Source organism: Daphnia magna, linkage group LG10, assembly GCF_020631705.1.
Source record: "Daphnia magna isolate NIES linkage group LG10, ASM2063170v1.1, whole genome shotgun sequence".
In the NCBI taxonomy this organism is placed as follows: Eukaryota; Metazoa; Arthropoda; class Branchiopoda; order Diplostraca; family Daphniidae; genus Daphnia; species Daphnia magna.
Window position 1 is genome coordinate 5,021,777 of NC_059191.1, and position 67,624 is coordinate 5,089,400.

General features: G+C 42.2%; 2 protein-coding genes and 1 pseudogene across 6 annotated transcripts; all 3 read right to left on the bottom strand.

The window, feature by feature from the left end:
• Positions 1-2,441: 2,441 nt before the first annotated feature.
• LOC116934069 (potassium channel subfamily T member 2) lies at positions 2,442-42,227 on the bottom strand. Of its 5 annotated transcripts, XM_045179727.1 has the most exons (25): positions 24,429-25,395; positions 21,701-22,182; positions 16,666-16,745; positions 16,272-16,371; positions 13,824-14,022; positions 13,573-13,647; positions 13,339-13,422; positions 12,800-12,894; positions 12,193-12,376; positions 11,405-11,446; positions 11,169-11,291; positions 9,696-9,896; positions 9,218-9,355; positions 8,862-8,941; positions 7,458-8,029; positions 7,205-7,396; positions 5,995-6,142; positions 5,772-5,877; positions 5,370-5,614; positions 5,113-5,247; positions 4,691-4,988; positions 4,504-4,629; positions 4,311-4,418; positions 4,029-4,222; positions 2,442-3,931 (listed from the first exon to the last, which is right to left on the bottom strand). In XM_045179727.1, exons 2-25 carry the CDS (start codon positions 21,991-21,993, stop codon positions 3,454-3,456), a joined length of 4,296 nt encoding a protein of 1,431 aa, XP_045035662.1. In that variant the 5' UTR covers positions 21,994-22,182; positions 24,429-25,395; the 3' UTR covers positions 2,442-3,453. The 5 variants fall into 5 exon arrangements, with proteins under 5 accessions (XP_045035662.1, XP_045035664.1, XP_045035661.1 ...); XM_045179729.1 differs by lacking the exons at positions 21,701-22,182; positions 24,429-25,395 and adding an exon at positions 41,682-42,227; XM_045179726.1 differs by lacking the exons at positions 21,701-22,182; positions 24,429-25,395 and adding an exon at positions 34,608-35,122 and having other exon boundaries at positions 13,573-13,632.
• A 3,206-nt stretch (positions 42,228-45,433) lies between these two features.
• Positions 45,434-47,416, bottom strand: LOC123477111 (annotated as a pseudogene).
• Positions 47,417-50,609: 3,193 nt separating this feature from the next.
• Positions 50,610-56,396, bottom strand: LOC123476888. Its single transcript, XM_045179832.1, has 3 exons — positions 55,630-56,396; positions 53,995-54,191; positions 50,610-51,013 (listed from the first exon to the last, which is right to left on the bottom strand). The coding sequence occupies exons 1-3, from the start codon at positions 56,367-56,369 to the stop codon at positions 50,610-50,612; spliced, it is 1,341 nt and encodes a 446-aa protein (XP_045035767.1). The 5' UTR covers positions 56,370-56,396.
• Positions 56,397-67,624: the final 11,228 nt, after the last annotated feature.

The window sequence follows — 67,624 nt, forward strand, 5'->3', positions numbered from 1 at the left end:
ATAAGTTCAACTTCATTTATAAAGCAGCTTACAGTTGGTGGCAGTGGAGTCGAACACGGCTTCCACGTTAAGTTGAATTTTGTGTAGGTTTTTTTTTTAACTTTTCAGGTAATAGGTTTTACGCACTCAAACAAATAAACTACGGCCTCGGCTTTCCTTGAAATCAAAAGTGCCTTTGACGTGGCGTGACACCCTGCCATCGTCTCTTCTCTGATCAAACGTGGTTGTCCATTGTATCTTGCTCGCCTGGTCTCATGTTTCTTGTCCTGTCGCACAGCCATCCTGTCTCACAATGGTGTGGTCAAGTCCCACATTGTAAACCTGGGATGTTTTGTCCAAGTCCACCAAGTTAGTGTCCTTTCCCCGTTTCTCTGGGCCATTCTTATTGATCACGTCCTCAGATTCTCTTTCCCATTTCTTCACCTCGTCATTGCCTATGCTGATAACCTAACCATCTCTACCTCTCACAAGATTCCTGAGCTAGCCACGCGTAGCCTTCAATTGATGTGCAACGCTATTTCCTCGTAGTGTTCGGATACGAAGCTGAACCTTAATGCTAAAAAGACAGTTTTCATGCTTTTTAATAAGCAGCGCCTAAATGTTTCTCATCTCAGTATCTCCATCTACGACGTACACATTCAACCGTCCCTTAAGACGGTTTTTCTTGGACTCACAATCGATTGTCAAATGGACCTCTCACTTTGATACTAAAGCTGCGACAGCAAGGAAAGCATTTTTTTGTGTAATGAATTGCTTACGCGCCTCCTGGGGCTTGGACAGCAAACGTATTCAATTCCTATACCTATCTATCATTGAGCCTATCTTTCTCTATGGCTGCTCTCTTTGGGCCCCGCTGCTGATCACCAAAACAGGTTGCAAGAAAGCCAGATTCTGTCAGAGCATCTTTCCCGTGCCATTGGTGCATTTAAAACGGTGTCTACTGAAGCTCTTATTCTCTTGAACACAACTTTTCTAATTGACCTAAGAGTGGCAGAACTTACCGCGATGAGATATCGAGCTTGCTCAGATGAGTTCTCGGCCGCCTAGCTTAAATGGCTTTTAATGCTTTGCTAATCACAGAGAAAACTGCATTGTTTTTTTGTTTTTTTGTTTTTTTTTTTTTGCCTTTCTTTAACCCCTGGTCCTGTCTGGCTAACACAATTGCTCAACTCGATGTCCCTAATTGTACTTTCTCATAGTTTCTGCGCCCTTTGAAAGCAGCCGTGAAACTGGAAATTCAACAGACCATTGCGTCAATTTTGGACGGTGAGTGGGCCAGTGGTCTTGCCGGTGCATGCACCAGGGCTTTCTTCTCCAAGGTTCAAACGGCAGCGATTATTTCGAGGCGGCACCTTTCCAGGCAGTTTGTCCAAATCCTGTCGGGACACTCTTTACTTAACTCTTATCAATGTTGTTTTGGCTTCAAGGACTCTCCCGCTTGTGGTTGCGGTTCTCCTCTTGAATCTACGGAGCATTTTTTATTCTTTAGCCCTCGTTTTTCGAAGGAACGATCTCTTTTTCAAGCAGCCAGTAGTAGCTGTGATGTCAACTGGCCGTTCGTTTATGTTTGGTGTACTCTCGTGTGGCACTCTGGACCCTAAGACTTCTTAGCCCGTCCTGGAAACCAGCGAGCTGTTTCATCGTAGCTGTTGGGTCTTCTTCGCTCCTCTCTCTTGCTTCCTGGCAAGAAGGAGTGAGTAACTATTTCACAGCTCAACGTTTTTTCTCATTTTCCCGTACTCCACTCCTCAGCTAGTCCCAGATTTACCCACTGCAACTGCGTCCTCCATTCTCCGTCTTTATAGAGGCTCTACCGGCGGTCGTCGGCTGATGGCCTTGAAGGTGCAACCAAGCCGGGTAGACTACAAATAAACCAGATGGAGTTCGCAGGAATGATACCCGCCCAGTGCTTGGTAAATAGGTCCGGTTTTCCCTGTCTCTACTCGTGTCTTTTATTCCAGAGCTGCTGCTCTGTTGTCAATGTGTACATTTGTAATCCTATCCCTACTTGTTCAAAGTTCCAATACATTCGGGCAGTACTCTGTCAAGAGTTGCGCCCAGTTAAAATATATAAAAAAAATACCTAACTGCAGTTGCCTCGAAGGTTTTTTAATAGGAGCTAGAAAGAGGAGGCAGGATTTTAGATGTTTTTATAAGTAATGTGTGGTCGTATGATGTGGGGTGTCTGGGTTTTGCGTAAAAGTGAATTTTCTTATTTATTTTTTTTCCCCTCTGAATACAATGGCGCGGTGACCTTTGAAGAGATTATAAAGGTGAATGAGGTACTAATCCTTGTTCTATACAATTTTTCTGATTTTCTTGACCATATCTTAAGAAACCCGCTAGACAAATTTTGTTCACCTTTTTTGTTTACACCATTTTTTACAGGAAAGAAAAATTGATAAAATGGAAGCAGAGAACTAATTTAGTTAGAAGGAAACTAAGCATTTTCATTTAAATTCAGTTTCTCTTTTTTATGGTTGTCATCACACAAATTTTGTAAGTCGAAGCTGATGCCTTTCTAATAAATTAACGAAAATTGTCATAAAGGAATGATCATTTATCTCAGTAAGGAAACAGGCCCACCTTATTGATCGTCATTCTTGATCATTTAGGATTTGGTTAGAACAATAGAGTAAACATGCAAATCGATGATGATAAAATTAAGCTTTATAAGAATTAATCACAACATGAAAATCAAATACAATACATTGTGATCGAATGGTATACTTATAAAGTTTGAGTGAAATAGCCTACTGGCTAGGGTTTGATGGCATTAGAATTTACGTAAGTAGGAAACTCCATTGGTGTTTCAACAAATGAGAGATATGTAGAAAGGCGTATGGTGCAAATGATGGACCATTACAAGTGAAAGAAAATAGTGGAAACGCGTATATAACAGGATACTTCTATAAGAGAGAAACATGCATGATTTCGTAATATTAAAATCACAGTTGCGAATTATTTATTTTTCGAATAACAATACGATTTCTCCTTGTCATTCCGATAAATATGCCAAAATTTCTACATGATCCAATACGTACAAATTTCAGAGGAGTCTCCCACGGATGTATGGCGAATGCTATTGTCTAAATTTTTCTGCACAATTCCAACAATCTGTGAAAAGAATCAAGGCAGTGGAGGCTATAGGGAATGACGGAGTGTAGATCAAATATTGTGGATAGTGTCTCATAAGGTATTTTCTATGTGTGCTTGCGAGTAAGAGAAAGAAAAATAAGCTAAGCTTAACATGCCTTTCAATTTGCGTACGTGATGTTAAATATTGATGTAAACTGGAATGAACAGAGAAAGGGTAGGATTTCCAGTGATCGAAATTTTCGTTCTTATCATGTTTTAGTCATCTGATTCACAGACAAAAATGGAGGGTGTAATTGGCTTCGGGAGGTGATTGCTACTTTTTATACTGGATTGAGCTACGGGTGGAGGGTGGTGTCATACGATCGTACCACGAAGATCTAGAGATTCCTCGGAGGCACTACACTGTTGGTCAGCCGGAGGAGTGACCTCCAAACCAATGCTGCCATTCAAAGGAATTTTGATGCTTCCACCACGTAAGCCTGATCCACAAAAAGGACTAGTCCCTCCACTAGGTTCTAAATTCAAGCTTACCTCCTCCACACTTGAGGTATTACGTGCCATCAAGCCTTGGCGCAGAGAGCTAGAACGCCTCATTAGAATATCATCGACGCGAAGCGAATGAGATCTTCCGCGATTTGCACCCAGGCCGGAAGGCGGACCTAAGGAGATGTCTGGGCTATCTGGCAGAGAAAGCGAGTTGGCTTTCTGTGGCATTGGTTTCGTACTATTGCGTCGACGTCTTTCCTCGCAGATGTTGATATGCGACCGACGGCGACTGTTGTGCCGTTCGAACGTCTTCTGGGCCGAGAATGGACTTGGTCGGATAAGATAACTGGTGAATTTGAGAGGAGCGACGAAATTTTAAAATATTATCTAACGGAACTTTGAATAGACTGTAGCTACTTTAGTCATAATTACACAAGCCATACATTATATCGCCCTCTTCTAACTTGAGATCACAGCTAGGATTGATGATGACGTAAGAAAGTGACGATCTTTTCTCAGAGACATCATCGTAATCGAGGGTATCGATACCAAGGCTGTCCATTCTTGAGCGAACTAGGCTGGCAATTTCTGCTCGTTCTATTAGTTGTGTATGATTGTCACGTGCTTCGTCAGTCAACTATTGTTTCATCCACAAAAAGAACAAATTTGCCGTGAGTTATCAAACTTTAAGATTCAATGAAAAAATGTTATTTTTGAACAGTTACCAGTGAAACGCGCCCGGGGTGTTGCCGCGAGTGAACTGGAGTGTCATAGTTCCCTCGCCGGGGTATGTCAGCGCAACCAGTATCTTCCCGAGCCATATCCTCGCTTACCTGTTATTTGTTGAGGAAAGAATAGAATGAAAATGTCGTAAAAATACAAAGGCAGTCGAATAAAATTGCAAATCTTTATAACTACACTCTCAGAGTTGGATGTATCTTGCGTCCTGTAGATACCAATAGGTATTTCGCAAGTGGTAGAGCATAATTTCTGATAGAGTCGTCCATAGGTGCGAATCCACATGTCTTCCTTTGTGATTTTCATCTACATCAAAACAATTTTTTTTTTTTTATTGATAAGAATCATACCGTTATAGGGCACCTACCGAGCTCAAAAATCCTGATCCGGGGGCTTGGTCAATACCAAGTAACAGACGGACAAAAGTAATGACATAGTCTTTAACGAAAGCTTGGTAGAGAAGTGTGTCAAGCATGCTAGCCGAGAAAACGCTTCCGGCAGCAAATGGTAGTCGAAACATGTAGGAAATGTGCGATCCTCGCTCCTTCTCAGCTTTTTCCATGCGCGACAAATGTAGAGCATACTTATCGTGGGCCCGAAACTGCATAAAACGCATGTTGGATGACTGGCTGAGTTCGGTAATGGTCTTAATACTTGGGAAAAACCTAAAACCGGTTTTAACAATTACTAATTTGAACTATATAAGCTCTTTATAGTCGTTCCATTGTGTTTATATATTTTTTAAAAACTATTCTTATTATTATTTGCGTTAACTTTCATTCGTATTACTTGAACATAGTCTGCACGGAGACGATGGTGTTACAATCAGAGAGTGTGTCTTCTTCGGCCGAATTGGAAAACTCCTTGTTTACGACGACAACGTTTTCGGCCAGTATTATACCCGCTTTTATCAGGTCGTCCAAACTATACCAGTTTAGATAAAGAATAATACAGGCAATAATGCAAACTATTTCCAAATCTTTTGAATTAATGTCTACATGCGGAGAGCAATACCAATCCAGACACCGTACACTGTATGGCCTTACCAGTCAATGGTCCCAAGCATCCAGTAGACAAACGGAAAATAAGAGATGGAGTCCAGGAACGCGACATCCGGTTTGCGTTCCAGTAGCAACACAATAGGATTTAAACTTGACTTAGTGCGAAAATGAGCTCTCAAAGGAATAACGAAATTATAGATGCCGGTAGAGGCGTAATCAGCTGCGAGGATGATGACTTTGTTAGACCAATTATATTCCTTGGCACTTCGATGGCTCGAATGCTCACACACCTAAACCAACGGAAGATACATAAAATTTATCATATGTCGACCAAAAGTTACTTCATTCATTTTGCGAACAAAAACAAACTGAGACCTCCATGAGCTGTCATAGGCCGCTTGCCATAGGCGGACTTCAGTTATATCGTGAAAGAGCCAAAACAAATACCTGAGTCAGTTGTAAACAGCAAAGTGGTTTCTTCTCCTTCAAAAGGTAACACAAGGTGGGGCTAACGCCAATGTACGGCGACACCGGGGGAAAACCTTTCACGATCCTTATTCATGTATAAGTGATTGCCTTTAGTACTTTTATATTTTTTGCTATTATGGTTATGATAGAATATTCCGACTGGCTCATTCAATTTTCTTAAGGCATAAAAGGCTAGGCTTACGAGATCTTTTCGGTTGGGGCGGGCCACGGAACGTCATCGTCGATCTCATCCTCACTATCCTCCGTGGCTGTGGTATGACCAGCTACCAGGTTTATAGTAGAACCCGAAAACATATCTGGGACTGGCAAGATGCTCGGTCGTCGGCTTTCTGGAAATTCGATTAAAAACAGATGTGAGTGCCACTTGATTCTTTTTTTTTGTTTGTTTGTTTGTTTTTTTGTAGCACAAAATATCATTTCATATTTCACAGAACAATATTGTCTACACCTAAGTTTTACGACGTATGGTTAATGCCATCAGTTATTCAGCTAGTCGTGAAATGACTGTTGTCTTCGTCGTGTATCATAGGAGTCTTTGTCCTATACGAGATACACAGGAAATGTATTCGTTTTAAGATATCCTCTTGGTTAGAAACCTAGAGAATATACGGCAAAGAAAGTCCTTAAATTAAGTATAAATACCCCATGCCGTCCTTCCTACTCGACTTTGCAACGAGGTAGGCTATTATAATTATATGACTAGTAGCCTAAACTTGAATACGATTCGTGGTCTCTTCCTCTAGCAAACGATACAAATTATTGGAAACCATAATCTAATAGTTTACTAGGCATAGGTCTAGCGTCCAATTCCGCTACTAAAATCAACCAAATATTCCACTTGTAGCAACTAATTACACTGTTAATTAGCTCAACGTCGGATACACGCATAGTGGGCGCATGAAGCACAATAGCGGGAACGATAATGCCATTGTGAGAAGGATGATGGTCGTTGGAAGTGATGAACAAAAAGCGACTACTAGGTTCCCAATAGAACACAACTAGAATACCGTAGTGCGTATCAGAGCTTATCAGACTATCAGTAAACAATCAGATTAGTCCAGCATGTGTATGATCTATCGTGCCACAGAATGTTCTTTTTTCTTTTCGTGCTATATCCTTCGATAATTGGAGTTTGGAACTGTAATTCAAGCAACGGTTTCGATTGGACGTATTGTGTCACGTTCAGTAGTATTTTCAGAATAGATAAGGCTCTGATAAGGTGTACCAATCCAAATTAGTCTTGGTCTGTATCAAATGAAGAAGCCTGATACGCACACCTCCCACCTCTCAGGCAAAACCATATGAAGAAAATCAAAATACTTTGTGTGATACGAAGAAGCTACATAAGTAGTTAGTATGTAGTAAAATTAAGTAAGCTTGTAGAATCTTACCGCAGTGTCCACTAGGAACGGCTAAAAGGCCGGGAGAGTCGCTCTTCGGCACGCCAAGAAAATTGCTCGCACCACCGGCCAACATTGCTGCGTTGCCCAGGCTTTGGTTGCCCAAAGAACAGGCCGTCGTGCTATCCATTGAGTCATTTCGGTTGATGAAACTACCACGGCGAGGCATTCCACTATCAAATACTGAAAAGAACGTCAAAATGTTTGCATTACTTCAACAAGGATTTTCAAAATTTCAATTTACTGTTGGGCGACGAACAACGAGCTGTTAGTCCATCGTAAATATTTCCTTGAAAAGAAGTCTGTGTTCTGCTGTTTGGTATAACGTGACGAGCAGAAACGATTCCGCTTGTTGTCATAGTTGTCGTCGTCAAAACCGTCTCTTTAGATTTTACGAAACCTCCCGACATGGTAGAAGTCACGCCAGCCTCCATATTGGATTGAGTACTACCGCTACTTGGTTGTTGCATTTGGGCGGCGGTATCTGTGCCACTGGAGGCAGTCGGCGTGGCAACGAAGGCCGAATTTTCCTCCTTGGTGATGCTCATGTAGAAACAAATATCAGTTTTTTTCATGATGTGTCGAGGGCCTGGATTCAGTAAAATGGTTTCCTCGTAGAATTCGGGTAACTCGGCTGGTCTCACCCCCACCAGTGCCACACCATATTTCCGATGTGAGTGAAAACTGGCATATGTGAAACTTTTGCCATCGTACTCGCCGAAAAAACGGCTCTCAGCTAACAGAATGTGGTAGATCTCGTTGCCGCTACATTTGCCGTATAGCCTATGCCACTCTTCATCCGACACTTGGCCTTCCCTTGATAGATAGAAAACGTAATAAAAAATGTCACACTTAATGTATGCATTTCGAGGTATACACGAGTCGTAGTTCCTAGTTTGACTATTTTTCCGAATGACATTTTAGCGTATTTTATAGTTGCAGATGCTGCACTGCTAACTGCGCTCTACAGTGGATCATTAATATGTACAGACGCATCGGTTCATATATACAGTATACACTGCCCAGGTGATGTACTGTACGTGAAAACTCTCATGTCAAAATGTAAACGTGTTTCTCTTAGAAGGACGAAAGTTCTACAGTTTCAAGCGTAAACCTACTATATATATTATGAGATTCTGACATAAACATCGTTGCAACTGAAAACTTCTTCAAGTCTTTTATCGTCTTTACTTCTTTGCCATTTGTTCTTCCTTCGCATACTACGAACCAGTGTATCTTCACCTATTTGTATTGCACTTTCCTTCACAAATAAAACGGTATATCCTAAAACTAGTAAAACTATACCAATAAAGAAACGAAGCTTTAATCATCCTACCCCGACAACACAAGAGTGTTGGTTCTTTCTTTCCTTTTTCCAATAATTTACGAATATGCGTACGTTCATCAAACACGCACACAAATGTAATGATACGTGATCCTACACAGAACCAATTCGTTCTTTATTAACCATTCTGGTGCCTATATAATTAACCTCAGTTGCTAGCTAGCATTTAGGATTTTCAGTCTAACCAACAGAGGTCACCATGTCCACTTTAGTGGCAGTTAATTGTTGAAAATTGTTAAAGTATTACAAGAGAGTGTTAGGAAACGAATTATGAAGGAAATAGCAGTTAGAACGCATACTTACTGGCCGCGAGAAGTGTGAAGAAGTAACGTAACCAAAGTTGATGTTCCCGGAGCCAGACAGTTGTTTGCTAACAAAGCATACTGCACAAAAAACGAAATAGAAATTTGACAATTCCAGTTCTCTGAGAACTGCATTTTAGGTTAAATCGAAATCAGCGGTATGTAGCGAAGAAAAAATTCAGGTAAAGAATTTTCACCCAGCATTTTTAAATGCTGCTAATAATGCATAAAAATAACTGAAAAAGGCGATTCTTGAAAGTTTTAATTAAATAATAAAAATCGAGCAACAACAAAAAAACAACTGAAAACGGCTGAAAACAGTTTCGATAACGACCAGCTTTGGGCGTTAAGGCCTACCTTGAACTCGTCCTCACACACAACGTGTTGTGCAAATTTAACGTGCAGTTTGTTTTCTGGTCGGAAAATCTGCACGTATTGAGGAACTTCGGGGGCAAAATCCTTGACGGCCCACGATCGCAATATCGTGTGTTCATCCTGAAAAATTGAACAAAAGACTCAAGTTTTCTAATATTTTATACAACAACAACGCAACATGGTGGGGTTCGGAGCATTTTTTTAATTGGTAATAATATATCGAAAGTTCCAACGCATAAATGACTTGCGTAAGCACAATAAAAATCTGGTTCACATACTTGGTTGTTACCTAAAAAGGTTTCATTAAATTACAGCCCGGAATCTGAGCTTGTCACTCATGAAACACGATGTGGCTTGTTAAACTCACGAGTTGTCAAGTTTGTTAAAGATCTTGATCGATGAGAAAGGCGTGTAAGGCGGAAAATAATGCTAAGATTATAAAACGGCAGAATAAACTTACGGCTGCTGTTTTATCACAGTAGTTCCTTGCGGCGAGAACAAAACAGGCTTCTGCATCATTCATGCGTGCCCGGGCTAAATCGGCATCCTTGAGACAAGATCCTTGGATGTAGATAACTCGTTGTGCCCACATCGGCACTTGTAGGATCATTCGCATTGTTGTGTCCAGCTCGATGGGTGATAAAAGTACCACATAATAATCCTGCGTAAGAAAAAAGCAGTCATAAGCATAGGGTACAAGATCCGACACACTGGGAGACAGATGCGTGGAGGTTGGCAAGTACGTGATTTTTCTTTCTTATTCATATGCCCTGTATCCCCTTGAATGTCCTGAAACCCATACACACGATGCAATTTCAGAAAGAGTCGCTTACATTCTTTGGCGCAAACAACTAAATAGCATTGTGAGACTAAACAGTCCCTCATATTTCGTTATAATTACGACCCCTCGTGAGAGTAGGAACGTGACACTGAGTGACGAAGGCGGTACGTACAAAAAACACCAACTTGGATGCTGTGTTCGCCTGTTATAAGGTGTGCAAGAGAATGGAGAAGGTACATCCTCATTTGTAATGAGTCATCAAATATTTCTCATTAAAGAATGCAAACAAACGAACGCCACACAAGAGCATATTGCAGAGATTACAAGGAAGGGTGTGAAACCTGATCCGTTTGTCAAGAATGCAGTGCACTCCATCTAAGCAGGAAAAAAAACTCCCTCCCGTTTCTTTCCTCATTCACCATGTCTCCTGCTCTCCTCACATTCTTTTCAAGTTTCTAGCAGTTTCTCTACTTGTCTGGTGCATTGTATGCGTTTTCTTTTTTGGCATCGGCTACGAACTGCTACCTAATTAAGTATCGATCGCTTCCTTCCTCTGCGAATTTGCATAATAGATTTCCGCCGTGAGAAGATGAAAGGTTGAAAAGAACATGACGTCATCTGTAGCTTTTTCGGGGAACCATAGACAAAATTTTGTTTGTGAACCAGTTTTTAGGATGTTTTACGTTTGAGTCCAAGACTAGCGTTTAGCGACGAAGAACTAGCGCATTGAAAATACTCTATTCCTGAATTTCGGAGGGAAACTTCTCGTGATCGAGTGACAACGGATGAAAAGGTGGATACCACAGGTCAAATGCAGTGCGTGGGATATGGTTTGACAGAATCACAGCCAGTGATGACTCGGCTAGTCCGTGGGGGGAAAACAAACTCGTTTATTTCGTACTGTTGTACCTGCAGGCAAGGTGCACTAATGAGGACCCGTGTTGTCAAACGTGTCCCGGTACTCGCCAGAGGCTTGGTCGCATAGTTGCATTGCATACTACAACTTGAGAACAGAATTTTGCCATTACGCCTGCACTACACTTAGGTCCTAATGAACGCAAACCCCCTTCCTCTGCTGAACAATAACAAGGGGTTGGAAAGGACAATCCTAAGTTTCAACGATGTCGACTAGAGTAGCTGAAGCAATCGTACCTGGAGAAGAGGATGCGCATAGAACTCGTTGAGAAAGTCCATTATGGTGTCTGCGTGCAAAGACGTTGAACAGACAACAACGTGACGCTCCGACTGGGCTCGGTGAGAGGAATAAGTGCCTCCCTAGATCGATTATGCATCATACTTTAGAGTATTTAAGTCGTAAAAGACATAGCGATGCGAAGGCAGCCTCGCCAGGCTGACCTCGATACATTTTATGTCAGTGTGTTACCTACCAATTTCTTACGTTCCATCCAAGTGAAGGCCAACTGCTCAAACTGCAATGGGAGAAAATTCACAATTATTAGGGTTGCAAACTTGCAAAATAATACCGCATAGATACACTATGTAGGTCTACACACAATGGTTAGGAATCTAGAGTAATACTTGTGTAAAATCAAGACAAAAACTTTTGCATATAAAAGAATGCGCACATTTCTTTTTTTTTAGTTTGGCAACCAATTGAATTTCGTTTTCTCGGACGGTGCGTTGATATCATATTTGGCAGACGGTATAGCCTGTGGCTAATAATGCATATCATTGTGTCTGCGAGCAAAGTTCGGCGTGAGTACATAATTGCCCACGCCGCAAAGCCTTTTCATCGACAATGTGCCACCGCACTATAGTAGTTTATAAGGTAACCAGTAGATTGGTGCAGAATGGGAAACCATTTCCACGTGGACTTTGAAGAAATCTCAAGCTAGTAAGAGTTTTGCTAGTTTAGTATCTTCCTCGTTCAAATGTTATGATGCTTTCCGCCCCTGGGAACAGGTAAGTGGCATAGTCTAAGCAGTTCAATCGCAGCAATGGACTTTCGTTTGAAGTTTAAAGTATGAAAACTATTCAACTTCGTCGATATATTCCAGAGCGGCCAACAAAAAACTAGCAGCTCAAGTGGTTAGGTTATGTGGTAGACGAATCCAATGGAATGCCTCTGGTCTGTGCGGAACGATTCATAGCTTCTAAGCTACTTCCTTAACTCATTAACTATGCATGTATGAAGAAAGGGAAAGATGTAGCCTACCTGAGTGGGCAAGACAATGAGAGCAACGCAAATCATGACGACCATATAGAGTTGCGACGGCCATATATCTGGGACGTAGTCGCCATAACCCACAGTTGAGAAGGTCACTACAACAAAGTAGCACGACTGGAACAAGTTGAAGTGCCGATGACCTGCTCGCTGGAAATGCTGAACTCCGCACACACTGACGCGTTCAGTCACCATGAAAACATTTATGAAATATTATGTTATTTTTACGTTAATTATTTCAATCAATTGCATTAGTAACTGATGATCAGCTCGCCAAAATAAATTTTGTTTTGTTATTTCCCTATTCGATAATTGCCAAAAAGTCTAGAATGAATAGATCGTAACAGACATAGACCTTAGACCTATTTAATTTTTTAGTCCCTCAGGATCTTTACTTGAGTTTTGCAGGTCTCCTCCGAAAATCAGTTACATTTTACAATTAATAAGAAAAAAAGGAAGTCAGCTGAACGATCTTGGAGTTCGTAAATAGATTCAATTGACATGGTTGCCAAGCTCACAATAAGCCTTAATGATTTCGAGATGTTATTAAAAAAAGGGAAGCACTGAAGGCCAGCAAATAAATGTGAACGACACTGACCTGGTAAATACGAGGCAAAGAAGGGTGGCAGACAAGACCATCAACTGCTGTGACAGGGCAGACTGGGAACGCTGCATCGCCCGATGGAGGTCATTCTTTTAAAATAACAAATCAAACTTTAGTTTTCTTCACTATTTTAACAAACGTACAAAGTTTTTGTTCTAAGCGTTCTCCAAGGGGCGAGATTTAAAAAATCAATCGCCAAACGTGCAGTGAAAGCTATTTGTGGACCAAACTAGTTTGTTCCGATGGACTGCTGAAGCCTATATAATGGCAGCTTCTTGCAACTGTGAGATGCAATTTTTATGAGCAGCCACATTGACATGTGCCATGGTTGCACACAGCTCGTATACAATGTACACAATAGCGCTGGGCGCGGCGTACTCCCACCCAAGTCTAGAAAAGTTCAATATTCGGTTCTTGGTTCGATCAAGCCAACCAATCAAACTTTCCTGTGTCAGGAATACAAAATCACCAAGAACAACAAAAAGAGAGGAGGAAACGCACCAGCTGGTAAAAGATACAGCGATAATACTTACAAACATGTTTTCGAGAGCTCGTTTCGCCAGCCAACAGTTGAGGAAGACGGGAATAAAGAGATGGCGTAATGGCGAGTAAAACAACTGTTACATTCCGGCAGCGTGGTGCGATTGTCAGATGGATAATTATGGTAAACAAAAATAAAAGGTTAGAAAACTTAATATTCATTTGTTTTTTCTTGAGAATAAGGAGGTTCATTGCTAAAGACGTTGCAACGTATATACCATACGTACCGTTAAAATGTAAGGTATGGTGTTGACGAGCTCCAAAATGAAGTAAAACGAAAGGATTTCCTGCAAGATGTTTCCCTTTTGTAAAAATGTGCAATGACAAACAACCACTCGACGTTGTCTAATGCTATACTTATAGCTGCTTAGCACAGCCGTAATTGAAATTATCGCAACACTCCGATAGAAATACATAATCAAGGGCATTTTGATGGCATGCAGATGCGTATGCGTATAGAATGTAATGGAAAATATACTTTGTAGCTGAGATAGGCAACGAGGAAAGCTTCAATGAGGCTGATGAGGGCGAAAATGACTTCGATGACCCATAGCGCAGTGGGCCGTTCTATCCACCAGATAGCTTCCCAGTGAATGATGGGATTGTCCATAAACTGTTGAGGCGTCTTCTCATACGCAGCCAAATATTCAGTTTTATTACCCACCTCGCATCCGTAACTGGAATAGACATTAGGAAATAAATTGCGGAATCAAGTCAAATAAGAATAATTTCTGTAATTTCCAATAAATTGCCGGCAAGTTATACAAGACAAAGATAGAAGTAACGGCTAAAATACCCATTTTATCTTGGTTGTATGTTTATACAACAAAAATGGCAATGTCGTTTTAATGCAAAATTGTAAATATGCATGTTTTACCAGGTAGGTATCAAGCCAGACTATATTTTGTATAATTCTAACCCCTGAGCAGCATTCGAATTTCAGAGTAGTTGTTCGACAAAGGTATAGGTAAGAAGGACACAAGATCCATTTCACACCATAGCCATGAAAAGTTCATCAGATACGCGCACAGTTTATTACTATTTCATTTTTCCTCTACTAATGGATTGAAATAGAGCTGTGGCTCTTCATCTTCAATAATCCATCGTGTTTTGTGTCCCTTAAGTGGTACTGCAGTGGCATTTTTCGGATGACCCTGGGGACATTCAAGGTAGCTACTGCACCTAAAATCACTGAGCAGTTTCACAAAATGTCATCGATCTATGAACTAATTCATCGCGGGTTCTGTCAACATTTAACGAGCTTCATACATCGTGTTCCAACCTAAATGTCTGACCAAACAATCAAAAATAAATACCGATATCAATCTACGGCATTTCCTTCCTATGCAGTAAATTACTGCCAACTGTAACGGTAACATATTGTTAGCAGTTTCAAGCGGCATAATCAGCAAATACGCTAGTGCATCGTGACTGCACCTCATGAACCGCCTATTATAGCGTAACAGTAAGACATCAAATATTCATCAAGTGGCAAAAGTACTGGACTTTCGCCTGACGGCTGTACCGCTTTTTTTTACGCTTGGGGTGCCGAATGTGTCCTGGAATCTTGGTATCCTCGTAACACAGTCTCACCGCGTCACGACGGATCACCATGGTGACACACGGCGACCAGCGCAAAATAGCCGTCATATTGCCAGTGCTTTGATATTCCGATATTGGCTCTCCCTTCTATGATTCTATTTGTTATTTTGACAGCGTCTCGAGTTGAACACGTTTGTTTTTACTTTTCAAGAATCTAAACCGAGGACATTCGCCGTGATCTGCGTCTTATTCGGACCCGCTTGCGAAAACGCCATCGTGACATTTGACATACACAATTTGTGTATTTTTCTTTATTTAGTTGTATAGAGCTGTTGGTATATTTCCATGACTGCCTAACCGAACGGACGTGTAACCAGCATTCCCTTTATATAATCAACTTCTTGCTGCTTAAAACTCACTATTGGTTCCCAGCGACTCTTGCCCTTTATCGGTTGGCTTGCACCGCTGACGACACAGCAACGGTAATAGGAAACTGAAATCGAACCGTCCATCTCTGAACCTGCCTTCGTCATCTGCTCGGTGATGTCCCTGATCAAAAGGATGATCTATGGAACGGTGCACGAACTACTGTAGGCAAAGATTAAACTAGAGTCTAGACGCAGGACGAACACGCAGCGCATCGGAGAGCTCGTTTGTATCCGTTCGTTTCTATAGTCACCGCACTAACGATCCGAAGTATTGGGAAAACCGAAAGAGAAATTTTATAAATTGATACAAGGCCTGTACTAGACGACCCTGACCAGCAAATGAACTCCCCATCCCTATGTTTACCGCTGAAATAGGAAAGAATGAAGGACATAACGATTTTAAGTGGCACTTTTCGACAAAGCGAAATGCAGTTGCTACTCTCTCTCTCTCTCTCTCTCTCTTTCATTATAGAAAGCATCCCCATCGTGAAGTATCCACATTACGACCCCGATGGCGTTGGACAAAAAGTGGCGATTCTGCTCAGCTCTATTATCGTTAGCCACTACCTCCACTATGATTAGTAGGGTATCAAGCGCTCTATTTTTATAACACACACCCAAAGACCACCGGTCTCAGAGTCTCTTGCTTTTTTGCTCACGCGCTCCGGGGGTAGTAACGATGTGAGCTAAGGTCAGATAAAAGAACAGCTGAAACAAGAATACGACCATGTGCGTAACGCAGCACCAAGGCGACGGATATAAAATTGCTGTGCAGTTTACATTGATAGATGCTAACCGTCGTATTAGTATACTTGCTTAATGATAGCAAGAGGACAAGCGATTGGAAGAGTTGGCTGAACGTACTTGATTGTTTTGCTACTCTGGTTATCTCCATTACGTATATATGATTGATGATTGATGGAGATTAGAGAAATCTGTTTTCAAAGCAATCTTACCAGGTGGCTTGCGTAGGATCATTGTCGAAAATGACGCGTCCGACGTAGAGCAGGCACGTCAACAGCTTGATTAACAAGTTGAAGATGCGGATCCGTAGACCTAGACGGCAGGATGCAAGTGATTCGTTGTCGAACACGCATGGACACGAAAAGAGAAAAGAGAAAAGAAGAAAAAAATTTCAATAACGATAATGGCTGAACTCGTCTTATTGATGGAGAAATACATTCTTTTGCCAACTCGTGCTATTGAAACCGTTTTCTAGATTGAAAACTGACGCTTCTCGAAGCATCTAGGGATTTATTAGAAGTACTGCAGCAACGGATCAAATGCTCAAGGTGATACTGACAGACCTAGGTTGTGAGGGATAGACATGCAAATAGTGGGAAGTCTCACTTGATCGTTGGTTGCGTATGAAATAGAGCTGAAGCCGTTCCTTGAATGTGTTCTCGTTGACGTAGTACTCCACTCGCACTCTGCGTAAACCGAAAAGAAAAAAAAAAAAAAAAAAAGAGATAAACAAACACAACTCCATCATCAAAGTCAATAATGAAGAGTGAGTGGCCATAATCATTTAACAAGGTCGCTGACAGCCGCACAGAGAATGAGGACAACACCGTTTGAACTTTGCGGTCGATACAGTTGTCAGGTCTCCGCTGTAAAACAAAAAGCACGCTAACCTGTTCAACCATAACGAGTGAAGCTCAAACCTAATTTTCACGCTGGCATCAATACATATATACATAGTATATGAAGACTTTGCATAGATATTAAATGCTAAAACCAGCTCTATAAAGTAACATCTGGCAGAAAAACAAAATCACTTACCGAGGGATGTTTTCATAGCTATCCCAAACGGAGGCTAAGCAATTGTACGAATACATGTGGCTACTGGCGGCCGAAGCGGTAGCAGTGGCCAAAGCAGCGGCCGTGCCACTTGCGCAACTGATACGATTCTCTGCCTGAACCGATGACGCCATCGCCAACAAAGCGACTGAAAGTTGCCTACTGCAACGCGGGCATACCTTACAGATCGTCACATCCTTTTAGCCTCCTCTTTTGATATGCAACGAAAGCTTCTGTACCACTGGGGAAAGATTCCACTTGTATAGAACGAGCGTACAACACCGTTCAGGCAGTAATACGATAATTTATGCCAAAAAATCCCTTTTTGAAGTTAGTCAAGCTAACCTTGTGCAAAAACTTGTTCGCCTGAGCCTCTCACAGGCACCAATGAAATGAATTCAAACTCTTTGAGGTGCCACGAGCCGCTTTGAGAAAGGTTGCGTCTCCAGCTGTATCAGCTCACACTGATTCAGTGGATACAGCGCCCGGTTCAGCAACGGGTAACTAGCGCGGAACAAACGACATCGAAGCGTCAAGTGCAGCGGCAATGGCAATACAACTGAGAAGGAATCGGTGAAGAGTTCACACACACACACACACACACACACGCACGCACACGCAGGCAGTTGCACATACAGCCAACGCCTGCAGCACAACTACTCCCGATCGGATTCACTGAGCAAGATACAGGACAGAGGAGTGAAGGGGAGAGCTTGCGGACCGTGAACTAGACGTTGAGTATTTACGGGACAGTGAAGCAAGAGCGTGACTATCTGTCGTTCTTCCCATCCGCCGTATGGTGACGTGATCGTGGACAAGGCAGCAGCAGAAAACCAAATAAGGTACCTACCAATATGAGCTCAGGACAACATCACAACGGCGCACATGCACAGAGCATCAGTGGCTCAGGACCCCCTGAGGAACATGAGGGAGCAGAAGGACAGCACGTATCGCTAAGGCTATACCGCAGGCGGTGAGTGATGGTTATGCACAGTACAAGCGTATACTACATATTCTAAACACCAGTTGAAGATATTATCATCTGTGGGTGCTCTATTTAACGCACAGTACTCAAAGCTGGCCTCGGTTATCTATCGCGTACCACCTAAAGTGTGTGACTGTTATGTAACGAATCGACATCTGCTGAAGTTTATATGGACCGTAGGTTGGCAGTGAGGAGAACCAAGGACTATGCAGCTCTCTACAATTTATAGGCCTGTGCCAGCAACTGTGTAACTCTACATCGCCCATACATTATTATAAGCCTATATTGCTAACATACTTTACATATCCTGTATACTAAGTCCGCCGTTTTGATATAGTGTCTGAGCGCGATTGAGTGGGCGATGGTGTTTGTACTTCGCATTCACCTACTATACTTACTACTATCCTCTATAACATAAATAAGCCTGCTAGGGTTAGCTGCTCTGTTTCTATGAAGGGTGGACACAAGGAAAGTGTTTTTTCACCCGGGCGATAAACCAGCAGTTGCCCTGTTGCTCAACGCATGCGCATTCTCGTCGTGAAAGCACCCCTCACGCTGAACTAGTAATACACAGGGCGCAGTTTTATCTACAGGAAATTCTACGTGTGTTTTTTTTTTTTTTGTCTTCTTCTTCTTTTTTCTCTTCAAAGGCAAAATTTCCTTGTCTTTGAGTTGCCTAGAAACAGTTTCGCAAGAATCCTTTTTTTCTCTATCTCTTTCCTTTATTGCTTTGTTCTTTAAATTGCATCAATTTTGACTTATTCGATTCCAAATTGAATTCGAATTTTCAAAGTTTTGTTCCCATTGACTACACTGTATTATTATGCTAAAACGTTAAAACAGGACCCAGAAAACAGTTCGTGCTGAAGGTCAATAGAATCCCGCTGCATCCCTAAAATCGGTCTGCTGTAGGAATACTTTAGACGATCAGCCAGTCGAGAGACATCAACCAAATGGGCAGACACATCAGGCCCGTTGTCTTTTCAAAATGACCAATTGGTTGAACTTTTAAGTTGATTGTAAATTGTTTTTAATCTGTTAGACTTTTTTTTATATACTAAAAAAAAGCTTAGAAATATAGCAAATGTCAACTTTTGATATTCATTCCTCTTCGCTGGTTCTTCTAAACCAATCAGCAAAGTTAAAGATTGCGCAAACATAATCAGGCGTCCTTTGAGACTTCGTCAAGATCCTCCGTCCCTTTTTTTGTGCGATTCAATTTTCTTATGATTTAATTTTCCTTCGGAGGTTGTTTCCCTAGTTTCCGATAAATTTTGAAAGGTAGTGCGCGCGCGCGCGCAACTTTTTTATTCTACCCACCTTTTCCATTGCAAATGGCCCTGCACGCAATAGTCAATGAAGCCCAGATCGCCAATGGACGATTTTCAGCCACAAATGACAACCCTATTGGCCTAATTCATTATGTACTAGTGCATCTAAGAATCATTTCATGTACGCATATAGACCACCATTTTCCCTACATTGGTACGTGAACCTTCGTGATATTCAATCGAAGGATCATAGAAAGGGAACTGCGGTATCCCGTACGTTCTTGACTGCCTATCCATGAACTCTATTATTAGTCCGTCTGTGAAACGTCAAAAAGAATAGTAGTACTACAATGGTGTCAGAACAACGAAAGTCAACCACTGACGATGAAATCCCTGCTAGGCTTCACCTATCCCCTTTTCCTTGAATGTCGTTTTCAATTTCCTTTTTTTTTGGGGGGGGGGGGGTTCGTTGTCGGTGCTTGGTAATGACGAAAACCTTCTAGATACCGTTTCCACAGCTGTTTGCGGATGGCAAACAATCAGCAAGCAGCCATTATTGTTATGCCTCATTGGGTGCTTTTGAAAAGACGACCCGTTTACTTTCTCTATTTAGAAGGTTTGCATTTATAAATTGAACAGCATTTTTTGTGTAGCCAAATTATAGCCACGGTCAGTGTAGGTTCTCTTTTTCATTAACGGTTGACAGAAGAATCAGACTCCTATCCTGTTGCACGTCAGGTAAAGCGCAAGAGTATAAATGCATTGGCATTATGTAAGTGCATTTTTTTCCCAATAGGAGAAACAAAATATGGAGAAAAAAAAAAAATGGAAGAATAACAAATAAAATAAAAACAATAAACCATGCTGCCGTTTCTAATGGGGCTGAGTTTCTTTTAATTTTCTTTCTTGTCGTTTAGCACTTAATCATGTCAAGAAGCCAGACCTTTTGCGTAGCTACGAGGGCTTGCAGCTAGAAAACCCTTTTCTGTACCACAAAAACTTGGAGCAGCAACGTATAGAACAGCATGCACCTTCAATAGATTTGTTTTTCAATCCGATAAAAAATTTTACCAGGGATTTGGCAAAACCTAGGAGGAAGCACACGTTTGAGTTGTCTCAATTAAACGAACCTTTGCGAGAGCAAATAGAAAGAGCAAAGCGTCGTTTATTTTTATTTATTATAGACGTCAAAAGAAAATGCCTAGCAACGGGTTAGGCCCGCGTTTCGCCTTTTTCTCTTCGTCGCCTTTTCCACTACTTGTTTCTTGTATTTCATTTGCCGCCTCTAGAAATGAACGCAGGTAAGCACAATCTGTCGATAATTTTATCGAATGCTTCGAAAAAGTTTGTCGTCCATAAGTACGTTGCATGGCTTGAAAAGAAGTAGAAGCCGTACGCAATACAGTAGTAGGAGAGGAAATGACGCTCAGGGTTTCATCATCTCCTCCTAATTTGACTGCTATAGAACCTCGTAATTTCATTTTCTAAACAGAAAAGTGATAAACGGCAAGATTTTAGAGGTTGCGGACAACTTCCAAACAAATAACGCTAGTTAAACTAAGTCCGTTTCTGAGAAGGATAGCGCAGGCCAAGAGAACCCGGAACACGAGGCTGTTTTGACCGCAGAGAGGCTGAAGGATAAGAAGAATTACAGATTTACGTCACTAATAATTTCGGTCGAAGTGGTTGTGGTTGCCGAACGACATATTATGAACTCCCTATCCCACCCAAACAAAACAAAAAAAATTAATAAAAAAATAAAATAAAATAAAATAAATACATAAAAAAGAAAAAAGAAAAAAAAGAAAAGAAAGAAAAAAAAAAAAACAACAAAAAACCACCACGGACTGAGTGACGCGAAGTAGGACGAAACAAAAGGTCAGGAGGAGTAGGATTAATCAGTATTGAGCTAGATATGTAGCAACACCGGAGAGTAAACTGCATGGCAGTGTAACGCAGGACGACAACATGATCAAGTCAGTATTGAGTTAGCGTCCCTCAAAAGTTGACACAAACACACTAAACAACAAGAAAACATGCAAATCCCGGCAGATTCGGGAATCAAATCTACTAATACGCCTGGATATGTTATAATATTATATTAAACAATCGTGTTATAGCGACGTAATTTTCCGCATTAATCGCTTCACTACTGGCTTAACAGTTAGATAAATAAAACCAGCAGGAGCCAGAGCGCTAATATCCATTAAGTTGATGAGCCTCTGAGCGTTTGCGAACGCATCGCGCTCCGCTTAACCGTAGAGCTTCTAAGTAAACATGTCGGACTTGTGCATGAAAATTGCGACCGAAATGTTGACATATCAAATACCTGGGAATTTGCAAGGCAATATAGTCGAGACTGTCTGTGGGGTCCATGGTGGCGGGTCGCTCAAACAGCCGCCCGGGCACCATAGTGAGGACGTTGGAATCGACGAGGGACGGGCAGTGGATAGACGGGCGAGTCAATTGCCGGAAGCGTCCCATCTTCATTGGCCTCTTTCCGCTTCCATTGACACTGCTGGAGCCAGACAGTCTGCGTTGCTGTTGAAGCTGGCGACGCTCTTGTTCCTGTTCCTGCTGTCGGCGCAGCTTGTGCAGTCGGAAGAAGAAGACATTCGACATCCTTTCGTCTTATTGAAGCTCTTTAGATTTCTTGGTATTGACCCTGTTTGGCTGCTTTCGTGACAGCTGCTTTTCAAACAAGACCACCGTACTCTTTTCTCAATCTCGTTATCTCCTTTTCCCTTCTTTTAATATTTCCACTTGTTTCCGCGTTGTCAGCCTGTTCGCTTGGTTTCCCGTAAGAATTCGCTAAACAATGTACCCGTCAGTTTAATAGTAATTGTGATGGTGTAAAATGCAGTATTTGAAAAATTTTAAAATAAAAAAAAACCGGAGATATTTTTGAAGCCTGTTTCTTTCTTGAGAGAAAACAAAAATGTCTCAGTCTAACGACGGCCCGTAGCATAAGACGACGACTCTTTGACGAATGGGAAAGTTGCAAAATAATAGAAAGTAACGTGCAGACGTAAAGGATAATGCTGAAGCGCAAGTTCGGTAATACAAAAATAATTCTCCGACACCGGGACAACAAGGAAGGGAAAAAGAAGAAATCATAAATAAATGAAAGCTGCTATCTTCTTCGAAGCTTGACTGCTGGCACTTGGTCGTTCTTGGAAGAGAAGGCATGCTGGGTCGAGAAACGGGCGATTTAGAAGCATGGGATGCTTAAATAATGAGGCTACCGCATGCATATGTAAGGTCAAGAAAGCACCCTGTACACATCGAGGAATTGTACCCGAGAAACTAGCTCTCAAAGCCATCGATATTTATTTATTTGATAACGTTGGGAAGGAAGGTTTTACCGTATTCTAGTAGCGTTTGCTAGTTCATGACTGATCGATTTCTTCGTTCAGCTGTCTTTACACCCGCGCTACACTTTAAAAGCTTTTTTGCAATTCGTTTGAAAAGTGCAGTGCGAAACTAGTAAACAGTTAACTCTTCAAAAAAAAAAGTTCTGCCCCAGTTATCTGTTTCCCACTTTTATATGACCGGTATGGGATTGCATAGATGCAACTGTATGCGGTCATGTCGATGCTTATTCAAAGCGCTCTCAGTACATTGAAGTTTTAACTAAGACGTTTGACTTTGACTGCCGTATGTTGGACGGATGCGACACGAGCGCCGTCGGATCGCGCGGTTATACTCAGTCAAATGCCTTGTCTCCACTCCAACGATTGCTCTGAGAAATGGTTTTCGACTGTTATTATTATCGGTAGACCTTTGCTCTATAACCGGTGTTGACTCTATAACGACGCCAGACACATTTAGCCACACATAACGAACAACACATTATGGGCTGTCAAAATGAAGGCAGCATGAAAGATAGCCAAGGTTTCAGCAGACTTGGAGTAAATGGAAACCGTTGCGGAGAAGCGTCAGTTGGTGACGTGGGTCGCTTCCTCTTTGCAACTAGTCCCCTTTGCAGGTTGTCATGGCGACCCGAAGCCCGCAGACAATCGCTACGATGTAGTCACGGGTACGTGACAAATAAAGCGGTGAGGAGGACCATCAGGCTCAGCGAGGGGCGACGGTTAGAGACAGTAGGCTCCATTTGTTGGTAAGAAGCCAGCAGCCCGCAAAGCTATAATCGATTCCGAATTGCAAGTCACATCGGGGGCCAGCCTTAGCCAACGATCATCGATAATCAATTCGATTCCATCATCTTTCTTTGATGTTCTCACTCTACGGCAAACCAGCAATCTATCCCCATGAAAGATATCCAACTGCCCGGGCTGTATCTATCAAGTTTTTAATAAATATACGGTGCGCACAATAGTCGACTTTGTCCCATCTGTAGCAAAGCTCTCCAGGGAAAATAAAGACCAACACAGCACCTGATTCGCGTCGTCATTGATTGAACGCAATCAATTCCATACCGGCTCCCTAATACCCTAGGCAGCGTAAATCGCAACTCTCGAGATGCCCGGCTTTAAAGACGAATGTAGTTGACGACGGGAAACTGCCTCGCGCTAGGCTGCGTTAAATCGAATTGAAATCAAATAGCAGCCAAACCCAGTCGACTTTCTTTGATACATACAACTGCCACCTATGGATCCAGAAAGGCCACAAAAAAGCCAAAAATATCAACTCACAAGACCTTTCTTCACCTATGCTTTCAGATTTGGCGGAACAAATGCCAATTAGACTTAACCCACGTGATCTACGTGATGGTAGCTTATGTATAGTAGCTAATAGTACACACGAATGGCATGCATAGGAAAATGTTGGAAGTAATAGATACGTAACATGGGGGGCATTACTTGAGCGAATCAAAAGAAAACGGAAGGAACAGAAAGTGGAATCAACAAAATAAACAAAAAGAAGAAAAAAAAAAGAAAGAAAAAGAAACTAAAAAAAGAGGCAACCTTCCATCGCGCCAAAGAGTTATTAGTTTTTCGTCATCAGTCACACGGCCGTCTATCACAGACAGGAAAGCAATCACAGTCCATCAGTCACCGTGAAGGTGGTAATACGTGGATGAATGAATATTTTACCTAACGTGTATCGGCTCTGTAGGCTGGGCTTGGCTGTATACGTGAAGATGGCAAACAGTAGCAGCCCAATGGCTTTCAAAAACTAGCGGATTGCGTAGGCAAAGGTTGACAAAGAAGAATGAGAGGCTCACCGGTTCGTGATTGTCCGACTGAATCTCACTTTCACATGACAAAATGGAAAACTTTGTGACGCATTGGTTGTTTATCTCATACCTGCATTTTTTTTTCCTCTATATCTACAAAGCAAATGTCTACGTTCTGGGGACAATAGCAAAGACGTAATGTAGAAGATCGGCGAATGAGAGAGTCGCTTTCCGAGGTCACTTGATAATTGAAAACTGTGCGAAAAATAACTGCAGAATCGTCAATAATGCTGATGAATTCACTGATAAACACGTTTATAATTCCTCTATATCTATGATGTTCTGTTGCCCGTATGTTCTGCTCTTGCTATTGGCCGTTCCGACTTTTTAAAGCAGTGGCTATCATTGACCACACGTGCTGGCGACTGCGTGCGTCGATCTGTCAGCCGGAACGGAATCTGACACTAGCGGGAGAGCAGACGAGTAGAGTAGGTAGCGATGAATATTCGAAAATGAAGAACTAGATGCCACTGAGAATCGGTCAATGAAACGGAGAGGAAAATGGACGAACAAAGAAAAAAGTAAAAATCTACGAAAAAAGAAAAACAAACAACAAAACGGGCAAAACCACAGTAGCGGAGAATGCAAAAAAAAAAAAAAAAGGAAAAAAGAAAGTGTCAGTTGGAAAAAGAGAGAAAAGAATGTTGTGGTACGTTGGTATAAGAGATTGAGTCGCAAGAGCTGAAGGTAAGGAGAGAGGAGGAGGCAAAGAGGGTGGTAACGATAGTTGTGATTGTTGTGCTTCTTGTGATAATCGTTGAATTTTTTAAGAAGCGTGATACGTTCTCGGTTCGGGAGTGAAAGGGCAACCGAGGACCGTTACGTCGCGCACGGTTCGAGAGACTGACTCCGCCAGCGTGCATTACCAGTCCGTAGAACACGTTCAATCCCGTGTTGTCAGGAAAAAAAAAAAAGGGGAGGAGGGAGTGGGGAGTTGGGAGGATGTTGGGGGTTCGCAGAGTGGGCGAAGATGGTAGGCGAAGTTAGCGCGAGATGCCAGGCCATTATTCAAAGGGGTTCTTTGGCACTACCGATTGCGTAGGTAAATTTTCTACAAGACAAAAGTAGAGCTAGGATGGCTTTTACTCTACGTTTTTCATTTATTCCTGACCAGCTCTATATTAGAACTGTTCGGGTTGAAGACGCATATTGATAGATTTTTGCATCTCGTTTGTTTGGACACATCATTTCTCTCATCTCCCGTTTGTGTCCCATCGCAGTATTACGAGTAGCAACACAATTTTGCGACTTTTCTTGACTTTCACGCACTGCCCATCCCGTCGTCAATGCATCCCAATTCTTATGTAGCGCTGCTGCTCTTCTGTATAGGCTCCTGTTTCCTGCTAATTATTGTAATTGTCAGTTTCACCCGAGTTGCTCTGAGATTCGTTATACGTGTCTTATTTGTTTTCCCCCTCCTTTCCGGAGCAGTTGGTGACTGTCGAACACGAGCACATCAGAGATGTCACCAGTTACTCTCACCTTATCCCATTTTATTCTATTCAAGTGGGAAAGAAAGAAAGAAAAGAAAGAAATGAGGTAGATGAACTTTCCCATTGGATCCTGGCAGGTAGTGCTAGCTCTCAAATGAGGCTCTGCTTCAATATACGTTTGGCATTGGCACAGTTAACCCTACTTTAGTTTTATACAGCTCAGCACTGTGGTTGAACTGGTGTTGTTTAGAAACTGGACAAATGACGATCCATCACAATTTGTATGCGTTTCATGTTACCTTTTACCAGTAGGTTTCCCGAGTTTTCCTATCTGCGTAATTTGTTGGAGATTCTAGTTAGGCACAGGTCAATAGAACAATGTTTTTTTTTTTGTTTTTGTTTTGTTTTTCTTTTCTTTCTAATCTTAATCTATAATTGCTATGATTTAAAGTTATATGGCCACCTGGGAGACTACCCATCGACCGATGACACTGAAAATGTCAGTAGCAAACTCGAGTCCTCGTCACGCAAAGTTTGACTAGCGACCGCTCTTCTACAGACGGGCAGACCAAAAGCTGGCTGTAGAAAGCATACATTCTGCCGTCACCCTGGACAACAATGACGGATCCAGTCCGCGTTACCGACGTTGTCCAGACAAAGCAAACAGCATTGATAACCATCCTATCTCTATTAGAAGCTAATACTATAGCCTTTATACGGGATGAACCTTCAGGGCTTCTATTCTTAAAAAAAAACAAAAAAAAAAAACATGACAGTGGCCTGTAGTATAGGTAAAAGTGTGCCATTTCTTTTTGGATTTGATGAGCTGGTCCATATACGTTCGGCAGCATTGGTTGAAATTATTTTGGGTTGCTCACTTCATGTTGCCGATGACGCGCCATCTCTGCGTGAGCGTATGTCTTCTAAAAAACATGTTACAAATCTTTGAATGCCCATCCCCCCTCGTAACTAGCACCTTCTGGCGAGATGAAGTCTATACGGAAAACCCATTCCTTTTACAGAAAATCATTCCGGCTACAAGAAAATGACAACCGAATAAGCAACCTTTGATGCGGTTTCACCAAAAAATAGATAATAATAATTATTATAATTATAATACAATCATGCGACGTGATTCGATTGGCAGGGGAATCAAAAGCAACAAACGGCGCCAACAGTCGTCCATTCCCTGTCAGAGCAGGTTCATTACCAGATAACCTCGTTTTTGATCAAACAAAGTGAAACGAGCGCAAACTCAATGTACAATAACAGGCTTGATCAGATGCCGATTATGAAAGCTATAAGGCACATTGTGTACCTTTTTTTTTCAAAATTCAAATTTCTGTTTTACCTAAGTGTACAATTATTGTATTTGTCTACGCCATTTGTGTCCGCTCGTGTGCTCCTTTTATCCTGGCAAAGCTATCGTTATTAAAGTTTGCATATCCTTCCTATTTTTCCCTACGAAGCGGAAAGTTCCAATAGAAATGCAATACAATAGAAAATGAGTATCCAGTTTTTCCTATCGTGACGCTATTATTGCTCGCCGCAAATAAGAAACTTTATAAATGTGCAGCACGCCACTTCAAACGTTCTATGAAATTATCAGAAAAAAGAAGTAAAGAAAAAAAAAACTTCTATTCAGAAGCTGGGACTATTTTTTTTTTTTTTTTTTGTTAATTTTTTCTTTTTTTCTGCTGAGAGCAACTCTTAATGCTGTGTTATAGACTAAAGCGAACTCTTCTTTCTTAGTCTACTCGTCAATAAGTTTCTGTTGGATGATTGGTTGACGGCTCCATGGCATAGAGCAGCGGTAGCCGAAGGTGGCGTCTATATACAACGGACCATAATGCCAGAGGTGAAGTCACGAGAGACATGGACGGAGGTTGCGAGTTGCGGTACGGATCGGCGATCAATCATCGATTTTGGATCGTGCTTCCTCGCATTGTCTATCAGCTTGTGTCTGTCAGCGTGTGCGATTTGACGAAGAACAAACAAGAGAAAAGGCAAATGAAAAAAGAATGCCCGCTATTCATAGTGCGCATCTGTAGAGGCCTCCCGCAGCTGCTGAGTTCGTGCTCCGTGCCAGCTGATGGGCGACAGCATCTCTACTCTCGACGCCATCGACGGATTGCTGCTTTATTGGCAAGAGAGCCAGCAAATAAGCAAGAACATGTTCAACTATTCATGGCGTGCACGGACGGCACGGACGACAACGCAGGCTACGGTTTATAAAGCGAAACATGAAACTATAGCCAGGAAATTCATGCCATCAATACATTTTTAGAAGAAGATCGATTGAGCTTTGTGCGTGTTTGTCGCACGATTGCGGTTTATTCACAATTGTCCAACGTATCCTAATATTTCCACGTATCATTGCTTGTAGGTCCTTCGCTCATCTACGGTTGAGATTATACGGCTAAAAAAGGCAAACAAAACAAGAGAAGAAAAAAGAAGAAGGAAAAACATTGAAAGGAGTCCATTCAGATAAAAAGTGAGTTATGAATAAAACCCATAGTCGAATGTCTAACCGTAGACATACAAGTCGACCATATATACTGTACGCAACACGGGTCCATTGATTATTCGTGCGTGGTCAAATAATAGGCTTTTATGATATGAGATACATTAATGTCCATTGCGAGTGCTAATGGACGTTCATCAGAAGCGACACAAGTTTAGCTGCTACTCGATGCCGGACTCGCATATAGCGGAACTCTGTTTTCGTACATACTTTACAATCTGTAAAAGCGAGGGAGTGTCCAAAAAAATACCTGCTAAAGGACACGTCTCTATACTGGTCGACGATATACCATTTTATCTATGGGGCATAAATTAAAAGAGCATAGGACCGTAGAACTATCATTTCAATGACGAAATGCACACCCACAAGTTATAGAGCTGAAGGGGACTTCTCGCTACCGTCACTCAGCAAATTGTAAATTATTAGCAGTGGCGAGAACAGTGGCGTAGTAATATAAGCGAAGCGGATCGACCATCAAGGGAGTAGGGAGTGTCGTCAGTCGATTATTGAGATTATTCATAATTTCGCGGAATATGTGTTACTTTGAACCCACGTCTATTTACCGAAAATCATACGCTGAGCACGTAAGATGAAATACTACTACACTGCACGTAAGTTTCTCGAAAGAACAAAACAAATCAAAAAAGTTTGGAAAAAACATTCTAAGCGCAGAGGAAGATGGTAGAATTGATAGCCTACGTACGGTATATGAGTCCTATATTTACTCTATCGATCGGCCGTTACCGTCATTTTATACTTTCTACTTTGTACATCGTTGATCTCAACCGAAGCTGATGTAGGTCCTGTTTGCAGCAAGAAATAGAGAAAGACTGAAGAGGCTAGATAAAAAAGCCGGAAGATTGAAAAGAGACGCAGAAATTGGATGATGCTCTTTATACAGCGGAAAATCATTTTGCACGCCATAACAGTTTTCTCCCTCTTTCCGTCTTAGTGATCGCTCAGTTGCTCGGAGGCCATGGTCGCTCTCAGATTTTCTTCTTCAATCACGAACTGTGAAAACAAGTAAATGGCACGTGCCTTCAAATGAATCAATAACGAATGACCGAAATAGACGAACATATGACGGGTTACAGCACAAGCCAAGGTGTATGACAACGCCTAAGGGGGCAGTGTGCCATCTGTGCAATTGTGCATCCACCCACTCGTACAGGAAAGAAAAGGAAAGACTTTTTTTTTTTTTTTTGCCTTCGAAGCAAATTGTCTTTAGATACATAAATGAATCTCCGGTTCTCCAACCCTTTATTTTTATTTTTATTTCCTGTTTTTTTCTTCAGTACTTTCCGTTGACTTTCGTCAAATGATTCTAAAAAGATACGAAGACATTGAACAGTACCAAAGCCTTAGGCAAAGTAGACATCATTACGAACAAGAGACCAAGCCGCCAGTTACAAACAAAAAATTTATCTTAGATGTCCGAAACTGATGATATGTCGACATTAGTGGGAAAAGAACCGCAACCAAACCAACATCATAAGCTTTTAAATAGTAATTTTGTATCCGCAGCGGACAGGAATTGCTAAATTGTAACAATTTGGAACAATAGACTAATTTGCTACTTATTTTCAGGTTATCTAAATGATTTGATTTGCTACATCATTTTTTTGTTTTAGTGAAATGCAACCATCTAGCTCGAAATGCATCGTAAACATGAGAGCTATAACTTACACTCACTAGATGGCTCTGGTTTCAGACAATTTCAATTCAGACGTGCAACCAGTTTAAAAATTGGTCTAACAGATGGCGACTCCATAAATAAGGTCAATAAGCTAAGATTATTAAAAATATTCTCACACACAAACTGAATCTACGGTAAGGCATAGCAACTCTCAGCTGATGGCAAAGAACAACAGAAAACTCTATTTTTGTTAAGCACAATTTCATTTTAACTCTGAGTTACGACCAAGTGACGAAATCCCGATGTCATGACTGATATGCTTCTCACGTGGGGAAATTTATAAGAATTGTTAAAATGTGTCCTTCTGACGCTATTGTATTTAGTCATCGAATAATGAACGCAAAGTACCTTTTTAGAAAGGCAGAAGCCTGGTGCTTCAGCCTTGCGACAACCACTATAAGGTAGAATAATTTTTAATATTTTTATTAATTTTAAATGCGCTCTTACCAATCAAAGCACTTTATGCTGATAGCTCAAGTCAGGAAACGACAACGGGAAAAAAATCTCATACGAAAAGTTCTGCGTCTATGCACCGTGTGAAAACTAATCTTAAAATAACAGAAAAGAAAACAGCCAAAAACGCACAATAAAAACAACTATCAGTAACCGTCCGCTGTTTCCTATCGATTTAGAACCTGAATGAAAAATGGGCTAAAATACTGACTTTGATGGTCAAACCTTTAAGAGAAATGATCAATAGGAAAATGTAAGCTTCCTGACGTTGGACGACTCGCGATCATTGTGCTTCTGGCCTGGAGCAAAATAGAAATATCATATCCGCTTATTGCCGTTAACGAGAAAAGAAATTGAGACCAGCGCTGACAATAGCACATAAAAGTATCCTACCGCAGTTATAGGGAAAAGAAATAACCGATCGTTAAATCGTAATGTCTGTATATACAGTAACAATGACTGCGACATGTTGTACAACATATACAAGAAGCAATAACAGATCTGTTTTGAAAGTTAGAAAAATTGCACCGTATCAATTCACTATAGACAAACGAACGTAAAGCCGTCACAAGTAGTGAAAGTACACAGACATTTTTATTTTATGAAGGATTTCGTAACATTGCTTAGCAAGTCATTATATGTTAAAGAATTGTTGAATTTTGTTATCAGATTACTTATCAAAGCAAATATGTGTACAGGGTGAGTACTGAGTAGGCCAGCATTTAAAATGAGAGAGGAATTCAATTGACACAAAGTATCGCAAACAATGTACGGACCCTTCGTTGCATGAAGGCATGTAGGCATCCCTTCCTTATTTCCATCAAAATCAATTAGTTATTTATTCAGCCATACTTGGAAGTTCATTCACCCAAAAATTTTGAAGATCCCCTTTTTGCCCGACATTAACGCAAAGTGTTGATCTTTCCTGTAACAGGATATTTTGGGGACAACGAAAAGATTTTCTTTTTGCTATATGACAGCAATATTAACCATGATCCAAAATTGCAGCGTTACTAAAATTTCCCCGCCATTCAGAGGGGATTCGATGTTTATCTAGGCGACTGTTCATGCAAAATTTTCCGGTGAAGAAATTTGTAAGCATGACAGCGTTACGTTCGTATTACTTTCCTATTTGAGCGCTCCAAAGAAAGTGATGACAAATAATGAGAGAAAAGACCAGCGCGGCTCTCAACCTGTGAAGAAGTCACGAAATCAATTAGCCATTGGTTCGTTTTAACTGAAAAACTAAAAAGTGTCTTTCAAATTGTAAAGCAGCGAGTGCATATTAATAGAACTCAGTTGGACGGAAGAGTAGCATTACAAACGCCAAATCCAAATTCAATGATTTTTGCTAGCCTTTTTGAACAGCCTCATAATGGCGCTGTCATCTGCAGCAAGATCGCCCACAGTTCGTTCAACCTAGCAACCGTCACCTAGCGCTCAGCGAGAACCCTGAGAACCTAACTGCAAGCCTCTGTCTCCAGCCCAGTTGCCTCTCACTGCCAGTCACCGCCTCTCACCGAGTAACCGAGTAACAAGCAGATCTTTATTTTTATTTTATTTTTTTCGCCTTTTCACTTTAATGTGTGTTCATGTAATCCTTTGTGCGTAATGCAAGGATTGGGAGAGGTAAACGGTTCGTATCGACCAAAAAATGCCAGAGCGCCAACATGACCAAATGACTTTGGAAGTGGCCCAAAGACTGCAGCAGACTTGGCGCTGAGCACTAGTGATTGCGCGTTACGTAATGGGCCTTAAATGACGGCCGAAATCTACCTTTTCAGCAGCAAGTCTCCCGCGTCAAGCTTAAAGAATGCATCTACTGAAACCAAAGTTTCTATCAGGGTAGACTACTGCTTAAATGGCGCGTAAGGGATGGTATGGAATAGCATTATTCTTTAATGAACAAGGCAACTAGAGGCAACCACTGTCGTGTCAACCTAGTTTGTTGCAAAACACACTTTCAAGACTTTACTTATCGATCGGCTTATACCGCCTTTAGACTTTGTTTTTAGTTGTTCTGCTCTCCTTATTTTATGCAAGAGTTAAAGGTGCTGTTATCCATAATTGGGATGTCAAGGAGATGCGCCACCTGTCTCCAACAACAACAAGAGTGTGCTCCCTTACATCAATTCTTGTGACCTTTATTATTCGCCGGAAATCATCTGTAGAGAATGCTATGGAGAGAGAGTGATTTCAATTAGGGCCTATTATCAATTTTATCAATAGATCTTTGAACTCGATTATCCGCGTTCAATAGGGAAAAGCCAATAAGCCGCAATAGCAAATAAAGACCGTTAACGACTAACAGATTATTGAATCCGTATGATTCACTAAGTAGTAGGCTGGTAGGTAGTATAATATACCAATAAATTGGATGAACTTCAAAAGTTTATGAGGTATATCCTCATGAAGTTCATATCATACTCTCTGAATTGATTATCAACAACGATCAAAGAAGTGCAACGCTCATTAGATAGTTACGCATAAGAACAAAGTTATTAGTCTATATCCTAGTAGACGCCCCAGTTGGTGGAAAAGGACCACATTTCACATTTTGTGGTGTATGAAAAAATAAATGAATAAATAAGTAGACTATCGCAGACTATCTGTATAGGTCTACTATATTAAAAAACGACATGATAAAAAATAAATAAAATATTGATAACAAAAAAAAAAAAAAGAAAAAAGAAAAAACCTTGGAAAAACAATCATGTACCTACAGACGAATGCCAAATTTAATTAACCGTGAAATATTTCATAGGAACCATGTCTATAGCCCTAGCTTGTTTTCAGTGGCGATACAGAATCGGCAATTATAAACAGATTCAGTGGGTAGATATATCGTGTAAATATTTATTTTTGAAAATAATGGTGAATTGTATTTACACTACATCCTCTCCCCCATCTGCGCTCTATATAGTCTGTAAATGTACATTCAGTAGGTTGGTATATATCCAAGTGATAGGTAATCTACCGGACATCCTGCAAATGTAAAAACCAACAGAGTTTGGCCCAAAATAAGAAAAAGAAATGATAAGGTGATTGTAACAATAGCAGTTACTATAGGCTACCAAACGCAGCACGTAATAACGATCAAACTTAAGAGAGCAGTCACCACTGCCCTTTTTGCCCTCCCAGGTGTTCTGATTATCGTATTCTTATTTCCCTAATATGAAGGTGTATGTTCTGGCTAATAGTAAACCAACGACTAACGAGGCATAGGAAACATTCTCTACACGATTGCATAGCACCTATCTACTGTAGACCACTATCCTACAACATAGCGCGCAAGTAATCTAGCTATATACGCATAAATCTACGCAGCTATATGTGTGATAAAAAAAGGACAACAAAGTAGGCTAGCTATCGATTACCTTATCCACTGTTCGACAGACTAATAGACTGCAGCCTAGCATGCCTAAAATCAGCTATTTGTCTCCGAAAAAAAAAAAAGAAGAAGAAGAAAACTTCTGGGTATGTACAGTAGTTCCGAAAACTATAAATAAAGAAACAACGAACACGCTAAGGGCCTATCAATTAAAATAGACTGAGCGCATACGATATGCATATCAACATGATAGAGACATTTTTTTGCAGTGCTGGAACAAAAGTATACGCTGTGAGAGCGGAACAGGATTTGTGTGCGACATGCGTACACGAACAAGAACGCACACACACAACATGTATGGCTATGAGAATCTATAGTTCCTGCCGTACCCTATTTCTTATATGCTATACAAAATTCTCGGTCCATGAACCCCGGATAATCGATGAATTTAGTGAAGCGGTGTGTGACGATTAAAGTTTAGGTATATTTATATCCGTAGAGCACTTGAAGCTTAACGATGAATGCCCCACTAATCAATTTAGCTATACGTGCCATTGCTCAATAAACTGTACATAGTCTGTAGCTTGTAGGCCAATTACCTTTCGTCGGCATAACAGAAATCCATGCTTTTACAACCGCTTGTTAGGCTAGTGTGACTGAGCCGAAGATGTGGCTGAAGCTGATGCTGTGGGCTCTTAATGAGTGGTTTGATGTGTTGCTGGCAATTATTGCCGTCAACATGGGCACCAGTTTTTCTCCACTGCTGATTTCGTTGCTGTAAATGTACTCCCTGCTGACCAACAGCAGTTGATGCAGACGACCGGCTTTCCTCGAGTAATTCGTCCTCGTCGTTGTCGCCATTCTCACTTTGTTGTTCGGAAGCATCACTATTGGGAAAACCCGTGGCCACCAACAGACGACTCATACTGCAGATCTCGTGGTCCACTTTCTCCAATTTGGATTTTCCAACGACAACTCTTTTGATGTCCGCCTTTGGGACTATATCACACAGGAGGGTAGCGAAAATGTGACGCGTGTTGATGCCCGGCTTTCACGTCCCCTACTGAATGCTTTTGACCAACAATGAAGCGCCCGTTTCCGAGTTATAGGAGTCGTCCCCAGTTCAAATCATAGAAGCCCAGAACCTACAGACATATATGCGTTTTGCATCAAGCCACAGCCATGAGCGCCATCAGCCCTTTATGAGGTGTGTATACGCCTACATACGCCCAACAGAGTTGTATTAACGAAAAAGTCCCAGATGGCGGCTGTCAACTCCAGTCATATGGCATTCGTATAGATAATAAATGATAATAATTTCCGGACTGTAGGACAAAGTAAATACGCTTGCCTATCGCTTGGCGCACAAAGTTACTGTGATTGTTGACGGCATTGTTTCAATGGAAATTAGCAACGTACTGGCAACTGCGTATAAGCTTGTGTGCAATTAACAATTACTATATAAGCAGTGGAATAGCATCGTTCCGCGAAAACGCAACTTCCGACTGGCTGTACTGAACAATGTGTTGCTGATTGCTTCACAGCTCTACGAAAAGTGCTATTTATGATGGCACTGTCCACACTACCACTTTAAGAACTTGTGCTAACCTACAATACAGTTCTTCAATTCTTGGTGACTGGAAACTAAATTCAGCGTAAGACGCATTGGAAACGGGCAACTATTTGCAGTGATTTAAACTTCCAAGGGTTTAAAAGTGCACCGACCCCTAGTATTTTTTTAAAAGAAACAGCCAGCCAACAAACATTCAGGTTTAGTACAAACACTATATAATAATGCACCGGTAGTATGGTAACATGAAGGACGTAAAACTCAATACATCGCCATTCGGCGTCGGTTACGCCTATAAAGATGTTACTATGTAATGTGGGCTAGCAGACACAGGTTTTTCGTAAAGATGGCATCGTTTCTGTTCTAATAACAAGACTTTTGTTGGGTATTACGCGCCATTTAAAATTTTTGTTTTTATTTTATTATTTTTGTTTTTATTTGTTTTTTTATTTATATATATACTGTATATATATATTTTTTTTCGATAAAAAGAAAGCGAATATATTCTCCTGGTGAATCTTTCCATAAAAGTTTCGGTACATCGCTGTTTCGGTCATTCTCAGATTGCATGCACGTAAAACGTGTGAATCGTCAATATGAAGTTTGTTCTGATTCGTCTAGAAAGCCATTACCTCAGCATCAATTCGTATTCCGCTCTTTTATACGTACATAGCCTAGTTGTAGGGTCGAGATTTCTTTCAAAGATCCAGACGCTGATGGCTCAACACGCATTAGTAAAGCGACACACACTGTTAATCTTGATTTTCGTTAAAACCAACGATAACGGTATGATCATTTTCCGCTAACGATTTTCGTTCATTAAAAACCAACGAAAATCGTTGACAATGTACCGGGGGGTTGACCACTCCCAACCAAAGTGTACGGATTGGCCTTACTTTGGCTTAAAATTGGCTTAAAATTTTCAATTTTAGCCTGAAATTCTGGTGAAGATCCAGAATGATCCTCGGCCTAGTGTACGAGTTTTGGAACAGTTGCCAACCCCCCGCAATGTACGATTTCCGCAAAGGTACATTTGGATTCATGATTTTCGTGGATTTTCCATGTGCGAATTTTATTCAGTGATAACTTTATGATATTCGTCGGTTTCTATATACGAAAATCTATATATCATCTATATCATAAGAGGTGTGTAAAGCTTTTTGATAAAATGCATGGGATTCTAGAATCACAATTATTGAATAAAGAAGTGTTCCGAGAATATAGCCCACATTGAGAAATATCCAAAGGCCGTCGATTTTTATCAAATGCAATGTAGTGTCGAGCCCTTTTTCGCAAATAGGGGGATGAGTAAGAACCAAAATTATTCGTAATGGGAAACGAAGATATTTCAACTAATGCATATCTTTTATTGATTTAAATAAATAAACTAACTATTGCTTGATACATATAACAAGCAATGGTTGGCTGTGTGGGTTGATTTGTTTCTGTGACGCGGGAGACTCGGGTTCGAAACTCGCCTCAGTTGACTTTTACCATGTTAAAAATATCTTTCAAATAAACTTACTACAATCGTCGGTTAAAAACCTAACGATTTTTATATTCTGAAATGTATAGCCGGTTTTCGTCGATAATAAACGTAAGTCCCTTGTCCACCGGTTTTAGACCATTTTTGCGTACGAAAACCGCAAACACAATTTATCAGTGCAGAGATCGTTGCCGCGCAGGGCAACTGGACTGCTGTCAGATCGTAGGCTCACGCCTTATGAGAGGTGGTGTGATTGATGTCACTATACTTCCGTATCAGTCGGACTCTTTGTCTTTCGGGAGTTTCCATAGCGTCCTTTCACGGTTAACCGCACAATCACTATATCCCATATACTTCTTTATAATAACGCGGCTGCGATAAGTATTGCGAGTATTGTTAGAATAAGCGGGATAACTGTTAAGCCCTGCTCTCAAGTGTGGTTCAACAACAGAAAAACAAAATCATTTTGCCATTGAAGATAGTTGTCGTGCCAAAGGACACGAAGATGAGCAACAGGTTTGATATCCGACGTTACGCAATCAGGGTATTAGAATATTTGCAGCTGTTTCTAACCCAACGGCGTCCTTCTGCTTATCCCCCTATAAGCACAGTCACGATAAATGTCCCAGATATGCGTCGTTCGCGATGTCTACAGTATACACTATAGCCAAAAAAAAAATTAAAGCACTTTCCATCAAATATGGAAATATTATAATGTGCGAAAGGTTTAAAACTGAACCCTTCCAAGAACAGAGAGGAGGCGCAACAGCTTCGACGCAGTGTCTGTTGTATTTAAGGGGAAATAAATCGAGAAGGGATTGTTCCGAGCTAAATTATTTATGTCTACATAGGTCGAAAATATGATGTAGGTTGAAAACAATGAAAAAAGATAAAGCAGCGAAGGAAAGATCCAGTTCAGGCAGCAGTTGAATATATGTGAATGCGTTATGCATCAATCATTGCTGTCAGAATCGCGCGATTGACAACGCGGATGCTATTAAGCAATTGTTCTTTATTTTTAATATAAATTGGCTGAATATTTTGCTTTACGCGGTGAACCAACTTCAAAGCTTCAAGAACATAAATTAGAGCCTATTGAATTGATTTATATTGGTCTATGCGTCCGTAGCGGTTTTTGACGGACAGTTGATATAAAGATTTACCCGTCTTTTAATCCTATGTTAGGTCATTAGAATGACTAAAGGCTAACAAATTAACATGAAAATCGATAGTAACGCATCTATAGTATGAAACTTGGAGGATCAAAGGTAGCCTACAGCATCAATAAAGAAGCAAGCAAAGTTAGAGACCCTTCTCAATCTAGCGAAATCAACCGGTGAGTGGAATTAAGGAAAGTATAATATTTAGGAAATGTGAGCTACAATTCAACCCCAATCATCGTGTTAAGTATATTACATTCGTCCATACAGTCTACGCCTAGGGTACAGGTTTCCTCGAGATAGATGAGATTGCATAACAATAACAGAATTCAGTTATCCCGTAAGAAGCCTATTTAGAGTTGAATAATAATTAAAAAAAATAAAATTTAATCCAGATTATCACAAGAACGAATGATCTTCTGTAATAGGATGTCATGCAATGCACGTCGTGGTGTTATTTTTATAAATTGTGCTAAAACAACCAAAACAAAATTTAATGGCATATACACAAACCAACGCATTTCTTCTAGACTGTTATATATGGTATGTGTGGAATTCTTATTCACCCTGTACTATTTTGGGTAACTAGAAAGTAGTGATGTTTCGATAGTGTTTTTTTTTCAAACGTTAGCATTATCGTTAAGTTAACGATGTCTGATTTTTCACGTTACGTTAACGCGTTATTAAAATGTCTCCGTTAACGCAAAATTCGACGTTATTTCTACCGTTATTTAATTTTAAAAAATGGTACTTTCAAATCACGGTCTTGATTACTTATATTAAAATTGCTGCTGGCGTTGAACTATGTCACAATGAACAACTGAGAAAAACAGAAACTGCTGATTAAATATGCTTGCCACGTTTTAAAAGCAAAAAAAAAAAACCTCAGAGAAGCTTAGCAAACTACTGCTCACTGGCTATTAAATTATTCGTTTTCATAGTCAACCTACTACAGTAAAATGTTGGAAGCGCGCAAAAAATACAAATTTCATTTTGAAAAATACAAAAATTACATATTTGGCAGCGCCTTAAAAAAAAATTAACGTCGAAAATAACGTCTGAAAAAGGCCAAACGATAGCGTTATCCGTTAAGTTAAGAACACCAAAAAAGGTCCATTAACGGACTTTTCACGTTATCCGTTATCGTTAAAGAAACATCACAGTAGAAACTATACCGTAAATCAAAATTTTACACCGGATTCGGTTTGCAAAATTGCTTTCGCTTAGATATTTCTTCATGTTTTAAAATTTTTTTTCGACAAATTAGTATTTTTTGTACTCGTTTTGGCTATTGCCTCACAATGTAACAATAAATTCCTAGGCTACTATACAATATTTGCACCCGCGAAAACTAATAACAATTTGACGTAAAACTTACGCTGGAATAAGTACACCTGGTCAAAGAACCTTTGGGATCTTGAATTTTTATTGTCAGAGAAATGAATGTATAGGCCGCACAAAGTTGGACTGTTAACAGTTAAGGTGTCTAAGAGAATTGGTCTGAGTCCGTGAAAGAACAGCGCAATTTTTTCTTTGCATAGCGTTTCCGAAAAATGGTTTAGTTCACGAGTAATACCATCAGAAATATTATCCAATAAAACAATCATCTGCGTGTGGGATGTGGTTGCTTTATCAGGCATTTCTCACAAGGCCACAAAGATAGTCCGCATAGTTCAAACCGGAGCCAAGGAAGGAAAAGGTATATATACCGTAGGACAAAACGCCATGCACTGAACGATCGATACGTTCTCTTGATACCCTTGCGAAGACGCACACGATAGGGAATACAGAAAAAAGGAAGCATAGATATCTTAAAAAAAAAAATAAGGAGAAACATAGACAAGTTCCAGCCCTATCGTGTAGTAAATAAACGTAAACATGCCACCTGAATCCGTTTCTCCTGTGCTGTTTCACGTACAGTACATCTACGTTTGGCCTCGTCAATACGTCTGTATGGGATATTGGTTGCTAACAATGCCTCGTCACTGAAAATCGATTTATCGAATGTCGGCGGTTGACGTCGGTGGCTACGTCCCTATGGAGATATCTACGTGCACAGCGTAGACGTATAGACAGCTATGAATCTTGAGCTGACAAACATCTACCTCACAAACGACCAATAATCTGTCTTTAGGCACTGTATTCGCAATTGAAAAGTCCTTTTGCAAGAATCTTCTTCAGTTCCAAGAAAACAACGCTGACCCAGCAACCTGTAGGGCTTACGAATCAAGATAGATGTGCAAGCTAAATACATGTTACTGACTGATAGTTACCCGTTACATGTCGATAAAAACGGGGAAAAAGCTACACAAGAAGACGTTTCACAAAGTACAGTACATATCTATTCTACAGGCTTTTTATGTGCAGCATAGTCCACTGTATGTTATAGATTTACCCAACGAAATGCGTTCAGTACATACGCATAAGTGACGACTTGGGGTCTCTGACCAGAAAAGAAGAAATGAAGCTTACAAATTTAAATTAACAAGTGAGTTTATGATCTGGCCTGCCTCTTTAATATGGAAATCAAAGATGAAATACGAAACAGCGTAACATTGCATAGCCATCATGGTTACCTAGACAACCAACTGCAACTTAGAATACCACAAATGTGAAAAAACAAAACAAGAAGCCGCCCACATTCACCGGATAGCATTGGCTCGTACATAATAAGTGTGAAACCAGAGAATGACTCGTCGAAAACGCAATAAGCGTAAAGATGTGTGTATAGTATTAATCCCAAATAGGCTGTAAGCAAAACAACTTCTTGTTTTGATCAAGTTTTCTGTGATAGCTAAACGTTTGCTAAACGAACGACGGACGTCAAAGAAAACGCAACGAGATGTGGATATGCCACTGCAGTTTGACTGCACATAGAAGTAGTACCGAACATGGAACGAGAGGGTGGATGGGCCAGAAGGTTATTTGAAAATATCAACAACATCCGACATCATTCGCCACGGATTATCACAGGTGGTGTAGAACTCTTTAGCAAGGTGTACGAGATATTAGAATCAAGATTGATTCTCGAATTAAAAAGTGATTCTTTTTTTATTCTTGGACTGAAGAATCATGATTTTTTCTTGCCAAAACTATGTAATTCTTACTGAAAACTTTGATTTTGTGATTCTTTCCGAAAAAAAAATTTGATTTTTGTTGTGATTGTTGTTCAAGTGTACGAGATTCTTTCGAGTTTTACACCCCGGATTATCAGCAACAGAAAACAATTCGGAAAGAGAGTATGATAGAAGGAAAACACCAGGTGAATGAAATTATGTCTGTATATTTTGCATTCGACACATAATCAAATCCCTGGTAGTATGTAAATATACAGAAACCAGCCGCTCTATAGTTTAGTCTATAGTAAGGGACGATGATGTGCAAAGGACGGATACACCGGAGAGCAGCAGCAACGCTTGTGCTCAAATTCAATAGATGTTACACGGCTTTCACTTACCTTTCGCCGTCGTCATTGAAAAAATCCCCTCCCAAAAGGAGATCGCGTAAGCGGAAACGAGGAGGCAATGCCGGAAGGTCAGGTCCGAGCTCCACAGATGACATTGTGTTCAGCGATATCATTTTGTTGATGGATATTCTTTTGTCTCGTCAGCAAAGTAATGAGTTAAGACAAATAGGACAAATACTCCGTGGACTAGGCATTCACAATTTCACAGAGTTGTCGAAAATCTTGGATGCGCACCTGATGCCTTAACCAGTCAGATTGTAAGATGCTGTAAGGCCTGGTTCCCAACGTGCGGGCAACTGTCGCACAATTTTTGGCGTCAGAATATTCTAAGAAGACAAGTCGGAAAAACAGAAAAGTTAGTTCAAGAAACGCACTCAGGTACGCGCGTAGTACATCAAAGTATATACGTCAACAAAGAAAGGAGAGAGCCAGAATCTTTTGATTTCTCAAGCTCGAGACGCACACGTCCCGCAGCGGCGGTGCTCCGGTGACTGACTTCCAATTCATCAAAGTTGAAGCGAACCTGGCTGCCCCACCCCCTGAAGGAACTCGCTGATCCCAAGCTCGCATGCACACGCAGCATCGTTGGCTCCAGCAACTCCTGCAACTGGATTCAGATGAGAAAAGAGGGAAAGAGAAATAGAGGGTGAACGAGAGACACAGAGAGAAACAGAAAGAAAAGGGAGAGAAAACAGTTAGCGAATACAGCCTAGCAGAAGAAAGGAGAATTTCAGAATGATCTCATCGTGGAAAAGAACTATAGTATTAACGAAGAATACCTTAAACGTTCTGGTATAAAATTAAAAAAATTATTGTTTTTTAATATTGTGTTTAAGGAGGTAAAAGGCTCCCCATGAAGCTCATCCATTTTCATATTTATTCAATTAGTTTACAGCTAATTTTTTTTGTTTCACGTTTTATGGTTGGTGCGTGTGTCACGGCATTTACTTTATTGTTTACATAATTTTACTGGGTTCTATGGACACAAGAATCTTAGAAAACGGAATATGTGTAATAAGTTAATAACAAAAAGAAATTTAGCTTTACAGTAGAAAATTATTATTCTATGAAAAAACGATATTAGATCCTACGTGGAAACCTTTTTAGATTTGCATAGCTCTCCCTCGAATGCTGATCCGCAATAGTCCACAAATCGGACATTTTTTTTTGTTTTTTGTTTTAACTTTCATTGTACAACAGATACGACCTTAAAACATTATAATAACGAACAGATAAAAACCTAACTGGTGAATAGTTAGCTATATAAGTTACTGGTAATGTCTATAACATGGTGTTGGTATTAAATATACCAATAACAATATACATACTACCGGTAGCTGGCATGTTGATTAGTTGCACCAAGACAAATACGACAAGGAAAACTACCGAAATATGAGCCATCCGGCTGTAAAACAATAGGGGAGGGAAACCTGTCCATTTTTTAAAATTATATTTATATTTTTTATTTATTTTTAATTTGATCTTTGTTATAGAACTCCTATCGAAATAAACGTTCAAAAAGTTTAAAACTTTTTTGTCTACATGCCCCTCTAACGGGGTAAGTTGGCAGTGGGATCGGGGTAAGTGGGCCCCATGTATTTCAAATGAAAATTTGAGTCAAATGTTGATGTTGTAAACAAATTAGAATAACATCATAAAAAAGAAAAATTCAATAGTCATTTCTGAAAGCTCACAAAAAGATGAATCGCATTAAAAAAAGTTATATTATGTTTGTAATTCAGGCACAGTTTTCACAGGTAAACATCGTAGAAAGTGATACAGCATACAGACCTAGCATGTGCCCAATTGTAGCCTCTTATGCATATACCACACTGTTCATCTGGAATGCTATCCACCAAATTGTTTTGCTTTTTCGCAATATTGTACAATCAACCTGTGGGCCTATGGAATGGAAAATTCATTTGCAACACTAGAAACTTTTTCCTTAGAGCTTAATACTCTATGAACAGCTTTAAAAATGTTCCTGTTAGGGTATAGAGCAGTAAAACATCCAGGGTTACGCGTTATCCACAAATGCGAAAACTCTCATTTGTGTCCAAGTTGGTCTGCTGTGGCTGCACCCTCTTATTGCAATATTTAATCCGTCACGTCTTAGACCTGACGGATTTAAACTGCTAAAGACAACAAACAACAATTGTGACCAATTCATATTCATATTAACCAACGATCCGTCAGCCAGTCACGTCGGCTGCACGGATGTGAAGTGAACAGGTTGTAGGAAAGAAATGAAGGATAGGTTGGAGTGGTACTTACGTTTGAGTTGACTCCATTCTGATGCCAGGTGATTCGGTTTGAAGACGGCTTCACGGGGGGTATGGTAACGTTGGATGAAGAAAAGGACGTGGGTTGGTAGGGTGTGAACCGTTTATTTCAACTCGTCTCCAACGCTCACAAGTCGCTTACACAGCTACAAGGGAACTAATACCGTCCCAACACTAACAAGCTGGTCACACAGCTACAAGAGAACTAATACACACACTAGCTAGGAGAAGACTGGCGAAAATAAATCGTGTTTTGGGTTTTATACCACTAGTTGGCTTGGGGACGCTAAGGTTGGCGTGGGGTAATAAAAAAGAAAACATCAGCAACCAGTTCATGAAGAAATGTGAACTGGTGCGAAAAAAGGGAAACAAGGTTGAGAGATAAGGTGGGGGCATTGACACCTTGGTCAGTGGAAGGGGGGCAATAACATAATAAAAGAGATAGCGTAAAAAGGAGGTCAAGGGTGGGGGGAGAAATATGAGGTTGTACAACTTAAACTAAATACAGTTAACTTAATTCTAATTAACGTATTAACTCTAGCGGGAGTCCTTACATAGCTCCCCTTCCTACAAGATTGCGTAGGGCGGTTGGGTCGTAAGGGGGTCAGTTATTCTTCGGCGGTTCTTCCTTCGTCACAAGGGGTGGATGACCGCGGCCAGGGCTCCTCCTTGCGGCTCCACGAATGATTCCCGGACGCGTCCAGCTCACCATCCGTACTCCGGCTCCTTTTGTGGGGGTAACCGATAGGTGCGTTCGACATACCGCGCTGCTGCCAGGTCCTCTTCGTCGGAGTCCAGGGAGAAATGACTGCTGACGAAGCTGACATTGCATTTTCCGCCACGAAGCCTCGCGATGCTGTTGTTTAGCGCTGCAATGTCTATGCCCCTTTCCTGGACGTCACTGGCCGGTGACATACAGTATGGTGAGGGCCTGTCTTCGAGTAGTGCGATCGGATCTAAGGGGAGGGTTGAGGTGCCTGAGGAAAAGGAGTCTTCTTCCCAGGGGTCATCTTACCGAAAGTAGGGAGATGTCGTCGATGTCATCTGAGATGTCTGCGTCGTACATAACCTCGTCGTCGTCGGGGTTGTCCGCGCAATACAGGATGTCCTCTTCGTCGTCTGGGCAAGCCGCTACGTATCGGAATTCCTCCATGTCAGACGAGTAGTCTGCACAGTAGAGGATGTCTTCTTCGTCCGGGTCGGGGATCCAGGCCGCTTGTCCACCTTTCTGGTCTTCCCGATCATCCGTGGATGTAAGGGGGGAGGGTTGGAGCCTAGGGATAGAGTGTGGTAAGGATTAGGAAGGCTTGGTATCGAAGGGTTGGTGGGGTGTTATGAGGTACATGGTATACTCTGCACGATTCTGGGTGGGTTTATTCTAAAGGACACTAACATAAAATCTACGACATTGCATGATACATGGAAAATTAAGGGGGGCAATCAACGCGTGGGGTTTTAATACTAGGGACGCGAGAGAAGGGCTGCTGCTTCTCTGTGTTGGGCTAGGCTACGAGGATGTGAAATGGGTGGGATGAGGTATGGTTGTTGGTTTAATCCTAGCCGCCCTGTGGAACCAGCGGGAGTTGGGGGCGGGGGTATATTGACAATGGTGACCGGAGCAGTTGGGGCCAAGTTGGTGGTTGCTTGGGGTACCAACACAATGTCTCGATGAGCACGCTGAGGTGGCGTTAACCAACTGCACGGGTTAAAGTACCGACAGCAGGGGATGTAAAGACCCAGGAGGGAACCGAGTCCGCAGAATCGGAAAGCCAGAGCAATGGATGCTCCTACTCCCGACATGATGCCGAAGTTCCGAAGCCAGTATCCGATCCTTGCCATGAAGGAGATGTCTTGTGCTTGTCCGGAGTGGACAAGGACTGTGTTGACGTGTCATTCGCCCGACATTTCTGTGACATAGCCCATCTGTATGTACGCCAGGATGTCGGCCATGATGGTTGAAGCACTTAGGGGATGCGACGTTATTGTTGGGTGCAACTGCAGTATCATGCCCAACAAGTTATCGACCTCCAGGGGCATAGTGTCGATGAAACGGCGGCCTTGTATCTCTAGGTTGGGGTTGATTGGCATCCAGGTGTTGTTCTTGAAGGTGTGGGCTTTACCGTTGAAGTTGACGAAGTTTGCGTGCCAGTAGCAATCGTAGTACTTCGTGAGCTCCCAACCTTCCACGTTGATGGTCTGGTTGCCCCACCGAGGTTGGGCTCCACATGGCGTGAAAACCATCTCAAAGGTGACGTTGCTGGGAAAACGCTGCAAAACGGACACGGATGCCCCGACCGCCAGTAGCTTGGTGCATAATGGAAGGTCCAGATGCTTAGCGGCTAACCATCCGTCGTATTGTGCAGTCGTTGTAGCGGCATGGTAAGCGGTTTTCCGGCTTTCGCATTGCAGGTTACGAATTTCTCGGGCCAGGTGGTTTGAAATGTCCATTGCGAGGTCTCTGATGTATTGTGTATGACTGGCGTATTCGATTTCCGCCCGTGTCATTTCGGACAGCGCCATCTTGGCTACGGCGTCCGCGTTTTTGGGCCTCATCTCGACGAGATCGGTTCCCTTGGCGGCTTCCCGAACCGCGATGACGACTCTGTCCATTCCTAGAACCGGATGGTAGGCAGTGAGGTTTTCTCCTCCGCAGACGGAACTGTTTATCATTGAATATATAAAATCCAGCTGCTTAATTGGGTCCCGAATACGGAAGGTAGTGTCGTTTTCGGTCGAGTACTTGACGCCCATTCCCTTTTCCATAACCCTTAACTCACATGGCTTCGCTTCCTTCCAGGAATCGTCCCAGACGAGGGTCACGAGGTTGTGTTTGAAAGAGCCGTTTATTGCTCCAGGGATGTCGCCAAGTGGAGAGCTGATGGTACAGTTCGGGCATTCGCTCTGTAAGGTCACTTCTTCGAGGCGACAGTTGGTCATCTTTTCTGTCGCCGTCCGAAGCCAACTAGTTTCCACGAATGGGTGGCCTTCCAAGGCGAACGAGTTGGGTCCGGTTATATCCATCGCCTTTCCTCGACATTGTTGTGTGTCTCTCATCCTTCGGCACGTTGCTGCATCCACTTCGATGGGGTTGCGGCCGTAAGACACTTGATTCCATTGCATGAAGTTCTTGTACACTGTGGTGGTGGCTACCCACATGCTACACGTGTGGCCAGCAAAGCGTTTAACTTCTGGTAGTGTAGAGTAGATAGCGTACGTGATGGGTACCGGTGGAGTGGGGGTGGCTTCAAAAGAGCAGTCTTCCTCCGTGAACTCCAGGAATCCCAGGTTTGCCGCACCATCACAGTTACACACGGTGGCATTAAATGCAGCCAAGGGGGTAAAAAACAGGAATGCGAGGAGGAACATCAACAATAATCTAGGCAATCGAAGATACGATAGGTGAATAGCATGAAATAACGAGTAAAACAAGAAATGCATAGCCATGATACATAGGGAAGTAACGGGTTTTATTCTACGGCATGGTATGTAGTGAAAAGGCACATGGTTAACTACGCATGATGAACTGTTCATATGGCTGCTACTCAAATTATATTTAAACATTTAACATTTATACGAGGGGATACGCTACGTGTCACGGCCATTGGGGGGTCTAAGGGCCGTAGGCCAGTGCGGTGCTCGGGGCGGGGTGCTACGGGGGGGAATGGGGGGGCTACTGGCTCTAAAGCCGTTAAAGAGAGTCGTTCCGGGGTGAAAGAGAGGTCTATGTTTGGTCCTTTGTGGAGGTTTGAAGTTATCGTTCCTTCTGGTAAGGGGGATGGACCGGCGTCGAGGTCTATAAGATCCTGTTCTTCTTGCAGAGCGTACTCTTCATCCACTGGGGGTGGTACTTCTAGTTCGTTGGTGAGCTCCGGTGGTATGGGGTGATCACGGCTCTCTTGGAAATCTACGCAAGGTTCTTCCTTCCAGATCATAGATTCATACAGGGGTTTGATCCTGTTTACGGGCACCAACTGGGTCTATTTTCCCGCGCATTCTTGAATTTCCACGGTGTGGTTGTTGTTGATTTTTGTGACGCGGTATGGCCCCATAAAACGGGGATGAGTTTCATACTTGTGCCTGCCATTGGCGTTCTCACGTCGATTAACACCTTGTCACCGACGTTGAATGCTTGCTCACGAGCCCGCTTGTCGTACTGGGTCCTTTGCTGTTCCCTGGCTTGGGTCAAGTTTGCTTTAACAAGTACGAAGTCCTCGTGAAGACGTTGCATTAGCTGGGTTTTGTAGTCGGATGGGATGATGATGTTTGCTGGCTTTTGTAAAAATTGGTCAATAGGTACTACTGGATCGCGGCCATGGTTTAGGAAGTAGGGGGTTTCTAGGGTGGAGGAGTGTACAGAGTTCCTGTAGGCGAAAGCAAAAACTGGACCTAGCACTTCTTCCCATTTAGAGAAACCCTGTTCCATGTATTTCCTTAGCATTTCTACTACGGTTTTGTTGAATCTTTCGGTTAAGCCATTAGTCTGTGGATGGTACGCGGTGGTCCTCAACTGTTTAATTTGAAGTGTCTTACAAAGTGAGGAGAACAGCTCGGACGTAAAATTCGAACCACGGCACTGGGGGACACATGATACGCCCTAAGAAGTCTAGCCCTAAGACCTCGAAGGGTCCTGAGGTGAGATCTAGGGGATTTAAAAAGGCCCGAAGATTCGAACGTCGTTGGAGGGCACAGGGTTTACAAGCGAGGCAGTACTCCTTTACGTCGGAGAGCATTGTTGGCCAGTAGTATTTGTCTCTAATCCGGAGGCATGTCCGCTGGTATGCCAGATGGCCGGATAGAGGGGAGTCGTAATACTTGTTCAATAGCTGTTTTCTTAGGCTGAAGGGAACCACCACTTATTGTTGCACGAACCGTCGTCTCTTTTTCGAGATGGGCTCTTGTGTACGACACAGAAGGCCACCAGAAATTCCATACAGCTCGATTTCTTTCGCCCAAATCTGGTCTGTATTCTCTTCACTAAGGATTCCATGTTCTAAGTAATTTGTTATGTCCATACACAACGAATCTTTTTTCTGTTCGCGGAGTATGGCGTCATCTTCTTCGGGGGCTGTTCGAACTGAATTAACCGGAATTCGGGATAGAAAATCTGCATTCTCATTAACTCGACCCGGCCGGTACTTTATCGAGTATTTGAGGTTAGCCAACAATATTGACCATCTTCCTAATCTACCCGTCTCGTATTTGAACGTCTGCAGCCACTGCAGCGGGCGATGGTCACTGATGATAACGAATGGCTCGTCTGAAGGTAATGGCGGAAACGCTTTATACCGAAAATCACGGCCGTGGCTTCCTTCTCGATGGTAGAGTACTTGGTTTCTGCTTTATTCAGGTGTCTACTGGCGTAGGCGATTGGTTGGTCTTTTCCGTCGTGTATTTGGGACAAAACGGCTCCTAGTCCGTAATCGCTGGCATCATTGTAAATTAGGAATTCTTTAGTGAAATCCGGGTAGGCCAGAACAGGGTCGGGCATATGGCATTTCCTAAGGAATTCGAAGGATTTTTCTTCAGCGGGCCCCCATTTTATCCTGTCCTGCGGTTTATCCTTCGCTTGATGTATGAGGGGATGGGCGACTGTGGAGAACCCCTTGATAAACCGTCGGTTGTATTACGCTAACCCCAAAAAGGACTGCATCTCTTTAACGGTAAGTGGTTTTCTTTTATTTACTAGGGATTCGATTTTGGCGGGGTCTGGTGCTACGCCATCTGCTGAGATGACGTGGCCGAGGTACTGGACCGATGTCTCTAAAAATCTACATTTTGATAGTTTTACCTTGAGGTTTGCCTCTTCAAGTAAATCAAAGATTTTCCGCAGGTTCGATATGTGTTTTAAGGGAGTCTTAGAAAAGATGATAATGTCATCTAGGTAAACCAAGCAAGTCTTTCCTATCTCTTCCTTAAGGACGAAATTCATCAATCGTTGGAAGGTTCCTGGGGCGTTAGTCAGACCGAAGGCGAGCCGATTCCATTCATACAAATTGTTCTCAACGATGAACGCCGTCTTCTCTTTTGACTGTTCGTCCATTTCTATTTGCCAGTACCCTGATGGCAGATCTAGAGTGGAAAAGCATTTTTGGCCTTGTAACAGGTAAAGCACGTCGTCAATGCGGGGCAAGGGAAAGGAGTCCTTCTTCGAATTGCATTTAATTTTCTGTAGTCAATGCACAGGCGGTCGTCTCCTGTTTTCTTCTTTACTAACACTATTGGGGCCGCCCAAGGGGAGAGGGAGGGTCGTATAATATTGTTTGCTAGTAGTTCGTCGATGATTTTCTTTGCAACCTCCCGTTGAAGGGGGGATGCTCTGTATGGCCTTTGGCGGATGGGCCCTTGCCCCTGAGTGTCGATAACGTGTTTGACCAGGCCCGTGTTCCCCAGATCGCGTGTTTGAAATGCGAAGATAATTTGTTTTTCTAGTAGCAATTTGCGCAATTCCCCCTTTATGGTTTCCGTAACATCTGGGAGGGAGGCTTCAAAGATGGCGGGGTCGATGGTAGTAGGCTTGGTGGAACAAGATGCTATGAGTGTAGGTGGCACGAAAACCACATGACCTAAGATGGTGTAGCGAGGAAGGGAGATAGTGTGGTTTGTTTCGTTGACTATCACAATTCTGAACATCCCATTGTCACGTTTTGTAGAGACGAAGGGGTCCAGTCGAAGACCGGCGGGTAACCGTGGGTTTTTTTACTAGAAAACAGGCAGTGTCGAGAGATAGCTTGACGTCACTATTCTCGCTCTCCACCACGCATGCGGATGATGGAGGTATTTTCGTTTTAACAGCCACCATCATTGTAGGTTTGTCATCGTTTTGGAGTTGATCAGACTCCCTCACTCGATAGACTCGCCTCTCACGACCGTCGATCATAAACTTATGTTCATAAAGAGCGTCTAAACCTAGTATGCATTCTTCCATAATTTCCGGAATGACGATGAACTCTTGTTGAAAGGGTTCACGGGGCCTCTCGTCCTCGACGAGAACATCTACTGTTACGGTGCCCTGGCAGGCCAGGCGCCTGTTGCTTACGCCTGCTGATCGAAAAGGTTTACCGCTACTTCTCTTGTGTGTTTGAATTCTTCCATTTGTTGCTGTAGTCTTTCGAAGAGTCGACTACTAATGAGGCTTTTGCCTGCTCCACTGTCTACTAACGCTTTGAATGAACAATTCCCTACTCTTAGTCCAATTCTGGGGGTGGTAACTTGGGTTGACACGGATTTGACAAATTGTTGGGGCTTGGGGCACCCACCGAGTGGCCCAACAGTTGATTCGGTGGTTTCTAGTTTTCCGCCTGCGACCGCAGGATGCCGGTTGGTGTCGCTGGAGTGTTGGCATAATGCCCTGATGGTGGAGGAGGTCTTCCCGGGTAGGAATTTTATCGAGGTCCAATGTTGTTGCCGATACAGGATCGGCCATTGGTTCAGGATCAGAATCGCACATCGGCCCGGGTCATTTCCAACTTGAGTCGCCAAACCTTGTCCATTTCTGCTATGCCAATATTACACATGTATTTTGGTAGAACACTAAATATCAATGTTAAAAATTGAACACCTAACCAAATTAATAAATGTATTTTGGTAGAACATTGGCGAGCAGTATTTATCCGGGATAATTTTATCAGTAGTGGCATAACAGAAATGGACAAGGTTTGGCGACTCAAGTTGGAAATGATCCGGGCCGATGTGCGATTTCGATAACCAGCCAATAATGGCGCAAAACAACATTGGACCAACATTCAACATTCCAACATCAAAAATTAAATAGTAGCCTAAAACAAAACAATAGCTTTATTCATCGTAATATAAAGTAATGACAAACCTAGCCGGATTTGCTGGATTTGAACCCTACACCACTGTACACCAGCTTCATCTTTCAGACGCTTTATCCACTTAGCTATTACTATATCTATTATGTAATATGTTTTACGTAGTAATTCCGGAATTTGGTTAAAAACTTAGAAAAAAATTCCCAGTGAAAACCAAAGTTAGTTTAAATTTAGTACGTGGTTACAGTTCTATTATTTTTACTGATTATAGATACTAATTTACACAACAATCATTTCATTTTCATGTTTAATCGTTAATTTAGACCAAACATTTCAAAAATACAACAAAAAATGTAATTAAAAATAACAAATTTAAAAAGCACACCCGGGTAGGAAACAATACTGACCATTCTGTTTTCTTCATCCGATGTTGATTTTAGGTCGGTTCACATCGTAAATGCGTTATCAGTTACATGAGATTGGTCCATGATTGGAAAAATATTGGAATGTGGTTTTCCAAAAACCAAATCAATTCCATCCTGAGCTATTCTTAGAAAGCTGAGTTTTAACGATGCATGTATCCCGCTACTAAACCAATGTCGATACAATTTCGAACCTTTGCTGTTGTTCGATATCGACTAGCCAATAATAATCCAATGTCCAAAACCCAAATTTCAACGATTTATATATCCCAATATTTATCCAATGTCAATACAATTTCGAATTTTTGATGCTGTTCGATATCGAAATGCCAATAGTACCCCAAAGTCAGAAACCCAAGTTTAAACGATATTTATACATCCATACACTAATCCAATTTTGGTAAAATTTCAAATTTTTGCTCTTGTTCGATATTGATTACCCAACAGTAAAGCAATGTCAGAAATCGATGTTTATCTCCCGATACGAATCTAATGTTGAAACAATTTCGAATTTTTGCTGTTGATCGATATCAACTTGACAATACTAAACCAAAATTAGGAAAAAAAGATTAAATGATCTATATACTCCGATACTAATCCAATGTCGATTCAATTTCGAATTTATGTTATTGTTCGATATATACCCGGGCAGGAAACAACATTCGCCAAAATTAATCCGATGTTCGTATAGGCTTGGATTGATGCACAAAAATACAAGCTTTCTATTGGCAAGCCAATGCTCGGCCAATGATGGAATTCTGCACTTATATCAGTTATCGAATGACGAGACTAGGTAACATCGTAGGACCTATGTTAAAAATTCCTCGCTAAAATTAAACCCGGTTCCAAAAACCGGTTACAAAAACAGTGTTTTACCGTTCCCCGACTTCTACCCCAAAACTATACATATATATACATACATGCCAATAATATTATCGTTAAACAACAACAAAAATTCGTATCACATCGACATTGGGTTAGTATCGTGGTATAAAGATCGTTTAATCTTGTTTGTCCAATATTGGCTTATAATTGGCTAATTTATATCGATCAAGAGCAAAAAATTGAAATTATACCAACATTGGATTAGTATATGAATATATAAATCGTTTAAACTTCGGTTTCTGATTTGGGATACTATTGGCATTTCGATATCGAACAAGAGCAAAAATTTGAAATTGTACCAACATTGGATTTGTATATGGATTTATATATTGTTTAAACTTGGGTTTCTAACTTTGGGGTACTATTGGCATTTCAATATCGAACAAGAGCAAAAATTTGAAATTATACCAACATTCGATTTGTACATGGATATATATATATCGTTTAAACTTAGGTTTCTGACTTTGGGGTACTATTGGCATTTCGATATCGAACAAGAGCAAAAATTTGAAATTGTACCAACATTGGATTTGTGCATGGATATATATATCGTTTAAACTTGAATTTCTGACTTAGGGGCACCATTGGCATTTCGATATCGAACAGTATCAAAAATTCAAAATTGTATTGAGATTGGATAAATATTGGGATATATACATCGTTGAAATTTGGGTTTCGAACATTGGATTATTATTGGCTAGTCGATATCGAACAACAGCAAAGGTTCGAAATTGTATCTACATTGGTTTAGTAGCGGGATACATGCATCGTTAAAACTCAACTTTCTAAGAATGGCCCAGGATGGAATTGAGTTGGTTTTTGAAAAACCACATTCCAATATTTTTCCAACCATGGACCAATCTCATGTAACTTATAACGAATTTACGACGTAAACCGACCTAAAATCAACATCGGATTAAGAATGGTCAGTATTGTTTCCTACCCGGGCTTGGGTTCCGTATGGTAGGGCAGAAATTCTGTCGGTGCCTTATGTTCCGGCACAGGTGGCAGAGCTCGTTCTTTTGTTGTGGCTTGGTGAAACAGTCTGTTTCGGTGTGGAACCCCCAGGTGTTGTGGAATTCGCAAAAAAGGGCTGCCCTTTTAAAAGCTTCGGACTGCGTCACGTTTGGGTCTTTCTGTCTTCCACCAACCTGAGAGGGCCTCCCCATATAGCACATTTCTGCCGTCGGATGTCCGAATCATGGCCGAATATCCGTTAGATATCTATGTACTCAATGGGTAGTTCCAGGGATGTCCGTCGGCTAGTCACCTTGGAAGTGCAATGGATGTGCGAAAATTATATTCTACGGACCTCCTTCCAACAGCCAAAAAGATTTTCAATTGTTTCATTTAAGGATCGGCCTCGAGCCAATCGGGGCGCTTTTTTGCAAATCGGGTTTCTCATTTCGGGCCAAGAAGGCGTGGCTCAGGGTGGAAAATTCTTCTCCCCGAATTCAATTGGGGTTTGCAATCAATTGGATTGCAATCAATCGATTCATCAATGCAAAAAACATTATCGATTGACTGTTTCACCCGATCTATCCGATAACAACCCCGATAATAGCTCGTTCTACCCGCTTGCCCCGATTTTTACTCTGAAACCGAAAGAACGGCATTTTTTTTTATTGCTTCGGGGCAACGGGTTAACCTCAAATTTTTCCCCGCACCGCCCCGGTTGAAAAAGTGGCACCTCATTTCAACCCCGAATGCACTTTATCGGTGAGGGGCGGTTTACTCGATTAGAACTAATTGGGGCCGATCACTAAGTTTCATTATTAATTGTCAAAATTTCTTGAGAGGGGGAAAACTTAACCGTGTTCAAATTTTTCCCTTGAACGTATTTTTATTTGAAGTCCAGCATTTAAAATGAAAAATTTAAAAAATAAAGGAGTAATGATCTATTTGCCGGATGGTTTATTTTAAAATTTATTACAAAAAATGAATAAAATATATGAAAGTCGTGAGTTTGTTTGCACAAGCTTTCCGTTTAGCTTACGGGAACCAAGCCATTGAAAATTAACTCGCAGAAAATAAATATTATTCGGCATCTAATAATATTAAAAGCAAGTATACTTATGGTAGGATTATAATTTCAAATAATAAAAAACTACTTTAAACTTAATAAATCATGCTGAAGTTTAAAATTCAAAAAATATTTAGCATAAATTGTTTAATTTCAATTTATACACCTCTGGTTTAACCTAAGTTCGACATAATCTTGACTTCTTAAAAATCCTGTATGTGATTTGTTATCGAAAAAGCTCAAGTGTTTTTTGGTCTAATATACCATCTGTAGATTGGTACAGTGGAATAAGATTCGACTATGATGCGGGAGACCCGAGTTCGAATCCTGGTAAAGCCTAACGGTTTTTCATGAATAGATGTCCAATACATGTCATATTTATAGCCAAATGAAAGCCCGTTCGGATATCCTTAGAATGTCTGACGGCGCTGTTGAGAGCGGTCAAAACCAAAAAAAAATACATCCGTAGGACATCCAAATCGGATATCGGGCTGTCCGGAGGATATCAAAAAGATGTACTCAACATCCGACCCCGACATCTGTCGGACATCCGACGGACTGCCTTGTGTTATGTGGGTCTGTGCTAATTGCCTTTTCATTTCTGCTAGACTCTGTTGTAGTTCCGCGTTGTGAGTCGTGGCATTTTGGTCAACCTTGGTGCTTAAGCGATTTAGGGCTTCCAGCACGCTGGTCAGTTCATTTTGATGGGTTGGTGCGTTCGTTGATGAGTATGCTGCATGGATTCTAACTCTCGTCTGTGATTCTTCAATAGCTAATGCGGTAAGTTCGGCTCGATCGATAAGTGTCTCGAACGATGCAAACTTTTTATACTTTAAGGGGACTTGCACATCACTGGGTAGACCTTTCAGAAGCCTGTCCATCATCATTTGCTCCCGGGATGCGGCGGTAGCTGAATATAATATACCATCCATATGGTAAGCTTTATGGAAGGCCTTACGAATACGATTTGCGTAGCGGCGCATGTTTTCCTCCGGCTCCCTATTCATGTTGTGAAACTCGACACTCCTTTGTGACCGCGTTTCGGTCGAGTGGAATAGTTTGAAGAGTCGTGCTTTCACTGATGCGTACTCTTGGGATCGGATGGGGTTGTCTAACTTGAATGTGTCGAATTCTTCAGCAGCCTCTCCGTAGAGTTTAGAGCGCATTATGCGTAATTTCTTAGCTTCCTCGAAGTTGCCTAGATCGAGGGCTGATTCCAGGTGAGCCGTCCAATCGTCGAAACGACCAGACCTCTGACGATCACAAAAGATTGTCACTGAACCAAAGGCTTGCATTGCCTGTTCCTGTTTTGCCCTCCTAATTTTGTCGTCTATGGCTACACTTGTGACGGAGGAGGGACAGCTGGTACTTGTGGTCCCTGGGTGTGGGGTGGGGGGCGGTTGTGTGTTTAGCCAGTGGGGGTTTTGCTGCCCACTGGATGGCGGGTTGACTGGTGTCAAAGCTACGAAACCTGGGTGGGCAATGCTCTGAGAGGGTTGTCCAGATGGGGCAAACGGGTTGGTGGGGGGCGTGTTATAGCCCCACTGTGGTACGGGTAATGGGATGACCCCCTGTAGTGTTGAAGTCGGGTACGGGTTAGTGGTTCCTTGTAGGGTGTCTGCGGTTGCCGTTGGTTGGTTCTGCTCTGCTAGAGCAAGGGTTCTCGCGGTACTAACCGCTGTCTTCGTGTCGACGCCAGCTTCTAGGAGGGGGTCAACTCTTTTTCGTACGTCTCAAAGAACGTGCTCGCCTGTACTTTAGACGGTTTGCTCGCACCCGCCCCATACACGGTGAGCACTGGCGTAAATGACACCTTCCTGTTTGACGGTGTCTTTATCGACGTAGGGCACGGGGGGCCGGACACTGGTGTTGGATGTAGGGTGTGGTGGTGGGACATCGTTGGCGAGGTGATTGGTGAACTCGTCGAAGTCGGAGGTGTGAATTTATCTGTCTCTCGGTGGTAAGTGGGCTTCCCGGGTGTTTCCTCGATTGTATCGGGATCCGAGGTCGTCACGGGGCTGAACTCGGTTGGATCGGGTAAGTTCTGATCGGATCTGGCAAGGTCTGGGGTGGGTAGGTCGATAAGCCGCTCCTCTGTCCTGTGTCGGTTCTCAGCGGTGGGGTTGGGGCGTCGATAGATGGGGCGGAATCACTGCTGTCGTACGAACGAGGTAGAACTGGGGTGTACCCCGTCCGTAGGTTTAAAAATTCGAAAAGTCTGGCTGGAGTATCGAGGGGGGGTGGGTAAAGTGCTAGAAGGGAAAGTAACGAGACCCTGGTGTGCTCGTCACTTAGGCGGAATCGGCCGTTAGCTTCCAGATTATGCTGGAGCTCGAAAATGAGCTCGTCTTCCGAAATATCGTGGATGCGGGAGTGCCAGTATTTGCTGTGGAAAGAGGTCCTTTTTTTGATACTAGGTGTGAGGGACGGGTCTGCTTCGTGTAGGAGAGTGCTTGCCTGGCGTAACAGCTCTCTTCTCTCCTCCTCTGTGTCACTGTCTTTAAATAAGGACTGTGCGTGGTTTCGGAGAACGTTCGTTTGCTGGGCCAATTGTGTTTCCCTTTGGTCTGTGTTGTTGGGGATATCGAAATTTACTAGGGGGGCTGTTGGTTGGGAGTAAAGGTTTTTTGGTCGGGCGCCCAGGTGTGCCCACTCGTCTTTGTTTGCGTGTTCCCGTACTTCCTGTGGTGTGAAATATCCTTCTTCTGACCTTTGGCTACCCTTACAACTGTCTACAAACTTCTCTAATTGTTCATCGATGTATTTTTGGTTTGCTGCGGCTTTGTTTGGTCCTGGGCCCGTCCTGAATGATGGGAAGGATTGACGGAAGGACCTCCCCCAACGCTTAAGAAGCGGAATCTTCTTTCCCGCACTGCTCTCGTCCTTAACCATTACTATTTTACAAGGATGTTATGCACGCGTTAACGAAGCCAAATGGGTGAGGCGGTCTTTTCTCCCAATTTTGGGTCTGCGGGAGTCAGCGGGAGTCGGCGTGACTTAGCGTGAATGCGTTGTGGAACGCTAGTAATGGGCTTAAAGGTCTCCTGGCTTGAGAGCACGCAAAAATCCTTCTTCGTCAATTTCTACTCCCGCGTGAGCGATCACGGTTACCAACTCTCCCTGGGTAGTCTATGCACAAGTATGAGTGACATAACAAAGATCAGAAAGAACGTTTTCTTCTGGCAATTTGAGGGTTTCTGGAGTCGGCGTGAGTCAGCGTGAGTTAGCGTGACTTAGCGTGAGGGCATCGTGGAACAGTATTATTTGTTCAAATATCTTCTGGCTCAAAAATACACAAAATTCCCTCTTCGTGAATTCTTACTCCCGCGTGAGCAATCACGGTTCCCAACCTTCCCTGGGTAGTCTATGCACAAGCATGAGTGACGTGACAAAGATCAGAAAGAACGGTTTTTCTTTTTTGAAAAATTACGGTTCGGGAGTCGGCGTGAGTTAGCGTGACTTACCGTGAGGGCATTGTGGAACAGTAATATCGGCTCAAATATCTTCTGGCTTGAAAATACCAAAAAAAATCCCTCTTTGTTTATTCCTACTCCCGCGTGAGCAATCGCGGTTCACTGCACGGCAGCATAAGGGGGTGGTGTTTAAACCAAAAAAACGGGGGTTTCTGAATCCTTAATCCGTCGCTGGACGAACTCGACAAAAAGGAAGATGGCGTCCGTCAACCAAGTGGGACATAAATAAGCTAGGACGACCCACACGTTCAATCACGCAACGCAGAAAACTACTTGACGCAGGCACAACGGAGCCTGAACGAGTAAATCATCTGTTTGTAGCGGAGCGAGGTGGTCAAAAAAAGAAGGAGGTAACGGTTCGACTTCGCTGCCACCAGATGCAATATTTAATCCGTCACGTCTTAGACCTGACGGATTTAAACTGCTAAAGACAACAAACAACAATTGTGCAATGGGTGGTAACCAACGATCCGTCAGCCAGTCACGTCGGCTGCACGGATGTGAAGTGAACAGGTTGTAGGAAAGAAATGAAGGATAGGTTGGAGTGGTACTTACGTTTGAGTTGACTCCATTCTGATGCCAGGTGATTCGGTTTGAAGACGGCTTCACGGGGGGTATGGTAACGTTGGATGAAGAAAAGGACGTGGGTTGGTAGGGTGTGAACCGTTTATTTCAACTCGTCTCCAACACTCACAAGTCGCTTACACAGCTACAAGGGAACTAATACCGTCCCAACACTAACAAGCTGGTCACACAGCTACAAGAGAACTAATACACACACTAGCTAGGAGAAGACTGGCGAAAATAAATCGTGTTTTGGGTTTTATACCACTAGTTGGCTTGGGGACGCTAAGGTTGGCGTGGGGTAATAAAAAAGAAAACATCAGCAACCAGTTCATGAAGAAATGTGAACTGGTGCGAAAAAAGGGAAACAAGGTTGAGAGATAAGGTGGGGGCATTGACACCTTGGTCAGCGGAAGGGGGGCAATAAAATAATAAAAGAGATAGCGTAAAAAGGAGGTCAAGGGTGGGGGGAGAAATATGAGGTTGTACAACTTAAACTAAATGCAGTTAACTTAATTCTAATTAACGTCTTAACTCTAGCGGGAGTCCTTACATTATGGAGAACCAACTCCTTCACGTTAAAAAATAAGTTTTAGCAACTACAATTTAGATTTCTTAGAAATCTTAATACATTGGAACTAACTATCAAGTATTTTCACGTTTGGGTGGCTGGTTGGTTCAGCACCCGACTGCAACTCGAGAGTCTATAGTTCGAGTTTCGTCACAGCCAATCTTTTTCAAAATTTGGTATAGTACGTTTGTTCCCACGATTTTTGGCAAAGAACTGTAACAGAATTCCCATTCTGCAAGCATGGCTCTTTTACTTTCTCCCCCCCACATTCCTCGCCACACAGACTCCTCTGGAACCCACTATAAAACTACAAGCAGCAACAGGATAGACCTATTTCCCCATCGACTCACCAAAACACACCTGCGCCACCCGAAGACATATTCGCACATCAGCCGATTAACAAGGGAGCACCCTCGTCTAGCCGAAAGCTTCCAGAACATCTTCCTACCTGTTCTCACGCCTAGAATATTCTTGCACCTGCACCACACGCGCCAGAATATTTAACCGCTTTTTAGATTAAGATCACAATGCATAAATAACTCTTAGATTTGGAAATATTTTCACTAATTATTCACTTAAACCCTAGTTAAGTGACCTGTCCGAACTGTCACCACAGTTTGGGGGTGGCTTTACCACCGGAGTATTAAATACTAATTTATACCTCAAACTCACGTTTTCTTCCGTAAATCGTACGGCCTAAAACTATAATTCTTATAACCCCTCCATGACTCATCCTAGCGGATGGGTACCCCTTAACCTCCCTAATATTTGACTTAAATGAGTTGACAGAACTGTCGGCTCGAGTCGGGGGTGGCTTTTGCATGAAGCCTTCTTTCCCTATTGTTTTCCTTATTCGGGTCAAAGCCGCATCTTTTCCATATAAAACGGCCGTGACTTTCCTCTCGAAGGCAGTTTCTTCGGGCTCCCGACGAGTCCCTTTTTTAGTTCCCTTAGTTTGCTAGATGAAATTCACTCCCTTCTAAAACAACCGTTAGACCACACACGCCCCTTATGGCCTTTGTCAGCAACAATTATCAAACTCTTTGGCGATCGCTTGACGGACTACACGGAGCACACAATTCAAAATCAGAGAGCAACCCTCCAATTGTTGAACGAAGCCAAAGTTACAGTCACTTCATCAAGACGCTGACTCCAGCGAAGACTCAGAGCATCAGGAAGAAACAGCATCCAGTTCCTCACGGCATTCTCCGTTACCTATCCTTGGGCCTAGTGAAAAACTTTGCATATCCCACTCAACAATATTCATCAAAGACTTTCTTCAACTCCCAACCCTATTACGACGTCTGGTCAACCTCGCAGCAGTAAAAGACCTCTCACACCTGGAAAACCTAGCGGATCTTCCGGAGACGATACTAAACAAGGTACAATTCACAGCACAGTAGCAAAAAGTCCTTATCAAACGAGAAAACCAACGCACATTCACGTCAACGTTAACGTCCGACAACACGACACAAGCGTGAGCAGTAGCGCAAGCTTCAACCCCATTCTCACAGCACAGCAGCAGGCACACACACAATCACCCCCTAGCGGAAAAAACTCAAAACACACTACAGATAAGCGAGACAGCCAGCAAATTCCAAAAAAACACCACATACACCACCGCATGGAGACACAACGCAACTTCAACCAAAACAAAACTGCCAGCGTCACCCGTGGCACAATCGACGCCGACAGGAAACCACAAGGCGTTCCACACACAACAAACAATAAAAATGGATCCACTTCAGTATTCATTGGTGACAAATGTCATCCCAATAGGGGATCTGCAAGAACTAAAGAAAGGACAACACGCGCAGACTATGCTAATTCAACTAAAAAAATTTACGGGAGGACCATCAACTCGTTTCGACCGCTGGATTAAACTATTTGAAAATATTGTCACCATGTCAAACTGGAACGAAAAAGAAAAAATGAATTTTTTGGTGACCAAAATGGCCGGCTCCACTCATGATATTCTACAAAATATCCTAGAAAGCGTCACTCAAGATTACAAAGAAGTAAAACGGCTGCTACAAGAACGTTTCAAGAGAAACGAAAATCAAGACTTTTTTCAAATACAACTTGAAGAAGTAAATCGACACCCAGGCGAAGCTATTCTTGATTATGGTTTCCACCTCAAAAATATTTTTGAACATGGATACCCCAAAGGCGAAAAAGAAACAAAAAATGATGAAACAACACGACTCCAAATGCTGCGACAAAAATTTCTCCAAGGGATAGCCAAAACTCTGAGAAACAAAGTCCGCTACAGACCTTTAACTACAGACGAAGCAATAGTTGCCGAAATCAACAATTACGCTTTACGCTTGGATGGGGAAAAAGAAGAAAAAGACAAAAGAGACTTTATGAACGCAGTAGAAAAGAACTCCACCAGTATTGAAACTTTAAAAGCATTAGAGAAACTAACTGAAACCATAAATGCCCTCGCGATAGGTACTAGATATACCCAAATGATTCAAGAAAAACATGGAAACCCCCAGAGGCCTGCTAGCGCAGACCAGGTAGACAGATTGGAACAAGCAGTAACTCGATTGATAGAAAATAATGATCGCAATATAACCAGATATTGCAATAACAACAATATTAGAAAAGCAAATTCATACCAAACAAGCAACGGTTACAATCCTCAATATAGAACAAAATTTCAACACTCCACAAAATTACAATACTCCACCTCCTCCATTTGTAAGCAACCCTCCAAGCAGGTACCAGATTAACAATCCTCCACCGCGACCCTTCTTCACATCTCAATATCCCCCGCGCTCAGATTTGATTACCTGTCATTCTTGTGGCATGAAAGGTCACGTAAAAAGGGATTGTAAAAACTAAGAACAAAATTCAAATATGCGAGAGCCTCCCAAATGCTATTCCTGTCAGCCGATAGGACATAGAGCAAATGAATGCATCCATAGACAAATGCAGCAAAAACCTAATATTCCTGGTCCATCTCATGGACAGGGAAATGCTTAGGTACCAACTGCAGCTTTGGGTCAGTTGGAAGGCAAATCTCTTTTTATGGAAAAACCCAGCAGATTTCTCACATTACAATTATTCAAAACAGTTCAGCACCCCGTATTTCCCTTTTTATTGATAAGATTCAATTTGATGCGCTGTTTGATACAGGCACTGCAAGAAGCCTTTTCCACGAAAAAATTTATAGATTATTACAGTCGGAAATGCAACTGACCAGTGCTGACCGACACAGATTTATTTGACGTACAGAATAGAAAATTACAGACCATAGGGAAGGTAAAGCTACCTGTCCAATATGGAGAATTTATACTGGAACAAGAATTTATTATTACAAGCGGAATTTCTGAAGCATGCATTTTAGGTCTTGACACTGCTTTTAAACATTAGTTCGTACTATATGGACGAACTAAGACTATTTCTTTGGCGAGAGACAAAGTAGGAAGACCACCCGCTTATTCAAGCAATAATTTAATGACCTCAGTAAAACAAGGCGGCGACCTTCCCATTGACTTGCATGGTCATTAGAGCCAGAATAAGTAGGTCAGAATATAAATTGCTTCCTGGCTTTCCGTTTCTGTTTACTCCTAGCAAAGAGCTACCAGAGGGAACTACAGTAGATCAATTTTTAGGTGAGACAAATGATAAAGGGGAATACAATTTGCTGATTCGTAATATTTCAAGTAAACTCATTAATTTACCGCATTGAATTTTATTGGGCAATGTCGAAACAGCTTATCAATTAATTGGAAAAATTGACGTAAAAGATGAAAATAACACAATGAAAAAAACGAAGAACAAGTCAAATGAAGAACAAGCGGAAATCAACACTTAAATTTCTAACGGAGAACTTCAATATAAAAAACCTTCAATTAAATTATTAAATGATTTCAATTTTCACTACAACAGATTCTCAGTTAGGATATACCGGTTTAATTAAGCATAATATAGACACCCAAGGAAGAGGCCCTATCAGACTTAGACCCTATCGAGCAGCAAGGAAGCATCAGGAAGAATTAAGACGACAAATTAAGGAGATGTTGGATGAAGACATCGTCGAGTTATCTACCTCTCCCTGGGTGGCACCTGTTGTACTCGTACAAAAGAAAGATGAAAGTTTGTGATTTTGCGTAGACTATTGTAAATTAAACAGCGTCACAGTAAAAGATTCATTTCCTTTACCAAGAATAGATACCACTCTCGACCAACTACAAGGAAGTTGGAACGGAAAAGTTTATTACGACTCTTGTCCTAGCATCTGGCTACTGGCAGATAGAACTGGAAGATTCAGCTAACGAAAAAACAGCATTCATTGTAGAAAATAAATTATACCAATTTAAAAGAATGGCTTTTGGATTATATAACGCTCCGGCAACATTTCAAAGAACAATAAATTGCGTTCTAAGAAAGCATTAGTTTATTTGGATGATGTCATAATTTTTTCCGACAAATTCGAAGCCCATTTGGAAGACATACGCGAAGTATTCAACCTTTTGAAAATCGCTAACCTTAGACTTAAACTAAAAAAATGCCAGTTTATTAAACATTTAGTAAACTATTTAGGCCATATCATTTCTAAAGATGGCATCTCACCAGATCCTGCAAAAATTGATAAAATTCTTATTTATCCATTTCCTCAGTCAGCTGACGACATCAGATCTTTTTTTGGACTAGCAGGATACTATACACGTTTTATTGAAGGATTTGGTTCTATAGCCCAGCCACTAACAAAGAAAACTCGTAAACTAGCTTTAAAAGAACCCTTTGTATCGACTGACGAAGATCAGGTAGCTTTTGAGACCCTCCGAACATACCTTAGAACTAAGCCTATTCTGGCATATCCCGACTGTAGCAAGCAATTTTTACTTTTTACTCACGCATGTAGGGATCGTCCCCGACTCTAATCGGGGTGCATTTTGCCAATCGGGTTTTGAAATTCGGGGCCCTGGGCGGGGCGTTTGGGGCTCGGGGTGAAAATTTTTGAACCCCGATGTCAATCGTGGTTGAATCGGGTATGCCTAATCGGGGCTGCAACCCCGATTGCAATCAATCGATCAACGTCAAAACATAATCGATCGAGTGTAAATCGATTATTATAATGAAAATCGGGGAGTTCGCCCCGGTTGCCCCGATAAAAACCAGACGCAAATTCATAGTTTGAATTCAGGCGCCATTTTTGCAAATGGTGTTGGGGCAAGCGAGTTAACCTCGATTTTTGCCCCGCCCCGCCCCAGCTGATGAAATGGCACCCCGATTCAGCGCCGATTGCCTTTTCCCGGGGCGGGGTGGGGTGGTTAACCTGATTATTACTAATCGGGGCCGATCCCTACACGCATGTTATTATGGAATTGGAGCTGTGTTTGATAATGGTCTGACAACAGCGCCCCCTCCCCGCTTTTCTGTCTCTTTGTCTTCCCGGTCGCGCAAAATGCAGTCGGGGCTCGAGAACGCTCAAGTGAAGAGCGAACGTGTTGGAATCGGCCAAAAATACAGTTTATTGAACCCGGACTATTCGAATATATTTCTATTTCACAACATTTGGTGGCAGCGGCGAGATTCCAACAAAAGAGGTGAATATTCCAGTGGCTTTTTTACGAGCGTATTGAACCGTTGCTTCTCGAAAATTCGTTGCGAAAATCTCAGATGTTGATACGCGAATTTCATCTCGAGAATTTGTTCGTGAGAAAAGAAAAAGGATGCGTTGGTTTAACAATATTCGTCGCTAATAAAAAAAAATCGTATCCTAGTTTTCGAAAAAAATCGTTGCAGGAACCGTATCGCACGGCGTGGTCGACACTTGGCTTCACTCGTCTTAGTCGTGTAACTCTCGCTTGTTGGGTGGCGTCACCAAACCGTATTGACTTTAATCCCCGCCATCGCTCGTCTCAAAGAAGATCCTTCGTTAATTTTGGCTCTCTAGATACCAAGAAAATTTAATAGGCGGTATTAGTAAAGCTACCCAAGCGGCCTGGCACGAAAAAAGAAGAGAAGAAGTGCAGAAGCGGAGTGTCAACGCTCACCACCAGAAAGAGAAGGAGAACGTTAAGCCTACTCAGAAAATCGCAGAAGCCCATGCTATTCACAAGAGATTGAAGGAAAAGAAGGACAAAGGAGACTTTGTGTTACAAATGGTCATCGAACAGAGTGACGAATTAGAGTGAGTCGAAGCTTTTGAAACCTTACTTAGTTATTTCCACCTTGTATGGGGAACGATTTGTCCTAGGCTATGGACGGTTTGTCAGTTGTTCGTCAGACCCGAGGGAAATAAATGAGTCGTCGTTGCCGTTGCGGCGTTGGTTTTGCGTTAATTGTGTGTGTGATCGAGAACACCAGCCGTGTAGTGATTTGTGTCTGTGCTTTCCGGAGCACTGTATCAATAGAGGGTTAAAAGAGTTTCAAGACGCTGAAGAAGAAGTAGAAGTCGAGCCAGTCATCATGGACCCAGACGTATGCTCTGGGTCCATGATGGCGCGTGCGCTAACTGCATTAGCCGCATTGGCAGCTAATCAGCAACAACAGCAACAGCAACAGCAGTTCGAGCTGCAATAGGAGTAAGTGCAGCAGCAGCATGATATGCTAGCGGCTTTGGCCAACCGACTCTTGGCTGTGCCAGCTCCGGCTCTAGTAGCGGCCCCCGCTCCAGCTGTAGCTATCGCTGCAGTACGGGCGTAAGGTATTCAGGATCTTCCGGCAAGTCCCTCCAAGACTGGTTACAGCTAGTCAACTTTTGCGGACGGAGAGCCGCTATAAGTTCATTGTTCAGGAAGGCGCTTACGTGGCAAGAAGGAATTGGAGTAAGCCTTCTGCAATGGGACCAGGGGCGAGCCATGGTGGAGGGGCGAAAACAGCTGCCGAACGAATCGGGATGGACAAATAGCAGCCGGTCCGTCGGCAGTCAACCCCCCTAGCTGATGTAGAGTTGATCCCGTATCTCATCCGTGGGTTATATCACCCCGAAATGCGATCTGTCATGATGAGCAACCCGCCCATCTCCGTCAACGCTTTTCTAAGCGAGGTGCACCATCCTGGAGGGTATCAGTGAGTCGCTGGTTGGGTCTTCTAGTTCGGCAACGACGACCGGTAGGAAAGAAGTGAAAATGGGTGCCAATGACTTGTGGTTTCAAGCAGCCGAGGCGCTGACAAATCAGGTTGCCGTTCTGACTCGTTCCGTAATCCGTCCTGCCTCACCCGCTCCAGAAAGATCAGTGGTCAAACACGTGTCTTTCGGACATCGCTCTCCGAGAAACGAAATTCAGTGCTTTAATTGCGGTAATTTCGGCCACATCTCTCGGGATTGCCCTCAACCAAACCCTCGTTGGCCAAAATCACCAACCTTGGGAAACGGGTCAGCCGGTCCGACGGGGCAAGGCTGGCAATAAACGTAATTGTCCCACAACTGCTACGCCAGTAAATAGTCCATTCATCATGGCAGGCGTGTTCCGCATCGGTGAGTTGAAAGCATTGGTAGACTCGGGCGCGAAGAATGGTGTCATTTGGGAGGAAGTGTTGTTAGATCACTCGTGTTTCAATATTAATAACCCGTCGAAGTATCGGTTCATTGGCGGGACGCCAGTCAATAATGTGGTCGGAGAGATTATCCTCACGGTCAGGTATCGGGGGACGATAGTAGACCTTCCAAGAGTTGCGGTGGTTAGAAAAAGGGTTTACCCATTCGTGCTTGGGGTAGAGTGGATTGTACAGAGCGGGGACTCAATTAAAGGAGTGGGTGGAGTCGCAGAAGTGGTCATGCCAGGCGCGGGTCTCGTATCGACTGTGGAGAACAAAACAGGAAAATCTGGGGTGCTGAAAAAGGCAGGAGACTACAAAGAGGCTATTGAAGAGCTAAGCAATATAGGGGAGATTCTGGAAGAAGTGGAGAAGAAAAAGAGCGGAGGAAACGCCAGTGTCGAAAGAAGCTACGTACTCAAAACTGCGTCGGCGAGAGTCCCGG

Bases quoted from the DNA above. Each gene is read 5' to 3' on its own strand.
- LOC123476888 (XM_045179832.1), bottom strand. From the start codon at position 56,369: ATGCAAGCCTTTGGTTCAGTGACAATCTTTTGTGATCGTCAGAGGTCT. The intron at 54,192-55,629 runs GTCGGATGTCCG...GGTTGGTGGAAG, and splicing joins CACATAACACAAGGCAGTCC to ACAGAAAGACCCAAACGTGA. The intron at 51,014-53,994 runs GTAGGAAACAAT...CTTTTCGATCAG, and splicing joins CATACGGAACCCAAGCCCGG to CAGGCGTAAGCAACAGGCGC.
- LOC116934069 (XM_045179725.1), bottom strand. From the start codon at position 34,933: ATGAGTCGTCTGTTGGTGGCCACGGGTTTTCCCAATAGTGATGCTTCC. The intron at 5,615-5,771 runs GTATTTGTTTTG...CCGTTGGTTTAG, and splicing joins GCTGTTTACAACTGACTCAG to GTGTGTGAGCATTCGAGCCA. The intron at 4,223-4,310 runs GTAACTGTTCAA...ATGAAACAATAG, and splicing joins ACCCCGGGCGCGTTTCACTG to TTGACTGACGAAGCACGTGA.